At 37.3% G+C, this 72,089-nt stretch overlaps 1 protein-coding gene and 1 long non-coding RNA gene across 2 annotated transcripts; both read left to right on the top strand.

The window, feature by feature from the left end:
• Positions 1-18,580: 18,580 nt before the first annotated feature.
• LOC139735415 (hyalin-like) lies at positions 18,581-69,483 on the top strand. Its single transcript, XM_071646167.1, has 21 exons — positions 18,581-19,144; positions 40,645-40,917; positions 41,503-41,775; positions 42,284-42,511; positions 42,933-43,205; positions 46,537-46,809; positions 47,575-47,850; positions 48,346-48,573; positions 48,986-49,246; positions 49,490-49,765; positions 50,229-50,501; positions 52,238-52,462; positions 58,537-58,797; positions 59,937-60,164; positions 61,747-62,004; positions 62,739-62,866; positions 63,942-64,164; positions 66,023-66,104; positions 66,888-66,931; positions 68,077-68,345; positions 69,193-69,483. Exons 1-21 carry the CDS (start codon positions 19,069-19,071, stop codon positions 69,286-69,288), a joined length of 4,524 nt encoding a protein of 1,507 aa, XP_071502268.1. The 5' UTR covers positions 18,581-19,068; the 3' UTR covers positions 69,289-69,483.
• On the top strand, positions 25,264-28,695 carry LOC139735410 (uncharacterized). Its single transcript, XR_011711207.1, has 3 exons — positions 25,264-25,393; positions 27,707-27,804; positions 28,245-28,695. It is a non-coding gene; the product is annotated as an uncharacterized lncRNA (long non-coding RNA).
• Positions 69,484-72,089: the final 2,606 nt, after the last annotated feature.

Here is a 72,089-nt window from a genome sequence, read left to right as displayed (position 1 = left end):
TATGTTGTGAATTATGGCGATGTACCTTGAGTAGCCTTCCCCCGAAAAAAAAAACCAAAAATTTTTTGAATCTCCTTTTGTTACACTAGATTTGGTAATCAAAATTAATATCTAAATGGTAAAAGTCGTAAGTACATGTCTGGTTATATTTCCGTGACCTTGTATTTTGTAACCAAAAAATTAAAAATTAATATTTTTAATAGAAAGACAAGTTTAGATCTAACGTAAAGATTTTAAGAGAGAAACTCACAAAGAATCCCATTTTCTTTGCTTATTTTTCCACTAATAAAGTTTTTAGTTGTTAAACTTTAAGATGAAATGTGTGCCTTTTTTTGATTGTTTTTTAAACACCTAGTCTAGTAGAGTAATCAGTGGCGGATCTAGAGGGGGGGGGGGGGCGCACCGCTCCCCCCCCCCCAAGTAATTTTACAAAGGCGCCTCCCCTTTACGAAATTCCTGGATCCGCCCCTGTTAATAGTCCCCGACTAGGTACCTAGTGGTACCTCATAGTACTCGATTTGATCATGTTGATGAACAGATACTAGTAATGAACTGCATGTCACAAAACAGATCTACGGAATGAAAATGGAAACAGCTCAGTTCCACATTCAAGCTCCACGATTCCGTCGATCAGTGCTGTGCTACCATGACCATCTACGTTATGCGGCTCGGACCGCTAAACTGTCACTGTGCGTAGTACGTAACGCATGATACAGTCGGCACGTGGGCAGGCCGCCCAGCGCGGCCGCGGTGGGGGGCTGTGTATCCGTAGCTCAGCTCAACTAGGCTAGGGTGCGTTTATAAGATTTTTCTTCTGGCCAGAAACAGTGTTTTGAAACACTGTTTCTGGCCAAACATTGATTCTAGCTCGAAAAAATTCTTATAAACGCTCGCCGTGATTTGAAACAGTGTTTTGAAACACTGTTTGTAAACGCACAAAATAGTGCGTTTACAAACAGTGTTTCTGTAGAATCAGTGTTTCAAAAATCTTATAAACGCAACCGCGATCGCAAACACTGTTTATGTGACGTCACAATGCCTTGCGCGCACCCTGTTAGACCTTTTGCCGAGGAAAAACTGCGCAGAGTGAGTTGCGCAATGGCACAGTCTGAGCGAGAGCCCCAACACGCTCGGAGAAAAAAATCTTATAAACGCTCTCCTGAAGAAACTGTGATTTGAAACAGTGTTTCAAAACAGTGTTTCAAAACAGTGATTCTAGGCCCGCAAAATCTTATAAACGCACCCAACTCATCACTCGTGCGTGCACTTAACTACGCTCTCTATCACTCACCAACCTGCGCAGCTGGATGCGCACTACATAACTGAGGAACGTCCTTAAAGCCAAAACATAGTTCTGGTACGCCAATTTACCCACAAGATATTCGATGGGTAGCGACGAAAATGCGAAATAATAACCAAAAAGGTTCGCCGCAGTCGCAGTCTCAGAACTTACCCGATCGGGGTCAGGCTAAACTCGGACTCGGGGACAACTCGGCCTCGCTTTGACGGCGGGACGAGTTGTCCCTCTGGATTGTACAGTGTTGTACTACACGTATATGGGAGCGGCCTGTAGCGCTTCGCGTTCAGTGGCTAGTCACAGTCATGGTCCTAGTTGATACCAAAGACGCTTAACTGAAAAGACAGGAAAGTGCGCGCTAATCCTGTACAAAACAAATGGACAGCGCGCGGTTCTCAAGCGTATTACCAATAAAAATACGCAAAAAAAGACGCGCTGTCTTTGAAGTTGTTGCTGTTCTTTATCATGCGTCTTTGATTGTCTTTTCAGTATGGCGATCACGAACTGCTTGTAAATTGTCTGAAATAGGATCGAGTTTTCCCTGAGACCGAGTTAGTCTGGATCCTTCTGGAATAAAAGTCGGTATACCGACTCTTATTTTTGACTCTCGAAATACTCCAAAACAACGCCACATCCCGGCAAATCGCCTCAGCCAGGCAAGTTTCTTGGTGGACACTTTCGATATACAATTGTATTAGTATTGCAAGCAAATATGAAATGGTGCCAGACGGGTTTTCAAACCCTTACCAAAACTATGTTTTCACTTTAAGGACGTTCCTCAGTTGTGCTTGTGCGCATCCTAGCTGCGCAGGTTGGCAGTGACGTAACAAAGAGCGTAGAAGCGCACGCACGAGTGATGAGCTGAGCTATATACTGAGCTGAGCAGCTGCTAGTAGATCGAGCTAGAGTGGTACCTATAATACGGATACCCGACAGCTCCCCACCGCGGCCGCGCTGGGCGGCTTCGCTCGGCTCGCGTGCCGACTGTACCCGTTACAATCTGTACCCGTTACAATCTGTACGTACTATGCAAAGTTCAGCGGTCCGAGCCGCATATACACGGTCATGGTAGCACAACACTGATCGACGGAATCGGGAAGCTTGGAAGTGGAGCTGAGCTGTATCAATTTTCAATCCATAGATCTGTTTTGTGACATGCAGTTCTTATCTATTCATCAACATGGTCAAGTCGAGTGCTTACCTAGGGCCTATAGGCCCTAGTCGGGGACTACTAGTTTATTAGACAAGGTGTTAAAAACAACAGCAACAACAACAACAACAACAACAAAACAAACAAATGACACACATTTCATTTTTAGGTCTAACAACTAAAACAATCTGAGTATCTCTGTTAAAAATCTAAATTAGATCTAAAGTTGTCATTACTAATACAAAATATTGGGTTTTTATTTATTTTTGGTTACAAAATAAAAGGTCACGAAAGTATTACCAAACATGTATTTATCACTTTAACCATTCAGATATTAATCTTTGATTACCAAATCTGATGTAACAAAAGGAGAATCAAAGACTTATTTTTTAATTATTTATTTATTTATTTTTTATTTTTTTTTTTTTGGGGGGGGGGGGGGTACTCAAAGTACATCTCCATAGTTTACAACACGCACTTTACCAACCACTGCAACAACCAACACATGCAATCTACAATCAACGTCATTATATTAAGATTTGTTTTTCCTTTGGAGGACCGTCAGACTAATGCCAAAACTCCCATTTCCTTGTATTTATTCTTCTTCCTCCATTATCACTTTCTGCACATGGTTACAGCAAGTGGGTAAAACAAACAAACAAACAAACAAGCATGTCAATGTGGAGTTTTCCACGCTTGCGTCCACATATTAATATCATTATGGCTGTGTATCGATAAGGGAAATAATAACAAAAACGCACATGGACTTTCCTTTCTGATTTTTTTTCCACCATATCACTAATAGAACATGAAATAGAAAATCGGGTTTTGAGTGAACCGCGTGAGATTCATGCATCCTATACAGCATGGTATATCCCTGCATTGGTTCCTGACCAGATTTGGGGGTCTTACGATGATTTCTGTCGCAAGGAGGCTCTGCTAGCACAAAAGCGAGCACATGAACCCCCCCCCCCCCCATTTTTACAATTGTTCTGCATTAAGTATCCCTTCTTCTACAATTTGATAAAGTTTCGTAAAAATGACATGGGTTTTGAAAGTACAGCATGACATTTATGAACCCCACTAAATCAGGACACCCACGATAGGTTTATAATCAGATTTTGGGGTCCTAGGATGATTTCTATCGTAGGGGTGCTGCCAGCACAAAAACTAGCACATAAACCCCCACTTTTTATAATAGGTTTTCCCGGCCAATTTCGCACTTTTTTCAGTCCAATTCCTAATTGCTGCATTATTTAGCGCAATTTAGCCTAGATGGCAAGTTCGGTATTTCAATTTTATAATCTTTTCATGCAAATTCATTTTGGAGCATTCAAATTACCTTTAACGTGTCTAACATCATTCGAATCAGCACTTTTTCATTTCAAATTCGTAAGACAAGCACCATTTCGCAAATCGTACATTCAATTTAGAATGATATAGTCACGTGATAAATCATTCAATTTAGAATGATATAGTCACGTGATAACGTATGTACTTATACGCTGCGCTCGTTCATTCGAATTCATTCTTGGGCATTCAATTTCGCATTTACGGCAGTCAATTTAGCAGACACGTTTATGTTTCTATTCCTTTTTTTCATTTGCATTCATCATATGTATTGTTTGCAAGCATCATAACATTTCATATTTTCGTATTCATTCTTTATTCTGATATCATTCTTGCATCAGTACTTTCAAAATATGTGTATGTGTTTATAATGTTCGATAACATTATTTCATTCACAGATACATTATTACCCACGCCGATGAAAATCGGCAGGGGGTTATGTAAAGGGTTCCGTATGTTTGTTTGTTTGTTTGTTTGTTTGTTTGTTTGTTTGTTTTTTTGTTTTTTGTTTGTTTGTTTGTTTGTTTGTTTGTATGTTTGTTTGTTTGTTTGTTTGTTTGTTTGTGTACAAGATAACAAGAGAACGGGTAAACGGATTTGCACGAAATGTTCAGGGAATGTTTGGATAATGACAGGAAAGAATCGATTAGATTTTGGTGATAATCGGTTGACCCTTGCAAATTCTGCGTGACCTTGAAGTTTTGACCCCATGGTATAGTGACCATTCCGAAAATTTCCCGTTTCTCACTTTGCGATTTTCCGCTACCATACCAAAACATAAACTCCCCAACGATCCGACTTCGCTGCTCAAATGTTCGTAAGAATTCCGAAATTTACGTTTAGGCCTATTTGAGGGACTATGTCCTTCTAGATTTATGAAAGTTCGTTCTCCGTCATCACAAACTGACCCGTATTTTGATGATTTTTCAAATTAACATTGATTGTTTTTTTCGTTGGAGGAGCATTTTGCTCGGTCGCAGTCACACTGCACGATATGCGTGCTCAATGTCAATGCGTGTGCAAGGCCGCTGAAAATGCATCGCGCTCTACACTGTTGGTGCAAAATTGCACCGGGGACGTTGCGGCGCTCGTTGGTGGCCGAATACTGGTGCAGTAGACATTTGCATTCAACCCTTGCATTGAATAATTCCCGTAGACACTAATCATAGGGGTAATTGCCTAGGGGGTACGTAAATTTTGTTTTTCTTTTTTGCTTTTGTGGATACCATCAAAGATCGTACACTCATACGACCTTTGATATTTGATGATTTTTCAAATTAACATTGATTGTTTTTTTCGTTGGAGGAGCATTTTGCTCGGTCGCAGTCACACTGCACGATATGCGTGCTCAATGTCAATGCGTGTGCAAGGCCGCTGAAAATGCATCGCGCTCTACACTGTTGGTGCAAAATTGCACCGGGGACGTTGCGGCGCTCGTTGGTGGCCGAATACTGGTGCAGTAGACATTTGCATTCAACCCTTGCATTGAATAATTCCCGTAGACACTAATCATAGGGGTAATTGCCTAGGGGGTACGTAAATTTTGTTTTTCTTTTTTGCTTTTGTGGATACCATCAAAGATCGTACACTCATACGACCTTTGATATCATCACACTCTCGGCTAGCTATAATCAAAATATCCCGCAAGAAAACGGCGTATTTCTCGATTTTTAGCGCTTTTTCCGCGACCCGTCGCGTAGACAATACTCTTAAAACTGGACTTAATTCGCGCGCGCTTGGAAAAGTTCCGATTCTGCACTTTTGACGGTGGAATTTGGGATTTTCGATGGATTTTTGGAGGAGACTTAAGGACTTTCCTGTACGTGAATGAGTGTTAATACCGTATGTGTAATGATGTGATTTGCGTGTGATGTGACTGTAGAACCAAAGATCGTACACTTCAGTGTACGATCTTTGGTAGAACTCACTGGCTGGTGATAAAGCACACTGGCAATTAAGTGGCCGAATTCTGGTAGATGACCGAATGCACATTATGTTTACCCCGACTTTGTACTTAGGCGTGGGTCTGCCGCCTTTGACGGCCCCTCTCTAGTTCTTAAGTTAATTTGTTTTGACATTAATTGGGAGAAGGAGGTTTCAGTTTACATCGTGATTATTTCTTTTTTCTGCATGTTTCATTAGTTTCATTTGGTGGGTGCTATTTATTGCGTTAATCATCATTAGGAATAATGTTCTTGAATCAGCTCTAGTCATCAATTTGTCAACGTTATTACCCTCAAATGCTTCTATGATTCTTTCCCTGTCTTCTTGAGAGATACGCCTGTATCTAACTTGTGCTGCCATGACTGGACATAAGAAAGTGAAGTGAATCTATGGTACTGGTGCATGTAGGCCTATAGTTCTGATAACACAGTCATGTATGAAAGAAGAGGGGCTTTACAGAACAACAAACTGGAGTTATTTAGAGTCAAAGATACCTTTACTATATACTTAACAGTGTGTGGATGAAACAAAAATTCACATTTGAATACGTATAAGTCACGGTTCTCACCTTTTCAAAATAGAAATAACATTGCGCCAATTTGAATGAACATGTTTGGAATTTGACTGCCCATATTATGTGAAATTGAATGACAGAAATACCATTTTCGGCCAGTGCTGGCGAATTTGAATGACTGAAGAGCACGTGCCAATTTGAATGCCCGTTTTACGAATTCGAAAGGCGGATTTCATTGATCGAAATGCTAAATTGAACGACCAAGTTCCAATTTTGAAGGACAGAATGTGCAGTGACGAGGATTTTCGCTAAATTGAATGAACCTTTTATCAAATGGACTGACAAAAGTGCGAAATTGGCCGGGAAAACCTATATTTTTCTGGAATAAGTAACCCTTGTTCTACAATTCGATAAAGTTTCGTAAAAATGACATAGGTTTGAAATGTACAGCACAAGTTTTATGAACCCACCCTGTCAGGGCATCCCAGCATAGGTTCCTAACCAAATTTTGTGTCGGAGCAGTCAAATTTACTATCGGAACATTCAAATGCACTATCGGATCGTTCAAATTTAAGAGAGGAGCACGCATTTCATCAATGAGAATTCAAATTCATGTCAAGCTGGCGACGGAATCTCGTCGGTCATTCAAATTCGTGAATAGGCAACCATGTTCCAAATAACTGCATTCAATTTAAAAGAAGTCCTGAAATTAGTGAATTTGAATGCTCTGATAGTGAATTCGAATGACGGGATTTTGAATTTGATTGCTGATTCAGTGCTGCGAGCGTGGAATGCGTGAAATCGAATGCTTGGAATAGGAACTTGAATGACAAAAGTATGAAATTGACCGGGAAAACCTATGTTGAAGTTTTGATTTCAAATGCATACAGCTACTTATAAAGATTTGCAATTTATCATTATGATGGTGACAGGGTGATGATGAAAAACAATCGTGATAATAAAGATGATTGTTTGTTGTTCATATATTTTCATTTCACACTAAAAAGTACAAAGAAAACTTCAATCATACATGAATAATCAAAGATGACAAAGCGGATGGATTGCCGATTTCAGATTCATTATTAGAATGATTCTGTTCTTCCATGGGGTTCAAAATATACACATAAATATTGAACATTATAAACTATAGTGAAATATAAATTCAAACATACACATAACAGATAATACATATTTCATCCCCCTCGTAACTAAAAAAAAAGTGATGGGGGTGATGTTGAAAATGCTACGTTCAAGTTGCATGTCGAAAGTGTTGCATGTTGAGCCTGAAAATGTAAAATTTCTAAAAGGTAACTATCTCTGTGAGCTTCTCAGGCGAGTATGTCGCTAACAAACAGTTAGTTTGGGGCCGTGTATGCATGTGTTTTTCATTTGGCTTTGAATATATTGGGATTTATGATGATTACTTATTTTGCAGTAGAGGTCCACCTGTTCATTGAAAATTTTGAACTCGCGCTTAGCGAAAAGGAATATACAGGCACATGTCCCTCGGATTGTTAATGGAGGTCCCATGTGTGAGAGAGTCACAACTCATGCACGTAAAAGATCCCACTTCATTTATTCATCGCAAAGAGCAGGGTGTTTAAGGCTTACATCCAACTGGACCCCATATGGAAGACCAGCTATTGCAGCTGAATATGGGTTATCCTGCCATCTTCTTTGATGGAAAATGGAACAAACAAACAAACATTAGGCACTGTATAGGCCTGCAGACGAGCATAATTCGGAGGGTTGGTTGACACCTTCGAGAGAAAAAAAAATCGACTATATTGAAACTGATACAAGAACGTTTTATACGCCTTGTTGTGTATTGCTGTCTTATTGGTTTATTTTGCGGGACTGTGTGAGATCATTGAAAGAAGTGAAAATAAAACCTTTGAATTGAATTGAATTGAATTGTGTGTCAGTTTGTCTTTAAATCGATGAATTGTCATTATGTGGTTGGTGTTGAGGCATTGTTAGCATGCAGTATCATCAAGAAATATGATTTTGAATGACAAAAGTATGAAATTGACCGGGAAAACCTATATTATACATGATCAGGCTGTCGCAGCGTAAATGAAGGACTGATAATCTACTCGAAATACTCTGTTCAAACTCTTATTTCACATTATTTTGTCAACCTCCAAAAAAAAGTTAATTCACTGCACATTATGGGTAAGGTACTCACCATTATGAGCCAGGGCATAGCTGGCTATTTACAACTACACCTATAATCACCGTCAGTGAAAACTTCCACACATGTCATTACCTATCGCTTTATCATTTCTTCTCATACCTACAAATATAGGTAGGTAGATAGATAGATAAATAAATAAATAAATGAGAACTAACAGAAATGCGTGAGGTCTCATTCATGACCTAGCATAAGATATATTAGAATTAGTGTTTATAGGTGTGGTTTGTTGTTGTTGTTGTTGTTGTTGTTGTTGCACATGGTCTTTGTTGTGGTCTTTTTTCTTTGTGGTCTTTGGATTAAAAAATGAACATTAAACTCAATCTAGTTTAACCCCTCTTTGTATTCTATAGGCATAATTTGTTCCTGTTCTGCAGTCCCTCAATCTACAAAATTTATTTGGGGTAAATTTCAGTTTTCTCGTCTATACCCTCAGAAAGTCCCATATTATGGATGATAGGACGTACTGGAGCATACGTATCAATTGCTCAGAATTTACCGCAGCTTTAGACAACCGCTCCTCATGGCCAATCACCCGGGACAGAAATGAACGATTCGACACAGTACATTTGTCTTGACCGCAAGATTATATTCGGATATATTGCAGAGGCGGAACAGGTCTGTCAACAGTGCTGTTATATAGTTCGATGATTGCCCTTTTGTTCTCTAAATCCGAAAAAAAAGATGTTCCGTGTGGTAATATATGGCAAACATTTAAGGACGCTCCTCAGTTAAAGTGAAGTCCATGTCATTTTCTTCAAACTTTCCAAACCGAAACTTTGACCAATCCGAAGCCCAAATATGTAACTAAAACAATATAGACCAGGAGCTGGCTGCTGGTCAATTTACCCCATCAAGCCCAAAAGGTTTGACCCCTCAAAGTTACTGGGGCCACCCCCCTCATTACAAAACTGGGCGTCAGCCTGATACCTGAGGGCGGGGTCGTCCCCCAGGGACCCCCCCAAAATGGCCCCCGGCGGGTGTAATTTACCCCATGGAGCCCATGGACCAAACCTGGTCTAAAAGAATGGCCTAGGGGTGTACATAATAAAAATATAAAAACTGACAAAATATCTGGTCGGGAAAGGGGTTGCCAGACCGTCCCCCCCCCCCCCCTGGGCCCCCCCTGGCGGGTGTAATTTACCCCACGCAGCCCATGCACCAAACTTGGTCCAATGAAAGTACTATGGGTGTACATAATGAAAATATATAAACTGACACGATATCTGGTTGGGAAAGGGGTTGCCAGATCCCCTCACCCCCCCCCCCCCCCACCACCACCCATTACGCCCCTTCGTGGGTTTAATTTAGCCAACAGCACCCATGGATCAAATTTGGCTGGGGGAAAGTAGGCCCCACTATGGGTGTGCAAAAAATAAAGATAAAAGCTGACAAAATATCTCACTTACAAAGAGTAATCAAACATATCCCCTACCTTTGCTACCCCTCCCCCCTCCCATTTTTTAGTGTGAAGGGCCTATACGGTTTGGAGAGGTATGAATGAGCATGTCATAAAAAGTAATAAATGGAACTTCTTGAATTAAGATGGAAGTTATGACAACAGAAGAATTGTGTGTGTACATATATCCACATGCCCCATCCCACTCCCTCCCCCAAAAGTATGGAGTTATCGATATCTACACTAGAAACATACTCAGACAGTGCAGACCTTTGCCAAGCAGCTCATTTCCACCCATCCACACATGCTAAAAACTGCCAAATTTCCCATATAAAAGCCTTTTGCTTTTAAATGCCATCAACTTCCAGCTGTGTGGTAGTGCATTATACCTTGAGCACATGCCTTTACCTTTAGTGCGCATGTATGCAAACCTCAAATTCATGCAGCTTGAACTCCCAATTCCATTGATCTCATCTGCCATAAGATAAAAATCATCAAAATTTCATAAAGATTCCTGGATCACTACCAAAATTTATATTTATCATCTGTTTTTAAAATGTAATTGTGTTATTATCATCTTTTCATACAAGTTTCATCCAAATGTGTTCTCAACCTTTCAAGTTGTTTTGCATACAAACAATAATGCAGACAATACTATATATAAGTAACATAAAACCTCAAGTGGCAGAAATAATTACAACTGTATCTAACATCCTACAGTTCAACTGTGTTACCATGCATGTGGAGCAAGCTCATGTACAACAGTACAAGAAACTGTATACCTGTGATACAAAATTGTACATGCAGTGGGTGCATAGGCCATAGTGTGGTTAATTGCATGCATATATTTGTATGTTGTATACATTTTACTTGTTGCATGCAATTATACATTTCGAAGATCGGCAACACGTGTATCATCAGTCTGCAAACAATAAAAAGGTGGTGTTTTCCTGACCTTGGTAAGTGAACTGGGCTTTCCTATTGTAGGTACTATACTGGTAGGCCCCTATGACAGTAGTAGTTGGTACATGTATTTCATCATTGGATGACAATTGGTGTCAGTAACAGAGCAAACAAAGAAAGGTCAAGAGTCTAGATCTTGGACTAGATCTAAGTCTCAAATATGCTATGATATGGCTAGATAACTAACGTTAGACCTATATTTCCTATACATGCTATAGCTTGTAGAGTACCTAGTACTATTTGGCGAAACCAAATGAACTGGAACAGGGGATGGATTATCAGCGAGATGTAGTGTATTATGAGTCATAACTGAAAAACCAATAAATAGTACATCAATGTTCTCAGCCTATATAGGTTTAAGTGTCAAAGGTGTGCATTGCTTTAAATTTGCATAGAACACTTAAACCCTGAATTTGTTAAAGTCACTGCACTTCCTATCATTCATAGCTAGAGTCAAAAAGGCAGAATTATACTACATTTCAATTTCTCTATCTAATAGACAACTTTAGGATTAGAAATAGCCTTATTAATAGCTATATGTATCATAAGTGTTGAAGATGCAGATGTTCCAGTGAATGAATACTTGCAGAATTGGGTATGAAGATTAGGCAAATAATCTGAAACTCTCTTTAAATATAGCAAAAGAAATAACAAACTGTCCCTGTGTTGTAGCCTCTCCCAGGAGAGGCTGCAGTGCCAGTGTGGTGCATGTAGTAGTCTTTGTGCAGACTCATTGACAACCAACAAAGGTTTGTACCTGTAAACTATGAGAGCTGCACAAGGTATAGAAAACAAACAACTGAAGTGAAAACAAGCTTATGTGTACTTTCGCCTCATACATCAGTGTAAACAAACTCAGAGTTGAGCATAAATACTGTAGCAATGCACAATTATAGCTTTGGCTCTAACAGAGGTGTAAGTGAATGACCTTTGGTACAGATTCCTATATTTTTGCAGGTATTTAAAATATTATCTCACTACCAATGGTTTTGATTTGCAATTTAGCAATTTGAGGCTTCATTTGGAGAGGCTACAACACAGGGACAGTTTGTTATTTCTTTTGCTATATTTAAAGAGAGTTTCAGATTATTTGCCTAATCTTCATACCCAATTCTGCAAGTATTCATTCACTGGAACATCTGCATCTTCAACACTTATGATACATATAGCTATTAATAAGGCTATTTCTAATCCTAAGTTGTCTATTAGATAGAGAAATTGAAATGTAGTATAATTCTGCCTTTTTGACTCTAGCTATGAATGATAGGAAGTGCAGTGACTTTAACAAATTCAGGGTTTAAGTGTTCTATGCAAATTTAAAGCAATGCACACCTTTGACACTTAAACCTATATAGGCTGAGAACATTGATGTTCTATTTATTGGTTTTTCAGTTATGACTCATAATACACTACATCTCGCTGATAATCCATCCCCTGTTCCAGTTCATTTGGTTTCGCCAAATAGTACTAGGTACTCTACAAGCTATAGCAATATGTATAGGAAATATAGGTCTAACGTTAGTTATCTAGCCATATCATAGCATATTTGAGACTTAGATCTAGTCCAAGATCTAGACTCTTGACCTTTCTTTGTTTGCTCTGTTACTGACACCAATTGTCATCCAATGATGAAATACATGTACCAACTACTACTGTCATAGGGGCCTACCAGTATAGTACCTACAATAGGAAAGCCCAGTTCACTTACCAAGGTCAGGAAAACACCACCTTTTTATTGTTTGCAGACTGATGATACACGTGTTGCCGATCTTCGAAATGTATAATTGCATGCAACAAGTAAAATGTATACAACATACAAATATATGCATGCAATTAACCACACTATGGCCTATGCACCCACTGCATGTACAATTTTGTATCACAGGTATACAGTTTCTTGTACTGTTGTACATGAGCTTGCTCCACATGCATGGTAACACAGTTGAACTGTAGGATGTTGGATACAGTTGTAATTATTTCTGCCACTTGAGGTTTTATGTTACTTATATATAGTATTGTCTGCATTATTGTTTGTATGCAAAACAACTTGAAAGGTTGAGAACACATTTGGATGAAACTTGTATGAAAAGATGATAATAACACAATTACATTTTAAAAACAGATGATAAATATAAATTTTGGTAGTGATCCGGGAATCTTTATGAAATTTTGATGATTTTTACCTTATGGCAGATGAGATCAATGGAATTGGGAGTTCAAGCTGCATGAATTTGAGGTTTGCATACATGCGCACTAAAGGTAAAGGCATGTGCTCAAGGTATAATGCACTACCACACAGCTGGAAGTTGATGGCATTTAAGAGCAAAAGGCTTTTATATGGGAAATTTGGCAGTTTTTAGCATGTGTGGATGGGTGGAAATGAGCTGCTTGGCAAAGGTCTGCACTGTCTGAGTATGTTTCTAGTGTAGATATCGATAACTCCATTCTTTGGGGGGAGGGAGTGGGATGGGGCATGTGGATATATGTACACACACAATGCTTCTGTTGTCATAACTTCATCTTAATTCAAGAAGTTCCATTTATTACTTTCTATGACACGCTCATTCATACCTCTCCAAACCGTATAGGCCCTTCACACTAAAGAATGGGTGGGGGGGTAGCAAAGGTAGGGGATATGTTTGATTACTCTTTGTAAGTGAGATATTTTGTCAGCTTTTATCTTTACTTTTTGCACACCCATAGTGGGGCCTACTTTCCCCCAGCCAAATTTGATCCATGGGTGCTGTTGGCTAAATTAAACCCACGAAGGGGCTTAATGGGCGGTGGTGGGGGGGGGGGGGGGGGGGTGAGGGGATCTGGCAACCCCTTTCCTAACCAGATATCGTGTCAGTTTTTATATTTTCATTATGTACACCCATAGTACTTTCATTGGACCAAGTTTGGTGCATGGGCTGCGTGGGGTAAATTACACCCGCCAGGGGGGGCCCAGGGGGGGGGGGGGGGACGGTCTGGCAACCCCTTTCCCGACCAGATATTTTGTCAGTTTTTATATTTTTATTATGTACACCCCTAGGCCATTCTTTTAGACCAGGTTTGGTCCATGGGCTCCATGGGGTAAATTACACCCGCCGGGGGCCATTTTGGGGGGTCCCTGGGGGACGACCCCGCCCTCAGGTATCAGGCTGACGCCCAGTTTTGTAATGAGGGGGGTGGCCCCAGTAACTTTGAGGGGTCAAACCTTTTGGGCTTGATGGGGTAAATTGACCAGCAGCCAGCTCCTGGTCTAATAGGTTCATGTGCTTGTTTTTCTCCTACGGGACTAATCTGCCGTCCTTTACCAAAAATAAATGATAGCATTACAGGATCAAGACCATGATTGGCAACGAAATCTCCAATGACAAACTTAAATCCCATAATTCTTTTAAAATCCACGATATTATTTTCTCCAAATTCGCAAGAATGACAGAAAAAGGTACCCAAAACGAGGAAAAGGTTTTAAAGTTAGGGTTTACACTCTCATTCTTGAGCAAGCAGCGCCCTCACGCGGCAGAAAACACCGAAATCTCTTAAATCCTTCTCATCGACGTTTTCTGTTAGGGGTGAGCTAAAGGACAAGGTTCATAAAACTTATGCTGTACATGCAAAAACCATGTCATTTTCACGAAACTTGACCAAATTGTAGAAAAAGGCTTACTAATTCCAGGAAAACAATGAAAAGTGGGGGTTCATACGCTCGTTTTTGTGCTAGCAGCGCCCCCATGCGACATATATCATCGTAAGTCCCCTTGTTGCAGTTACCCCGCAGTTGCCAATGGATACGATGCGTAAGTAATCAGCTGTTACGGAGTCGTACTACCCTACTGCTCCTGTTAGATTGTAATTGAGAGCGACTGTGATTTTATCGGTGGCGTTTATGGTTTTATAACCCTACCCAATAAAAAAAGACAAATTCAAACATCGTAATCAGTTCATGATGAAAGAAGAGTTATAACAATGGAGACATATATAACAAATGTTTATATATTATGTTTACATTAAATTGCAGATTGAACGTGCATTGCAGATGTTGCACGGTATCTTTATTGGTTTGTGTGGTTATGTCATCAGTGATGTCAGGGGTATATTAAATTATAATTTGCATGGCCATGAAGGTTAAAGTATTGACATTGGTCCAGCAAATGTAATTTTCTTGTTATTGCTGTTGAAATGGTGTTGCTTTGTAGTTCCATATTGTTCAGCAAGTTGGAGAATATGTCACACTCCCTGGAATTTAAGAAAAAAAAACACGGAATTTCATTATTCTTTAATTGATATAATTTTCCTTCACTTGTCTTCTATTCTGTATTGAAAGTGAAATGTGACATGTGATATGATTATAATATTCTTTCCTCAATTTTTCTTTCTTACATTCTTTCTTTCTTTTTTACACTCTAAAATAGACTTGTTAATGTATTTCAATGTATGCATGTTTCTCTCCAGAATCCTTAGTTTCCAACTATTTAGTGCACATGCTATGCATAATGGCATCTCTATGGATGGAATCCATTTTGCATTCATTACTTGTTGCTATGTCAGGCAAGCCTCGGGCAAGCTTTTGAGTCGTCAAGAGAAACTTCTGTTCAAGAGGTATGCATAAAATTAGTAAACAGGTCTATTCCTTAAACCAATACATGCCTTCATTTTATTATAGGACCATGCAAGGAGAGTCAGAGTTCAGAGTGAGAGACGGGGAGAAAGAAGGGGTATCAGAGGTTGGAGGGTTGGCGCGGAAAGAGGGAGACAGAGAGGGAGAGAGAGAGAGAGCTATTTGTATGACGAATGTGTATGTGTGTGTATGTTTCATGATTATATGCATTCAGTTTCAAAACACTGTATTTGTAACTCATGTCGGCCATAACTGGGGGGCTTAGAAAGAAGAACATAAGGTGATTCATTGCGTTATGCAAAGAGCCAGGTGCGTTGCTATGTCAGTGCATAAATCATGTTTTGTTAGGCATACATATAGCCTCCCAGTTATGAGTTCATGCAGCCGGCCCATTCTCAGTAAAAGCGTTCAAATACGGAATTTTGGTGTCGCCGACATTCCATGACAGTTTGCGGTTCCCTGAAACCTATTAGATACTATTTAAATGTTTATAATATATCACGAGGACTTTATTTGTAAAAAATAAACACGATCAAAAGCGGTTGTCTGCCTTTTTGTATAAAATTTTGCTGTTAAACTTCGTTAAGACCCCCAAAACGCAGTGTCGCCGGCTATTTCAGAATTATGTTTTATTGCTCCTCTCCGTCCATAAACACACTTTCCAAATATCCTTTTCATGGACGATGAGCATATCATATGTGCTAATCACAATACTCAAAAAGTTCCAAAATTTTTATTGACTTCTTTTTTATAGCCTTTTGAAACCTGTCGCCAAGTTCACCGCCAGATACGTTACCAGTTTCTTTAGTGTTACAGCATTGCGAAAATAACAAGACTATGCAATGACCCTGTGTATATGAAACCCTGAGGATATACTTCATACATTGCAAGTACTTAGATTTTTTTGTGCAACAGCTCTTTATTGAGAATACGGTACAATGTTTGAAATATCGGTTTTCTACACTTTTATTTGGACAGATACGTTACATACTTTTCACGCCACCCACTGCGACAGATATTGCAATGTCAGACAAATTGTATATTATACATTACTCCTCGGAATGACTCATCGATTCAACATTAAAGTTTAGTACAAGTGAGAAATATTTGGTAGATATCGCTCTCATAATAATATGATCGACCATATACGTTACCACAGATACGTTACCCCAGATACGTGACCGAATTTTGCTCATTGGTCTTGTGCTTTCTGGGGATCAAATCTGGTCAAAATTAATCCCTACACATTACATGCATCGTTTTGTTGGACCTCAGGATTATATTCTTACACCAAAAGGACAGAGAGGTGAAAAAGAGCAACACTTCCACATGATTTTTCTTTCTGCGTCAGTGTCTCACAACTTAATGCCAAGTTTTCCGACAGATACGTTACCACATAATCAAAATGCTGAAAAGAGGTCGTAAATGTTTTTACAAACAAATCGTTGTGTGCTCATAAACTCCAAAGTTCTATTCTATAAAAGCCAGCCACTTTCATATTCTATGCAACAACTTTGAAGGTTTATTTTACAAGACGAAGCTAAGATTCAGCATATCAGTTTTTTGCTTTTCAGATTTAGCAGATACGTTACGTATAATTCAGGGCACCCACGGTGACAAATAATGTTATGTAAAACAAAGTGTTCATAAAACAATTCTGCATAGAATGACGCTTCCACAGAAAATTAAAGTTATGTTCAAATGAACAATATTCAGTAGAAATTGCTCTGTAACTTCACCGACAGATTCATTTACGATACGCCAGATACGTTACCAAACTTCGAAAGAGTAAAAAGTAGTTTATGAAACGCTTCCGAGAAAAGTTTCAGTGTTCTGTTGCATATCTATTCTAGTGTTTTTCAACATATGAAGAACTACTCAAGATTCATTGATGAGTTGAACAATTATTTATTCATTTTCATTAAAAGGTATGAGCCAAATACGTTACCATAGGTCAAACAACTGTTTAGCATATCGAGTTCATAGAGACTGTACCTACTTCCTTCTAAGTGCCTGCAAAAAAATATTTTTTAAACCTTGTTTGCGTTATCCATCAAAACTTAATGAATATTCATAGTCAGATGGATAAATACATTCAGACGTAAGATGAGAATATTCTGTGAATGAAGAACTCAGCTTTCACATTTAGGGCTCTTTTCCACTACATTTCATAGTTTAAATATTACGTACAATGTTTAAAATGGTTAATTTGGGCTTACATCATTCATTTTTACATCAATTCATGAGGTAAATAATTAAACAGGTTATATTTATTAATTCATACACAACTAAAATTATTACTTATATTTTACCAGATACGTTACCAAAGGTGATTAGATGTTTTTCAATACTTATTTCCCCAGGAAAGCAATTCATATTTGTTTCCTGTGGAAATTCCAGATCGGATCGTTCCCTTTGCATGATTTGTGGGATTCGAAACTTTATTTGTAAGCGAAATTTGCTAAAAATACAAAGTGAATCTTAAGGTTATATTTCATTTCAGCAAAAAACATATTTCAACCTACCACACAGATATAATTTCTACCAATTAGCAAGGGATGACAACATCTTTACCTCTTGAAAAACCCCAATATCTTTAGGGGGGACAGATGTCTTTTCTTGAACAGAAATTGGATCAAAACAATAAATTTAAGTCAAAGTTAGGAGTCCATTACAACATGTAAATTTGCGGTAACGTATCTGATTGGTGATCAAAAATCATATATGATGCTCTATTTCAGTTCATTTTTACTCAATGAATGGCCATCATTTAGAATGTTCCACTTTTTGTTTCGTATTTGACCGGTTTTGAAGTTACCGAAAACACATCTTTGAACATATTACTTTGAGGTTGATTTTTCGGTTTTACTCACATGGAATTGAACACTTAATCTGAGAATGGCCCAGCCATGCTATTCCGATGCTCGAGCACCATTCATGTATATTTATGAACAACAGGAGTTTTGGTAAAGGTAGCGCGCATGTGCAAAGATTGCTACATCATGAATATTAATGAGCCCATTGGTTTCCTGCCTCGCTGTGTTACGGGAAAAAAATACGCGTCCCGATGGGGGAGTAGTTAGTGTCGAGACGTAAACAAACGAGCTTTGACGTGCTGCAAAGTGCTCGCTTCTCAGCGTTCTGTTAAAAAGCAGACCAACCACTGGCTACCTGCATTATTCAACGGAACCTTGTAGGGTAAGCTGTCATTGACAATGAACCCGAGGATTCTTTTGCCCTCAGACTAATTTGTTGGTTGCAAGTGATATAAACACGAATGAATTTCGGCTGACTGAATGAACGAACAACCATTCAGAATAGTTGGTGCAAGTCAATATTCACGCGCAAACGCGAACATCTTATTTCATTTCATTTCACTCTGAGAAAGGGCTGGGTAGCCCTTTTCGGCTGGGCTAGCTATAGTCTCCCATGCGTTCCAGATGGGTGTGAGGCGGACCACTTCTCCCTGCTCTTTGCGATGTAAAGCGGAATCGTAGGCTTTTGTGCCCGAGTTTTGACTTGCTCACACATTGGAGCCCAATTTACTGTACTGTCAGATTTTACCTCGTGCTAGAGGGGACGGTATATTTACACACAACAAACTAGGGAATTTATACCACGAGACTTGTAGCGCTCATATGCAGGATCACAATGCCTTTACGGACGGTTTTGATAGCGTGTTTGGTTTGCAGTATATTCATCAACTGCCCAGTCCCAGTTTTAACAGGTGAGTATCATGTAAAGCGATTTTTTTTTCTTCTGAAAAATGGAAGAGTCATTTGTAAATGGTCACTGCCTACAATATACCATCTTACACTTTTGCCAGCTGGAACGTTATCTATTGGAATAAAAATGAAGCAAAAGTGTTATCATACACTCTATACAATGTAAGCAATTTAACATAATATGAGGCATACTAAAGTGACAGTGATACACAAAGACAAAAATAAATTTGACATATTTCTAAGCATTACACAAATCGATGGAATCTTCAATGCTCCGTGAACCCTGAACAATGAATTACTAGTTGGTGATCTATTTGCCAATAGTGGGGGAATGAAGGGTACGGAGTAGTTCAATAATGTCTTGTTGGGATTCTTCATGAATGAATTTAAAGATAATAGTTAATATTTTAGGCTGAATTCTTTGGGTATTCTGAGGAGGTGAAATTGAGCTATTTAGGGGGAAGTTGGAATATTTACATGCCATGTATAGAAGTCTGACAGCTTTGTTCTGCGAGGATTGAAGACGACTCAAATTCTCATTTGTGATTCTATTGAGCAGGGATTTGCAATAACCTAAACGATATTTAGCTAAGGCCCTAACAGCAGTGAGTCATGTGTCATTTTAATATAACGCCTAACTCTACTCAAACTCCAGATATTATGGTAATTCAAAGACCTACATATTTGTGGTACATACCCATCCACATTCATAAACCGCACCAAGATTCCGTTCTAAATAGCATCCACGAGCCGTGTACTCACGTTGCTTCGTATATTTTGCTTATTTAAAAAGATATTATAAAAGTAAAACACACAAAGATTTCTCCTTTTTCCTGAGTTCGCGTACACCCTCTTTAGCCCAATATTGATACAACGAAGGAGCATATGTTTAATGCCCCAACATGATATTTAGCCAATGAATTGAAAATTTCGTGGGGGTCGTTAAATCTTCAAACATCTTAGTTCACTGAAGTGCCACTAAAATCGCTAAAGGGGGTATCTCACTGAGCGGCGAACGTTTGCGAATGTAGCGAATTTGGGAATTCGCCAGGGTTCGTAAACGGTTGCAAAAGGTTCGTTAACATTCGCAAGAAAGTTCGCAAACGGTTTTTATTGTCGCAAACAGTTTTTCTTGTCGCAAAGAAATTTTGAACATGTTCAAAATTTCTTTGCGAACCTTTGCGAATTTGTATTTTCGCTAACAGTTGCAAACATTCGCAAACGTTCGCAAAACACTCGTAAGAATTCGCAAACGGTCGTAATACGGTGTCGCTAACGTTTTTATATGATTCGCCACTGCTAGCGAACAAGTAACCACATGGTTCCTATATAAAAGCTTCTGAAACAGACAAGGTTCCTCTCTAAGAAAGTTCTTGAAGCTCTTGACATCTCCATCATGATTGTAATTGCTTCAAAAGCTTTTCATATTGACTAAAGTCTGTCCTCTGCAACAAGCACTCTCTGACTCTCTTTCTTTTCTTCTTCCTTTCTTGTTTTTCTTTATTTTATTTCTCTTATGCTGCACAACTCTCTAAAAAGAAAGAGTGAAAATGTTCACTCTTGAAGTAGTGAATTACAGAAAAGAGTGAGTTTTGAGTGAAATTGGAGTGAATTTTGAGTGAAAATATCTATTTTCACTCATTTTGGAGTGACCTCAGGGATCACTCGAAAATCTTGGAGTGATCCCTGAAGTCACTCCAAAATGAGTGAAAATGAACATTTTCATTCCAAAGTCACTCTAATTTCACTTGAAACTCACTCTTTTCTGTTATTCACTTCTTCAAGAGTGAACATTTTCACTCTTTCTTTTTTAGAGAGAATAGCTGTAGCAGCAGCCTGACAAAGCAGCTCTTCAAGGATAGCAACACCTTGAGCCTCTTCTTGGCAGAAATTTATTTCCATATCCTGGAAATCCATCTTGAACAGTTGTCACAAGACATCTGAATTCAGTGGAAGGTTTTATGTCGTTTTATGGGTCTTACTATACACAATCGCCTGGTACTTTTCTAGGTCCAAGAACATTCGCAAAATTGTCGCAAAGGATTTGCAAACAGTTGCTAATATTTGCAAAACTGTCGCTAACATTTGCAAAATTGTCGCTAACATTTGCAAAATTGTCGCTAATAAGCTCTAATATTTGCTAACATTCGCTAATAGTCGCCACCTGTGTTCGCAAACACTTTCGCAAACATTCGCTAAAGTGTTGCTAATTGTCGCTAAACATCGCTAAAAGTCGCTAACTGTCGCTAATGGCAGAAGCGAACTTTGATTTTTCGCAAACATTCGTCAGAAAAGTTGGCGAATCTCAAATTCGCTACGTTCGCAAACGTTCGCCGCTCAGTGAGATACCAGCTTAAAGGGGGTATCTCACTGAGCGGCGAACGTTTGCGAACGTAGCGAATTTGGGAATTCGCCAGGGTTCGTAAATGGTTGCAAAAGGTTCGTTAACATTCGCAAGAAAGTTCGCAAACGGTTTTTATTGTCGCAAACAGTTTTTCTTGTCGCAAAGAAATTTTGAACATGTTCAAAATTTCTTTGCGAACCTTTGCGAATTTGTATTTTCGCTAACAGTTGCAAACATTCGCAAACATTCGCAAAACACTCGTAAGAATTCGCAAACGGTCGTTATACGGTGTCGCTAACATTTTTATATGATTCGCCACTGCTAGCGAACAAGTAACCACATGGTTCTATATAAAAGCTTCTGAAACAGACAAGGTTCCACTCTAAGAAAGTTCTTGAAGCTCTTGACATCTCCATCATGATTGTAATTGCTTCAAAAGCTTTTCATATTGACTAAAGTCTGTCCTCTGCAACAAGCACTCTCTGACTCTCTTTCTTTTCTTCTTCCTTTCTTGTTTTTCTTTATTTTATTTCTCTTATGCTGCACAATTACCTCTCTAAAAAGAAAGAGTGAAAATGTTTACTCTTGAAGGAGTGAATTACAGAAAAGAGTGAGTTTTGAGTGAAATTGGAGTGAATTTTGAGTGAAAATATCTATTTTCACTCATTTTGGAGTGACCTCAGGGATCACTCGAAAATCTTGGAGTGATCCCTGAGGTCACTCAAAAATGAGTGAAAATGAACATTTTCACTCCAAAATCACTCTAATTTCACTTGAAACTCACTCTTTTCTGTTATTCACTTCTTCAAGAGTGAACATTTTCACTCTTTCTTTTTTAGAGAGAATAGCTGTAGCAGTAGCCTGACAAAGCAGCTCTTCAAGGATAGCAACACCTTGAGCCTCTTCTTGGCAGAAATTTATTTCCATATCCTGGAAATCCATCTTGAATGGTTGTCACAAGAGATCAGAATTCAGTGGAAGGTTTTATGTCGTTTTATGGGTCTTATTATACACAATCGCCTGGTTTTTTTCTAGGTCCAAGAACATTCGCAAAATTGTCGCAAAGGATTTGCAAACAGTTGCTAATATTTGCAAAACTGTCGCTAACATTTGCAAAATTGTCGCTAACATTTGCTAACATTCGCTAATAGTCGCCGAAAGTGTTCGCAAACACTTTCGCAAACATTCGCTAAAGTGTTGCTAATTGTCGCTAAACATCGCTAAAAGTCGCTAACTGTCGCTAATGGCAGAAGCGAACTTTGATTTTTCGCAAACATTCGTCAGAAAAGTTGGCGAATCTCAAATTCGCTACGTTCGCAAACGTTCGCCGCTCAGTGAGATACCAGCTTAAAATGTTAAACTGCAATCCCTCTTTATCATGTTCCTCTGCTGTAACTTGATGTTTTCATAATTCCAGAATATTATATATCATTGTCATGTAATAAAATATAAACAGAAGAGTATTTTGTCAGAAGTTGGAAATAGAAAGTGAAGCACAAGGACCAACAACAGTATGATGTAGACTTGTCCAGAAACAACAATTGTCAAATGCTTTAAAGCATATGATTGATAAGCCGTACAGTATTTTTTTTTCTTTGGGTGGTTATGGAATAATTTACATACACATTATATCAAAATGTATCATCTATTAAGAGGGGGACCATTTTAATTGACAACATCATCAACCAAACTACGCAATGAAAACTAGCGAACACATGATGTTTTATGTAGATGTATATTTTGTTTGTTTGTTTGAGTGATTGATTTAATTCTTTTTCTTTCAACATACTTTCATACATTAGTCAAGAATCTTTTCAGTTATATCACATAAAATATTAGTATACAGGTTACAATATACACGATTCGAAGAAAGAAAATGAATGCGTAAATCAATTCCATAACAAAATATATATCGTATTACCAAATTTGCAAATATTTACCTGAGAAATTATGTAGAAGAAGGACTGCTATTATTAGCAGATGCTTGAACACTTAGCAGTCCAGGACACCTACCTACATAATTTTATTCAGCAGAATGGGGAAGAGATCTGAACATATTAATGCATAATGTTTTATATTCGCGTCCATGGACATTAAAAATATGGTAAATTATTATGAAAATGATAACGGGGTGATGATGAGAAAATAAAATGTGGTAATGAAGATGAGAATGATGATCGTGATGATGAAGGTTAATATGGGAATAAATGAAATGGTAGGCACTGAAACATTGTGTATATCTGCTGTAGCTTCAAATCTAATTCACAGAAAAAATATAATCAAAGAAAACATAATCCATATTCAGATTCTATATTCACCGATTGAAGTCTGACAGTAGCGTGGTTTTCAATCTATCCTTAAAAGAATACTGTCCACTTTTTACATGATTTTACATAATCTGGAAGTGTGTTCCAAAGGTTTGGTCCATTATGTCTTATGGATTTTTGTGCGATTAATAACTTGTGATTTACTAAATAAAAGTTTTGCAAATTACGAGTGGGTATATAAGAATGAGCAGTATTATTCAGTTTTAAGAACTCGTGAAAAAAGATTGGGAGTAACTTGTTCAAATATTTAGATATAAAGATATAATACTGAAATATATCTAAATTCATGCCAAATATATTCAATGTCACCACCTGTCTTTAATTTTATTAAAGCGCGGATTTGTGTGGGCTAAATATTCTGAACAAGAACGTGTGAATTACTTTCTTTTGCAGTAAATGAATAACTTTCAGTCTAGTCTGTTAGTATTAGCATTTGTAGCTCACACTAGATTACAATACAGAGTATGCCGTAGGATAGAGGAATTGTAAAGCGTAAAAAGGGTATGTTCAGAAAGAAAACTTTTAGTCTTACGAAGAATAACTATATTTCCGGAAATACAGGCTGTACCATAACGTATGTGATCATTCCAAGGTAGGTTTTCATCAATGAGAATACCTAAAAATTTAATAGAACTTTAAAGTTAAAGAGGTATATAATCGATCATTATAATTATTATACCCAAAATCACTTGTGTGAATTTTTATATGCTTGAAATGAATGTATATTTTGTTTATCAATATCAAGTGGTAATTCATCATTTTTAAACCAGTTTAAAACTTTTGGTAACTCTTCATTAAAAATGTGGACACTAACGTATCAATATTATCATGCGAATAAAAAAGAATATTGGTATCGTCTGCATAAAGTGTATACATGATAACATAGACTACGAATTAGCAATGTCATTCATATGTAACAAAATGAGAAGGGGTCATAATATTGAGCCCTGGGGCACGCCACATTTGATCTCTAAGAAATTGGATAGCATGTTATTATGTGTGGCATATCGCTTTCTTCATGATAAACTATCCTTAAACCACGAGGGCAACTCCGCGGACATTATAAAATTGTTACTTTTTAAGTAAGATATCATATTGCAACGAATCAATTGCTTTTAGATAAATCCATAAGGATGTAATTTTGTCATATATCGTCGGCGTTTTCACGAACTGACGCTATTTCGATTTTGGTCAAAATTTTCAAAATCGAGATATTGGTACCAAATGAAAGTGCTTTCAAAACTCTACCAAATCCCAAAATTTTAGATCACAAAATTAATTATTCTTAATTTTATCAAAGAAAGAAAAAAACGACGGTACTCGAAATATCGAGAAATTGAGAAAAAGGGGTTTCACGAACCGACGCAGTAAAGATACGCCGGTTCGTGAAACCCGAATTGCTAGGGTGAAGAGCAATGCGGGTTTTACGAACCGTCGCAGTTGCATTATTTTGAGCTTTGTTCAACTTACTGGCCTAGAATTAGGTTTTGGCCCTAATCCAGATCTCAGAGTGAGAACCAAACCATCTGAAAGATGAATGACGACCTAAGCCAGCCCACTGTCCACGAGTGAAGTGAATGGTAAGCTATAATCCTATTAAAATCATGCTCAAAATAACAGTTTCAGTTGGACTACCATAACCATTAATTGCGGTAGAGTGTAGTCCCATGTATTCAATCGCGTGATGCTTATGAAGCCTAGTCTGTAAACGCCATCCAATTTCAAATTAGATCCCAAATCATATTATTTACCGATAGTTTCTTTTCAACTTATGTCGTTACTTCTGAGACTACTGAGTACTGTAGTCGTAACGTCTGTGTGCAAGACATGCAAGATGTCAAAGTCTCGAAGACACTCATGGCTATGCCTTGACTTGAGTTGAAAATGAAATCATGAGATTGACAAAGTATCGGTAGGCCTACTAAACGAAAAAAAGTAAAAAGTCTAAAAGTAAAACTCAAAGGAAGAGTAAAGAATAAAGTTAGACATGTTAGACTTTAACTTTCAAGTTTAACTATTAAGTCTAAGTTAAGACTTTACTTGTAATGCCAGTTACTAAAACTAAGATCAGCTGAAGTCTAAGACCAAGTCAAATTAACACAGAGTCTATAGTCTAGCTCTAGATCTACATCTAGACTAGTGGTAATAGTAGGTAGAGTCCACCCATTTTTTCCCCCAATTTTTACTTGTCCATTCCTGAAAAAGTTACTGGTCAGTGTCCAACAGTGATTTTTCCTGGTCAGGGACCGTCGAACCAGTGCCAGTGTGCAGCGTTGGTGTAGATGTCATCTATGACAGTATGTGGTCTAGTGATACTACCTAAACACTACGAGTAGTACTCTACAGGTTAGGTGGCTTTCCTGTACAGTGCAGTGTTATAGTATACTTGTGAATTCAGCCCTAGTACCGTACTGTGTGTAGATATGTGACATTATGTCTAACGTTAGTTCGAGTGGAGTACCTTTGAAGCACAGCGGTGGGGCTTTTTTTCCCTAAAACTTGTGAATGCGGCCCAACCAAATGGCGTTTACATATTCATGCGTGATTGATAGTGATACAGTAGCGCTGTCGATTTCCACAGCATCCATACATAATCTTTTGTCCTTTCTTCTTTCCTTTTTTCCCTTTGTTCTTTCACCCTTTTTATTCTTGGAATCGAAGGACTTCTAAGAAATGTCCCTCGACTGATTTAACCAGGACTCTTGAGTCCTGGTAAACCTAACCTAACCGAGTAACCGTTAACATTTGTTAGGCCTAACATAACAGTAACACTGACTTAGCCCTGTATTGACTTTGTCTTTGGCCGACTTACTGAGATGGCGAGTCTAACTCTTTAACGTTAGTCTAAACGTAGTCGTTAGATCTGTCAGTGTCAGTGTCACCGGTTATTGTATATGGTGCCATCTCTAACGTACGTTAACAAGTTGATGTTAGTTATCTATGTCAACTTACTGAGTCAGTAATAGTGGTACTGTCATCCTGTTGGATATCGCCGCAATATCATCCGTGACGTGTTAATTTCGTGTCACAAAGACAAAAGTTGCCAAGATCTAATAGTATTAGATGTCTAGATCTAGATGTAGTCTAGATCTGTAATATAAATTTTGTGAACCACTGGTAACTTAAAAGTGAAAGGTCTAGACTTCACTTAGTCTATAATTAGACCAGACATTCATGAGGCAAAGGCCTATTTAGTAGATCTATTCTTATTCTATTTTAACGTCAATTCCTACTAACTCGCCACGTGTTATTCCTAAGGCCAAGGACTTCCGGGTTAGTGATTTTTTTTCTCATAAATACCAAACAGCAGACGTGTTTCATTGGCATTCTTGTGCAGACTTCATGAAAATATGTGCAGTATCAAAGAAATATGATGCACATGACAATGCCAGTGTTTTATAGGTGAATGGTTAATACCTTTAAAAGCTGAATGATAATGTAGAGTCTAGGTCTAATTAAGATGTTACAGTCTCTGATAAGAAACAGGTTTGATTGTCATAGTCTGTTTCCCAAATGCAGGTACATGTAGTAATATTCAGCTATTTCAATGCAATGCCTTGTTTACAAATACATGTAGATTTATATTCATGTGAATGATAATTCAATTTCTACATAAGACATACCAAGTGCTAAACATAATATCTTGCATCAGTAAAATGTGTAAATGAAGAGACAATTTGAATATGCATCAAATACGAACAGCAGCATTTTTTGACATTCTTTGATCCTGCATAGGCCTACCATTTTGTTTTATGTTTAATATAGATAGAGCAAAATAATTTCAACTTCAGTTTTGTTGGCTGATTTTTTTTTCTTCTCAAAATTAAAGTTGTATCTTGTGCCATGATGTTTGATTTTAATCAAAAGTTCTTAATTTCTTTCTTTTCTTTCAGATGACTGGTGCCATGTAGTAGCGAAGAACTGGACTGTCTCAGAAAAGAAAAGGAAAAGTACAGGGTCGTGTACATCACCAACGGATGTGAATACAATGGTAATGTAGAGTCTAGGTCTAATTAAGATGTTAAAGTCTCTGATAATAAACAAGTTTGATTGTCGTAGACTCTCTCCCAAATGCAATTAGTAATATTCAGCTTTTTCAAAGCAATGCCTTGTTTACAAGGACATGCAGATTTATTCATGTGAATAATAATTTAAATTCTACATGAGACTTACTAAGTGCTAGACATAAGATCTTGCATCATTAAAATATGTAAAAGGCGAGACAATTTGAATATGCACCAAAAACAGCAGTATTTTTTTGACATTCTTTGATCCTGTATACCGTTTTGTTTTATGTTTAATATAAATAGAGCAAAATAATTTCAACTACAGTTTAGTTGGCTGATTTCTTTTTCTCAAAATGAAAGTTGTATCTTGTATCATGATGTTTGATTTTAATTGAAAGTTCTTAATTTCTGTCTTTTCTTTCAGATGACTGATGCCATGCAGTAGCGAAGAGCTGGACTGTTTCAGAGAAGAAGAAAAAAGTACAGCATCGTGCTGATCATCAAGGAATGTGAATACAATGGCTTAGGAAAGAAGACAATCTACAGATAGGATAGAAGGGAGAAATTGGGATGAAGGGCGACAACATAAGGACGGTATATCTACAGTGAAATGTGATTGTAAAGTGGAAACATGAAAGGAGATCCTAAGATTGAAGGTGAAAACAAGGCATTCCATTCTGTGATGTCGTAATTACAATTTTGCTACACTTTAATAACACTACAGAGAGACATTTATATCAAGGAAAGCTTCATGTGGATATGGAATGTTAGATTTTTTTAAGTGTTCATTGGTATGTATTTCATGATAATAAATCTTGAAGGTTTTGTGTGGTAATCATAACCTTGTGATAAATCTTGATAGATTTCTAAGTGCACATTGGCAATATTTAGATGATGCTGTAATCAGATTAAGTTCTATTCTCCTTTATTCTTTTATTTATTATTTTGTTGTCTTCAACCCACTTTGAATGTGTCACGTATGATTCTTATAAACATGGGAACATGCACTCCATGTAAATGATAGGACTTATAACAAATTGACATAATTATTCAACCATCACTAGACAGTTCTGTTATAAGATGTTCTTTATCTAACTAAAATTGTAAATTATGATACGTGTATGTTCCCATGCAAACTCACAACAAAATACAGAAATTTGATTTCTTTTAATAATAATTCATTATGTCTCTAAATTTACAATTAAAGAAAGTGATTGCAATAAGGATGTCAAACATCGTATATTAAAATAATAGATTATTCATTTGTCTCCATCTGTAGTAACGCACGCAACTGCAGTGTGCAGTTTGTAGGCTGCTGTGAAAAAAAAAAAAAAATCACAGGCAGCCCAAGCAGGATTCGAACCACGACCTCTGGATTACTAGACCAGCGTCATAACCACTAGACCACCGGAGTGCCCTGGCGCTACCTTTACACATGAATAATTAAGTATAGAAGGGCTTGGGGGCGCTTCGAAGTTTACTGCTCTTATTAAATATGTACATGTCATTTGCAACTCAACTAAAGATGATTAAACACACTGAAATTCTTACTTTAAATGATATTCATAATCTGTTTTTTTTTTTCTTTAATAGCTTGGGATGTACACTTTATACACTGTATCGGTCTACATTTCGCCTACAATATGGAATTCTTTACTTCGAGACGTTTGTTTTTAACAAACAAAAAATTAAGAGTCCTTTAAAGGTGCTGTAAAACAGTGGTGTTTGTTTGTTTGTTTGTTTTTTTTTTGGGGGGGGGAGGGGAGTCAAATTAGCCTTGGCCCCTCTCCGCCGTCTTTTTTTTTTTCCTTTAGCTGCATATTTTTTAGTCATCACATGAAAATTCGTCTGCATCCACCCCGTAGTTTTGCTGATGACCTTTCTTTTTAATTATTTTAGCCACACACAATTTTGGCTGAATTTCCCCAACCCTCTTGTGAATTTGCTAGTACATGTACTAAAACACATTCTCAGAATGTGTTTATAGTACTGGTGGATTAAGGATTCACAGGGAGGGGGGGGGGGGGTCGGCCAAAATTTCTCTTTTCTCATATGTAACAAGCCTTCGGGGCGAAAGGCTGATATTATGGGCTTTCTACACACATTTTTAGATGCTAATTATTGGTTAACATGAGCATGATCATTTATGTTGTGATTAATTTGTTTCCTTATATATGTATGACTTCTATTAGAGACTTAATTGGCTTGGCACTCCTTACATCGACCTATTTTAGACACCCATTTCCCTCTCTCTCGTGCTTTTTCTCTACTGTCCTGTGAATAGTGTAACTACATGTACATGCAGTACCTCTTCTCTTTTGTATGATATACATCAAGTTTTTATCTGAGCATATGGGTGTTGCAGCACTCTCAAGCTTCATGCACATGCAGCAACATCTTTGTGTGGTCATATACATACATGTAGTTATGCTTGATATATTAATTTGAGAATGTTATTCTTTCTCTTGTATATGTTCCGTCCGCACTCTATAGATGTAAATGTACGATGTAAGATTTGGTGTGCATGTTCGAACTGTGTTCCTCTTTTTGTGAACACACAAGAACTGATATAATAATGAACTTGAATTACACATATTCTTGAATCTTGATTCCATCTCCATTTGCCATTAGATATGTATTGATTTATGGAGCTCTTCCACAATTGTTATCCTTCCCATTGTCATTACTCATCTCTGAATAATTCAAATTTGATATTCTATTGAGGACCTATGTTTCTTCGATTACATAATGTATCTCTTCAATATATTGCTGCAAAAGGCATAATAAAACATGACCATTATTATATATTTAAAATGAAGCTTGAAATTCTGATAGTGTCGATATTCATGTATTTTTAGGAGTTTATCAGTTTCGAAGAGTGCATGCAGGATGAGTTTATGTTTTTATATGATCAGGTGCAGCTATCATAGAATCTGTTGAGCAGGAAAGAGAAAGATGGAAAATGAGGAATTATGAGTGAATTTGCATGCGAGCCAAATGACAATAATGACACTGATAAAAATTGTGACAAAGTAAACGTCACAAATATGTGGAATAATAAGAAATAAAGAAATTAATATATTATTTCAGAGAAAGAAATAACAGAGTGCATGCATGAGTATGAAAGATGAGTAAATACAAGTAATTATTATTGACTGGCACGTCTTTTTCCCAAGATTTAGCGGTATCCTTCATCTTAGAACAAACATTCATAATTATTATGAAAGAAGTGAACTGAATTTGAATTAAAAATAATGTGAAAAAATGAAAAAGTAAGTTAATTAAATATAAAAAAAAACAGTAAAAAGTAAAAAATATGAAACACAGTATACCGAATACATGTATTACCAAATGATAGATGTCCAAATGCAAAAGTGTTGAATAATAATATATCCACAAAAAAGGGGGGCAAAGAAATCTTTGGAACGATCAACCACAGCTATAATAACAATACATGCGTGTACTAAATGAAGATGAAAACAATGACAACATTCTTTTTAGAACAATTAAGAGAAACTGGCTTGTATTATCATCTTAATTATCACTAAATGTATTGTAATCATCACAACAATCATTACATGACAATTAATTTCAATTAATAAGGTTATTGTTGATAAGCAGGTATAGCCCTAATAGTATTTGTATGTAAACACATACGAAAATGAAATAGCGACGGTTCGTAAATACACGCGTATTGCACGTTACCTATTGTACAGGCCCTACAGCGCGGGTCTCACGAACCGGCGTAATACAACTTACGTCGGTTCGTGAGACCCGCGCTTAAGTACAAAACCTATGGTGCGCGCAAGAAACGATGGATTTACGAACCGACGCAGTGAGTTTGAAGACAGAAATATCGTAAATTTTTTGAATTCACACTAAAATTACACTATGGATAGGAAGAACAACTTCCACTCTCATCACCCTGTCAAAATTTTCACACACAAGACAGGAAAAGTCATTGAAAACGTTGTCTAAAACTTGTGAGATCTTTAAACGCGATTTTCTCAGAACTGCATTTTCGCTCAAAAACGAAATAGCGTCGGTTCGTGAAAACGCCGACGATATATATATATATATATATAACTGGACAAAAGCTAAATCTGTGGAATAATTCTTTCTAAAACCATATTGATTGAAATTCAAAATTTTGTGATTATGCAAAAAATCATTAAACCTAATATCATATATAATTGTTTTTCCAAGAATTTAGGATATATAGGAATAGAAATAGGTCTATAATTAATAATTTGATAAGGATCGTCTTTCTTAAAAACCTGGGTGTACCTTTGTAATTTTTAATGAATTGGGACATTTTCCAGAAAATATGGAGAGATTGAATACGTGACTAAGTGGATGGGCAATTTCATGCATAATATATTTATCTGACGTGCTTATTCTATCACAGCCATTTGTCCTATTAAAATTCATTCTTTTTAATTGATAATTTCCTAAGGATTTGTAGGGTTTAAAAATGATGATTAAGAGATAAATTCTGGAAGAAAAAAATCTTCATTTACAAAATCAAATTTATTTGCCAGACTAGGACCAATATTAACCAAAAATTTGACAAGCATGCTTTTTAAGTAGGTTCCTTCATATTTCTTTAGCATTCTTTTAAGTAGGTTCCCTCATATTTCTTTAGCATTCATTCTCAGATTCCAACTTTCATAGATCGACCATTATGTTTTATATGTTAGCAATATTCCATGTACGTCTTCTAGCTGGATATCTTGTATTATTTAATTTTGTTATATTTGATGTATTTTTTTCATTGAGAAATATGAAGATGAATTTGAAATTGAAAAAAAATTAAATGTATTGGCTACATCTCTATGATCAATAATAATATCATCTAAATTGGTAAATGTTGCTCTTTGTTTCCAATCGAATCATTTATCATTCGCCATGTTGATTCCATATTTGATTTAACTGATTTAACCTATCAGAGTAATTCGTTTTCTGTGAAGTAGTTGATTTATTTCAGTATATGTTATATTTTCTCAAAATAGAACCAGTAGGATCATCTATTTAATCTTATAAAGCCAATTCATTGTAAATATAAAGCGTGAAATTGATTTTATCCATGGCATCTTGCCATGTTTATTGGTTTTTAAAATTTTACCAATGGATAATTCTTATCGTAATAATATTGTATTTTTGATTAAAACTATCACATGAAATATTTACATCAAACTCACTGTAATCATCAAACCTTCAACAGTTGTTCAGATGCCAAATCTTGTGTGAAGGATTCAATATCTTGAGGTGTCTCCTTTCTATATATTACAGGGTTAGATGGGTTTTCTATATTAAAAGTTGTCATTAAAACATATGTAGTAAATATGGGAAGATGGTATTATATTATCTATCAAAGTGGATGAAATCTTGTTGGCGTGGATAACAACCATTTGAATTCGTCAAAATAAATGAAGAAACTTTTTAAAATTTCATACTATAACAAATTATAACAAATTAACATTGAATCACTCATTAGATGTAATTGCTTATTTTCACGCGAAAAAAACACAGCAACACGTTTTTCAAATTCTTCAAGAAATAACTCACTGTGACTATTATGGGATGTATAAATCAAACCTACAGTCGTTTTTTTTTAATGATCTACTTCACAAATAATACTTCACATTCTTGAAATGAAATATCGGCTCTAGATTTATTTTGCTCTAGGTTTTTATGAATGTAAAGTGCTGCACCTCCACCTCTCCTTCCTTCACGGTCTGCTCTAACCTTCATGATATTTTTTTTTTTAATTTGATAAATTTGCTGAATTACAGTGTAGTCAAGTTTCTGTGATACCAATAATTGGGAAAGGAACATTATCTACGGTATAAAAAAAAAGCTTTCAAAAGATTCAAAATTCTTATCTACACTCCAGGAGTTTACGTGTAACGAACTAAAATTCTTCGAGTTTCTAAAACTCTCAACAAATTCCATAATTGTATAATAATTATTGTCAGAAGTTGAAGTGTTTAACTCAAAACAGGATTGCTGCATTAAATCCATCGACACAGTGCGTAACTGTATTTCAAAATCATTGCAGTCTTTATTGAATTTGATGTTAGGTCAAGAAGATAATGACGATGAAAATGGGAATGAGAAGAGAAAAAATGAGATGATGACAATAAGGAAAAAGAGGGAAGTTACAACAAATTCGTCACTATGCACATCCATGAGCATCTGAAATTCTCAACCACTTAATGACAAAATAAGGAACCAGTTATCTGTTGCATATTTGTGGTAAGATCCCCTATCAAATGTAACCAATCCTTTACCATGGGAATTTGTAATCAATGCAACAAATTTCAGTGTACGTATCTTGATGATTCGTGCGTCCTGTTCTTCACGCATGACCAGTGTATAAATCCTACCAAAAAAATGAAAATAAAAAGACGCGAGGTTGCGAAACGCTATCTTTCAGTGTAGTGCTGTTCATTTGTAGGATCATCTCAACTTTCCAAACATTTCGTTGCTGTAATTGTATATATATATATATATATATATATATATATATAATATGATGTTTATACATATAATGATATATGTCATGGCAATATTAGGTCTACAACGGAAAGCCTGCAGTGTGATTGGGGAACATGCATGCTCATATTAAGAAATTCGATAATGATGGCAATGCTAATTAATTGAAGAAATTGTAAGAGAAATGATCACACTATTCTTAATCATGACGAAACAAAGTCATGCCATTATAAGCACTTTCATGGATTCTAGGACAATGAGAATGGTGATTGAAGTAATGATAATGACAAAAAAAAAATGAATATCGTATCTGTGGATGTTTACTCAATGCTTCACGATTCTTGAGAGACGGTGCATACTTTGTATTATCACTTTTTATGAGCACTGGCTGTCATACCAAGTATCTTATTCTATCATATGACATGATAGTCAGATTTGAAAATAGCCTTGTAGCCATGCGCCACGCACAAGACTAAGCTGTCCCCTGTGCATGTCTTAGGCATCGCAGTAAATCATGTTTCAGACAGATTTCAATACTTAAATCGCGTAGGTAGAACTCATGTAGTTAGTGCTCCTTAAAGTAATTTCAAGCTTTACGTTCATTCGTTGATAACGCCATTATTACCGAAGAAAAGCTGTGATAAGTTAACAAGTCAGTTCAATTTATTTTACTTTTCATTCATTTTTTCCAACAAATCTTAACACAAAGTAATTACGAATGATCTTGGGTATACATTTAATTTTGATTGTGAAAAAAATGCGAACCACTACAAAAAAAAAAAACAAGGAAAACTCAGTTGCCAATGCTTAACCCCTACTAATTCAAGTAATTCATAATATCACTCATTATATTGGAAAGGAATGTCTGCATTATCTAGAGTAATCACCCAAACATTCCAGAACGGTGACTAAAACACGCTATGATGATATGCTTTGGAAAATACGCCATCGTAACTCGAGTGCTCAAAGTCTATTTCCTGGGCAAAGTTTGGAAAAGGTGAAGCACAGGCTACTATTGGCGAACAATATTCCCTGTCGCGGTGAGCAGAAAAGTGCCCCGGTGACTGCATGCATGCATGCATGCTTGGCACGGAGAATATCGGCGTTCGTCATCACTTCGTCCGTCGTGTCAGTGCTGTGTTGATTCCACGCAGAAAGCAAATAGTAAAGGTGAATGAATGGGTTCATCTACTACTGAACGGATAATAGAATATAAACAAAGTCTAAACCATGCATGCCATTATTATTGCTATATGAATGTATAGACATGTAAGCATACATCTTTTTAAGCGTATAAACGTGTGGATATATAATGTAAAAAATGGTATGTAACATGAAAGAACGAGGCATTAACTGATTAAAGGAAATATCCTTTCCTTATGTGATGGTGTATATGTTCTTCATGATTATTTGAAAGTTTGTAATTGTATTATTTTCACTTTAAAGCCCTCTAAGGATATATGCAGTTTGTAATTTCAAATTAGATGGCTTGCACGTCTTCTTTGACACTACTAAATTAGTTGTTTGCTTGCAGTTTCTTTTGAAATAAAAATAAGCACATTCATTAAAAGAAAACACTAAGATATTGACTACACGTCGGCATTGCATATCAATACAAGGCTAAGGAGAATTATGGGTGGATATGGCAATGATTAATACAGACTACATAACTCATTTTGTGTCAGGTCTATGATTTATCCAAAGAAATAATTATCCTGAGACTCTCAAAGCAAAATCTATGGCAAACAGCAAAGATGTCAAATGCATACAAATTTCTGTGAAGTATCAAAGCTAAACGAACTGTTTTGATATTAATTGTAAAATTGAATGGGGATATATATATATATATATATGTTTATATTATTTTGCTTTCAAAAGTTCATGTAATACTTTTCTTTTCCTTTCATTTTTTCTTAAAGCCAGAACCCGCCATTCGTCTGTCTTCTGGCAACCTTTTCATGGATAGAAATAATATGCATATATAATTTGACTCTGAATAATGTTCTTCGCTGAAATACAAGAAAATTATTTGCAGATAAGGTATAATAACAATGAATTGTAATATCAACAAAGAAATCATCATGATATTATGGGTCTGAGTTATTATTATAAGCAAATACCAGAAACAACAAATCAGCTGTTGTTCATAGAAAGTATAGATGATACATATTTTGATTATTTTGTATGATAACACACTAGAATGCTAGAATGCTAGATGCATTTATTATTTTTCGCAACCAAAATATACTTGCAAGTAAATTTTCATTTCATGCATGATCCATCCTAATAATGTTTTATGACTAGTAAGGTACAATCTGGTAATATAAAGTCAGCAAATATATTCTTAGCCTAATAAAAAAGTATTGATCATTTGTGATACAATATCTTACCTTTCATTAATGATATATGTTGGTTTCACTTGAATCACTGACTGCATTTGACCAATCACTTTTGCAGTCAACACAATATATATCTGAAAACTGTCTATCCAAATTCTAAATTTTCGATTATCATGTTTTCTATGTGTTTGTTTTTTTTCCAGAATGCAATTGTAATTTTTGCTCTCGTCAGAAGGGGCAAGATTTGCCTAATGTCAACTCCCTTGAAAAATCTTCTTCCTATAATATACTGGAAAACTTTGGTGAACCTGTAAAGAATCTTTAACACGAAATTTTGAATCGTGCAGCACATGGCATGGAGTTAAAATGGAGCCGAGTTTTTGAGCTGAATGATTGAGGGAGCAAATTGGAAACAGGAAAAAAAAACAAGTTGAATAATGTTAATAGGCGTAAACACACACAAAAAAATCGTTATTCAGAGACGTTCTATTATGCATACAGACTGAATGTAACATCCCGCACTCGCCCACATGCGTACACACCCTCTTATGTAAAGTATCACTAATAGACAGGTATACTAGTCATTCTTTCATGCACGTATATACAGGGCGAAAGAGTACAAGTGAGAGAGAGAGGGGGGGATAGAGACAAATAGACGGACAGACAGAGACAGAAATGTATAGGCAGGAGAGAGTGGAGTGAGAGAAATGAAAGCAATCCTGAAGAGACCGGTATATATGCCAATTTGTAGTTCTTCACTTCGCCAACAGGAGTAAGAGAGTTTCATACTCACCGGAAAAATGAAAAGGACAAACCCTTTCCCTGCTTGGTTGCTGCGATTGATAGGTATTTCTTTTTCAAATCATTGCAATAATTCGTCGCTGGTTTCGCAAACTGACGCAAGTGGCAAATTTCTCGATTTTTTTTTTTTTTTTTTGGTTTTTGAGTTATGATCATTTTTCAACTCTATATTCAATTATCTATCACTTCCAAAAGAGATTAGACAAGAAAACCACTCGATGACGGCATAATGACATCATCCGAACTGGCGTATGTAGTGAAGGTTTCGCAAAGTGACGTACGCGGGTATCACGCACACACACATTTCCACCTCCGCAGGGCAAAAAAAAAACAACAACAACAAACAAACAAAAACATTCAGGGAAAATTACCAAAAACGCAAATGAGATTCCCCGATAGTTCTGCCCACAGATTGTTCCCGTCGAAACGGAAAGATATCAACACTATGACTTTGATTACCCCCTGCTCTTGCATCCACGCAGGCACCCGCGGGAATCCACGGCTGGTCTCAAGGCCTCGGGGGTTTTTTCATATTTCTTTTCCCCACGTTATGAGAGAAAAATAAAATATTTTCGTCTTCATTTGCTCCCTCCTTTTTGTTTTTAATCACCAAAACTTGGCTTGATATATCATAAAACCATCATCTGCTTCAGATTGTACATTATCATAATTAATATTAGGCCTACAATTATTGCTCCTATTATTGTTATTATTATTATTGTTATCATTATTATTATTATCATTGTTATTATTTGGGGAGGGGGAGATCATAGTCATCAGGTTTAATAGGCACCCGTGGGAGTAGGGTCTCACAACCTCATTTTTTTTTCTTTAATATTTTTTCCCATGTTATGGAAGAAAGAAGAATGATGTATTCGTCTTCATTTGCTCCCTCTTTTTTGTTTTCTTTTTTTTTTGGTCACCAAAACTTGGTTTGATAGACCATAGAACCACACATTCTATTTCCACTTGTCGAGCATTTTAAAAATAGGCGGTCGGCAAAGCGAGGTTTTCCCCTACGTCCGCTCATCTTATGAATATGTATGATTACAGCAGCTCTGCGACTGCAGTAAACGAATGGACACAGCTGCGCGTGTGATCTGATATGGAAGGGTACGATCGGCAAATATATTTAGCCGTCCTAAACAGTCTGCGCACAATGACATCGGACTTGACAGCAAACGGCGAGCAAACTACATGACGTACCTGAGCTGCATATAATTCTGCAGTTGTGCAAAATACAATTAAATAACAACGTTCGTTGTTTTCATTTGGGGACGCCAATGGCGCGAACTGTACGTAAATGCCCTTGTAGTCGATCACTCGCACGCAGATCTAGATATCGTACTTCGTGTAACAATCGTCAATACATTACATACACGTACAACAGGCGAAGGCAAAGGTACATCACAGAACTAATACACACAGTGTAGAGTGTGTAGAGTTCTGTGAGGTACATTGTGTGTGTGCGTGCGCGTCCGCCGGAAGATGTCAGAGATTTCGCTGCATCCATCATCTTTAGTATCCCCACTGTCTCTGCAAGCTAATAGATGAACGGTCGTGAAAGCTGGAGTCCAGCGCAGGTTAGATGAATATTAAAACTCTCGGCTCTTTCGTCACGCACAAAAATGCATTATGCATCTATCTAATTAATTTTTCTTTTTCGTCCTCGACGTCGACACGGAGGCGGAGCGGGGACGGAACCCGCGCCATTCGATGCAGGATACTCTCCTGCGGCCGACGGCACCGGTCGCAGCTGCCCGGAGCCGACGGCTCGGGAGGAGATAGAAAAACCAGCAACGCCGGAATAAAACAGAAAATACATAAGGCCGCGACAACAACAACTTCGAGTATTATTATAGTAGATATAAATATATATATATATATATATATATATATACTACATATGTACAGTATAATTCTTCTCGTGCCAGCCATATGTAACCATTTTAGTCAAGTGTTCACATAGTAACGCTTTGTTTCACACTGTGCATTGATGACTCACATTGTTTTCACACTGTTAAAACCCTCGAATTTAACAGTGTGAAGAAATTTAACACTGCCTGGTGTTCACACTGTATTTCTCACACTGTAGGACTATGTGTTCTTTCCAGCAGGTATGACACAAATCCTTCCTTCAGCTTTTCCGTCTCTTGTTCGGTTTATGGAGTGTATAGTGGCAAACGAGACAGATAATTTGGAGCCACAATGTCTTTACTTGTACTAAATTGATGTCGTGTATAGTTTCTGTTACAGCAGTGATTTCTGTAATCTAGTCAATGCTTTGATTAGGTCGTTTTTGTTTTTGTCCTTTTACTCAGGAGGGAATGGACCACGCTAAAATCTTCACTTCATGTTCATGAGTCTGTGTGAGAATACGTGCGGAAAACTATTTGTTATGATTGTAGTGCTTGGAACAATGTTCAAAATGGAAAATATTACACATATCAATTCAGCTACAATTCAAGGAAAGAAAGTTTTATTCTAAGAATACATACGAGACCTTGCAGTCATACAAAAACAAAAATGATAAAAATAAAGAGGTGTCAAGACCGTCATGTTATGAAGGCTATTCAGGATAAGTGCAATATTAGAATGTTATACTGTGGGGCATTCATTGCCAGGACGATAATCAAAAATTGCTAAAAACTATATAATTTGGCTAACAATTATCGTTGAATGAAAGAAGATCTTTTTAAATTTATTGTTGTTGTTATTATTATTGTTCCGGGCAGCATCAGCAAAGAGTTTACTTGGAAATTCCTCATCGGCACTCTCCTCAAATAAAACCTTAAAAGTGACAAAGTGCTGGTGTCGGCAGCAGACAAATAAAACAAAAATTGAATAATGAATGACTCTCATCGGAATCGTAGAGACAAAATGAAAAGAAGAAGAAGAAGAAGAAGAAGAAGAAGAAGAAAACTTCCTTGAACTTGCTTGCATCATAGACGTGTAAGTGCTTAGGCAAAAACCAACTGACCCGTAATCGTTCTTCGGATAATTTTGTAATATTTCAGTGAATATGTGCACATTTTTTCATAACAAAACACACACACACACACGCATACACATTGAAAGAAAGTGAATGTTGTGCAGTGAATAAAATAGATGTCATATGTATGTATGTACATGTACTGTATAAATCGACATGGGTATAGATTCATACCTTAACTTGCTACTCCACAGACACCACACCTCCAAATGTGCAATGCGCAAACGCAACGTTGACTGAAGATTTGCCAAACGTCTTTTGGGGCTTGATCCGAACAGAAGATTCTCCCCCATCTGAAGGGCATTACACGTACTATGATGAAAACCCTGATAACAACGGAATAAGCTACGATCACTCAACTTCATTTAACGGTCATCGTTATTCTCCAGGATACACTGCAGTTACTCTTACAGCAAGAGACACTCTCGGCAACGAAGCAACATGCGTTTTTTACGTCTTTAACTCATGTAAGTTCGCTTCCTCTTCAATTTCCTCTGGATATTATTTCATGGTAAATATAGTGAGGCGGGCATATACATAATTTCAATAGGCAAATAATGTTATACGAAAGATCAAAATGGTGTACACATCAACAGGATTAGAATAAGATTTTGTTTCAAGAAGTTACGGTTTTCAGTATATGATATTCAAATGAGGATGCATAAATAATGTCCGAGCGTTTGCTAGCAATAGAGGCTGAAAACCCCCCTCTGCCTTTGGTCAAACAACCTGCTTCCACTGCATGGGCTATCAGCATGTTTGGGATTTTCTCTTCGGCCAAATCGGCCAAGTAGCTTTCACCGTTACAGTATTGGATATACAGGATGAATATAGCTGTTTTTCCTTGTAATCCTTGTATTAACTGGCAGATTTACACAAAACCTCAAAGTCTCAATGGAAGAACACATGGAGACGTTAACCTTCATGTATCTATCTGAAAACCATGATGCAACATGTATACTTTTCTATAGTGATCGTTGTGAAGATTAAAGCTTGATTATACGTTTTGAATGATTCGACCTCTTCTCTAATACCTTTGTCCTGCTCTTCAGTAACTGAGCTCCCAGTTGGATGTCCAGAATTGAATGACACAGTCGCTACTAACACTGGACAGGACACATTCACTTTTGTGCAAACGTTCTATGCTAGTGATGTCGATAAAATACCTGGGATAAATTACCTGTACGTCGGTGACCGTTATGTCACTATGAGTATAGATGGTCAACCTCCCGGTAGTGACGTAGGACTTGGTGTCCATACTGTGACAACTGTTATATCAGATGACGTTTTGACCAAAACCTGTACGTCATACATCCTCGTCGAAGGTACGTATGAGTTCGGCAGTTCCTGAATTTTCGTTCTTTCAATCCAATTAATATGCGATTAGATTCATTCAAGTTTGATATATATATAAATCATAAAAATTCACATAACACGTATTGGTATAACTTTAAGAGTTTTGGGAGCAGGCTTTACTGATTTAATAGCAAACACTCAGGTTTGCTATACAAACTGGTTTTGTGATGTACATACAATATAAGGCAGATCGTTATGAGATTTTGACGCTGTAACTTATTTGAGATGATCATCAGAGTTTCGAGAGAAAAACGCACAAATGTAAAATTGCTTAGCTCTCTTGCCCAATTTCACCAAAGTGTCACTGCTCTGATTATTTTTACGTGATTTTCTGTAGTGCACATTATCTTCAACATGATAAGCTTGACTACAGTAAACAAATCAAAACATGTAGGCCTATGTGATTGCATGTGATTCTTACATTACTCGGATATCTCTCTATTTCTTATTCCAAACCAACAATGGCGACGTAAATAGACAAGGAGTCACCTAACGTAACCTGTCCCGAAAACATCTTTGAATTCTCAACAAACGTGGTCAGTTTTGCAGCTAATTTCACCGACAATGTCGACACTTCTGGATCCATCGTATACTCGCCGATTTCACCAGGATCTAGATACGATCTTGGCGTCACTGAAGTTACGGCAAATGTCTCTGATACGGCAAGAAATATTGGCAGTTGTCAGTTTTCTGTCAATATTTCATGTAAGCTAAACTTTATTATCACACAATTAGTTTTGTTAGGGGATGGCTGTTAAGATTTCGCCTCTACCAAGTTGATGTGTCTCTTTCACACAGATCTCCCTCTCTTTAACTAACCAAGGACTGGCACGCTTGTGACATTGAAATAGGGTATTTTTCCTTTTTATTTTATAGCAGTCAGAATTATTCTTGGTAGATAGCCTACACGGAAAAAAAACTTTTGTCTATTGACACGTTACAATATTCCTCCTAGTATTCTATTTCTAAAATGTGTGCATGTCGTTATTAAGTTACCAATTGTGTAGAACATTTCTGAAATGTTATAAATCCACATCATCAAAATAAAGCGCACAAGCAAAAACAGAAACATAGAAACTTTTTAATCACTGTTTACTTTTTGTTTTCTTCGTGTTTAATTTGATAGTATCGGTGTTGCCAGTGATCTGCCCTGTGGCAGGGGATGAAGTGCACGAAATAGACGAAGGCGAGACGACTTACACGTATCCTACTCTGACTGCAACGAATCTGACGCGGAGCCCTCCTTCTTACCAGTTCTATGACGAAGTTACCATCCACGTTTCCACCAACGTGACGTCAGATAACGTCATACCCATTGGGAGTCATGAGCTCATTCTTGTTATCAATGACACAGTCCTCCAAAAGACCTGTAGATCTGTACTTATAATCATAGTACAAGGTAATCATTTTTCCTATTGCCGTACTACTTTTTGCTTCCATGAAAGCACAAAAAAAAAAACGACACAACGCTCACGAGTTTTTCGAATTATTCACAAGGCATTTTGCTCAGTTGTAAAGGACAACAATCAAATGAATTTGTATACCACACACACACACACACACATACACACACATCTTCATACGCTCGTCCAGGTATACTAGATGGGACGATAGGATTACAGACAACATAATGCAGGCCTACAGAGGACCTGAAACGTTTTCTAGGGGATTGTTGGACTGGGAGAGGGGGGAGACGTATGGAACCCCTCCCCTATGGGGCGCCAAGTGTCGCAGGTCATTTCGTCGACGAAATGACTAATTTCGTAACGAAAAAGGCCATGCAACCCTTGGCTCCCGTACTCCCCTCCATCCCACTGGAATAGGAGGGTATAATCTTAGGACGAACGTATGATGTGTTGGTGGGGGTGGGGATGGGCTGTCCCAGGTGTTTGTGTGTCTACGTCTACTGCCTGCTAGCGTGTGTGCGATAATGATACTGTGTATGATTTATGTGTGGGTATAGAAAGAACACAAACACAAGAAAGATTACGTTTAAAATTCACCAGAGCATGAAGCTATGTTTACTACTCATAATCCATGTCATAAACAAGCGACCAGACTCCTCATTCCATCTCAGCAAGCAACAAAGGTTGACGCATATAATTTTGTTTCAAAGATGATCGAAGGGCGGTGGGTTGGCTCAGTCGGTAGCGCGTCTGCCTCAGGATCACGCGGCCCGGGTTCGAACCCGAATCTGGACTGAGCAATGTTGTGTGTAAGCATACCGTCCCCTCTAGCAAGAGGCAAAACACTCTGTCCCTCGGATAGGACATAAAATGGAGGTCCCGTGTATGAGAGAGTAACAACTCATGCGCGTTGAACATCCCGCTTCATTCATTCATCGCAAAGAGCAGGGTGTTTAACCCGGTGAAGTGGTCCCACCTCACATCCAACTGGACCCAATGGAAGACCAGCTTAACGTGGCTGAATATGGGCTATCCAGCCATCTTCTCAGATGGAAAATGAACAAAACAAAACTAAACAATTTCAAGAAAAAGGCTAGGAGAGGTTGTAAAGCTGAATGAGCAGACGGGAGTCATCCCACGAGACCGACGCCCACGAGTCGAACGACATTTGAAATACCCTACTGGAAAGAAGACAGACCACAGTGTGTTCATTATAGTGTGTTCATATATTCGGCCATGTGAAAACACTCGACTTTACAGTGTGAAAAAAGTGTGAAGATGATTTCACACTGTGATGTTGTTTTCACAGAGTTCATATCGTAATACTCTGTCTCACACTGTTAAAACGCTCGAATTTCACAAGGTGAAGAGATTCCACACTGTGTTCACACTGTGGTTCTCGCACTGTGGGACACTGTGTTCCTCCCAGAAGGGAGGTCCATGAGTCATACAGCTCAGAGTTTGACACAAGGGAAGTTAAGCTCAGGAGTTCGATACTACGCAAAAAAAAGAAGGTTCACGAGACCGACACTACGCAAACAAAGCCCACGAGACTTACACTAAGCCAAGTGGACTTACGAGACCGTCACAAGGCAAAGAAGGGCCACGAGATCGACACTGGGCAAAGAAGGCCCACGAGACCGACAGGATGAACAGCGCCATTCAACGCTGACTACAAGTATGTACTTGGTGTTACGTTTTATGACGTAAAATGGGAAGGGGGGAATAACAAGAACGATGCGAGTTTAGGTCTTTGATAATGACATCAGGCCAATATTACTTGGCTTTCACCCATTTCTAGATAGAAGACATCTGGGCAGGGTGAAAGATTTTTTTTTCCTTTTTCTCTTTCGCTTCACAATGTTAAGCATTCGTAGGAAACTATCTTTTAAATGCCATCTCTGTAACTACTATGTATGAATTTAAATTGATGAAGACTTTTATATCTTATCGATGCATTCCCGGTTCTTGGATTGTGTTTGAAATATTGTTCTCCTCAAAACAGTCAATTTTTGAAGGAATAAATAGCTTCTTTCTTTTTATTACATCTACTTTTTCTGATTCATTACAAATATCTTGATAGACGATTACGTAATTAATATTGCTGTGAATTCATACTTAATAAACAGCAGCGCGGATTACTACGCCCCATATACAGATCATGCATTAAAGGCAGGTGTGTCCTGTGGCATTGTCAATTTTGGGACATTTCCTTTACAGATGGTTCCTTTGGGGGTTGGGTGATTGGAGCAAGAATACCTAAAAACGTTTCGTGGTGTTCACACGCAACAAGGATGCTTTTTCATTTTTGGAATTAAAGTGGAAAGATCTGGTGCACATTGAGTGATTTTTATCAATTCTTCCACGAACATGCAAATAAAGGCATTGAAAATTCCAGGACATGAGGGAGGACAACTGAACCGGAAGCACCCCAGTATAAAATACCTGCCCATCATTGTGACTCATTTCATCCATTATGTCACCATTGGGTCACCCTGTAAAATTGCACACTCTTAAATTGGTTATAGATGGCGCTGTTCATTTTGTCGGTCTCCTGGGCCTTCTTTGCTCAGTGTCACTCTCATGAGCCCTTTTATTTATTCATTTATCTATTTATCTATTAATTCATTGCTGTAGTATCGGTCTCTTGAGCTTTTCCTCTTTCATAGTGTTAAACTCATTGACTGTATTATTTGTATGATGTCGAACTCGTGGGCTTTCTTTTAGTGTCGAACTTGTGGGCTGTACAACTATTAGCCTACATGACTCGTGGGTGTCTGTCCTGTGATGTGCACTCAGCAGACGACGTGGCGTAAATAACCTCCGCAAATAGACCTCATTGTTTTAGTTCTGAAGACTCATTTTTTATACACGTCGTGAATTGAATACACCTTGTACATACATACATTGCTACACGGTCCATAGAAAAAAAAAGAAGGATGCACTTGACATTAGGGACAATTGCATGTCTTGAGTTCAAGCCTTAAACCTTGTATTACTGCCACAAAAACGCTGCAGGGCCTATGCCTTGCGGTCAAGATTGTCAAATTATTGTCAAACCGGTCGTACATAATATGTATTGCTTCATTCAAATAGAAATTGAAGACATTACTTCTAGATGTCAAGAGTTCTTACCGAACCATTCTGATGATGGGATGTCGGTAAAGAACAAAAGGTAAATAGATGCCATTTATATTATACAAGTGTTATATGTATATATACATATATTTGTATTTATAACTAGATGTCATACGTAAGTTTCTACAACACATTGCTTTGAATCGACATGGGTATAGATTCATACCTTGACTTGGTACTCCACAGACACTACACCTCCAGATGTGGAATGCGCAAACAAAACGTTGACTGCACTTTATCCAAACGTCTTCTGGGGCTTGGCGGAAGCACAAGATTCTCCCCCATCTGAAGGGGAATACACCTACTATGATATAAACCCTGATAACAACGGAATAAGCTACGATCCCCCATCTGGAAATACAGGTCACCGTTATTCTCCAGGATACACTCTGGTTACTCTTACAGCAACAGACTTTTTCGACAACGAAGCAACATGCGATTTTTACGTCTTTAACTCATGTATGTTACCTTCCTCTTCAATTTCCTCTGGATATTATTACACTGTATATGGTAAATAGTGAGGTGGGCATATACATAATAGGCAAATAATGTTACGAATAGTGTCTACATATCGACAGAATTGGAATAAGATTTTGTTTCAAGAAGTTACGGTTTTTAGTATATAATATTCAAATGAGGGTGCATAAATAATGGCCGAGCGTTTGCTAGCAATAGAGGCTGAAAAACCCCCTCTGCCTTTGGTCAAACAACCTGCTTCCACTGCATGGGCTATCAGCATGTTTAGGATTTTCTCTTCGGTCAAGTCGGCCAAGTAGCCTTTTCCGTTGCAGTGTTGGATACACTGGGTGAGTACTGTACCTCTCTTTCCTTGTAATCCCGCTTGTATTAACTGGCAGATTTACACAAAACCTCAAGGTCTCAATGAAAGAACACTTGGAGACTTAAACCATCATACTACTTATATGTGGAAACCATGTTGCAAGATGTATCCCTTTCTCCAGTGATCGTTCTGAAGATTGCGAGCTTGGTTGTGCGTTTTGAATTATACGACCGCTTGCTGGGCAAACTGCAGGTTCACAGAAGCATTTAAAACTCAATGAAAAAAACAAACAAACCCTGAAGACTTTGACCTTCACTTCAAAACATGATACAACATATTCCTCCGTTCAAATCTAGTTGTACAAACACGTAGCAAAAAAGAAAGTGTGCTTATCTTTTGAATGATACGACGCTTTTTTAATCTCTTTGTCCTGCTCTTCCCAGTAACTGAGCTCCCAGTTGAATGTCCAGATCTGAATGACACAGTCGCTACTGACACTGGACAGGACACATTCACTTTTGTGCAAACGTTCTATGCTAGTGATGTCGATAGAATACGTGGGATAACTTACCTGTACGTCGGTGGCGGGCGTTATGTCACTATGAGCATCGATGGTCAACCTCCCGGTAGTGCTGTAGGCCTTGGTATCCATACTGTTACAACTGTTATATCAGATGACGTTTTGAATAAGACCTGCACGTCATACATCCTCGTCGAAGGTACGTATGAGTTCGGCAGTTGCTGATTTTTTATTCTTTCAATCCAATTAATATGCGGTTAGATTCATTCAAGTTTGATGTATATAATTATAATATATATATACATATATACATTTACAGCTTCAAACTACACGTAGGCCCTATTGATATAACTTTCAGAGTTTCGGAAGCAGGCTTTATTGATTAGCAAACACTCAGGTTTACTATACAAAATGGTTTTATGATGTACATACCCCAAAAAGCATATAATTATGAGATTATAACGCTGTCACTCTGATCAGAAAAAAAATACACAAATGTCTCTCTTGCCCATTGTTCACCCTGGTTATTTTTGTGTGATTTTGTGCCGTGCACATTCACTTCAACATGATGTAAAGCATGTAAAGTTTGACTTCAGTAAACAATTCGAAACATGTATGTGATTGCATGTAATATTTTACTTACTCGGATATCTCTCCATTTCTTATTCCAAACCAAAAATGACGACGTAAAAAGACAAGGAGTCACCTAATGTAACCTGTCCCGAAAACATCTTTGAATTCTCAACAAACGTGGTCAGTTTTGCAGCTAATTTCACAGATAATGTCGACAGTACTGGAACCATCGAATACTCGCCGATTTCACCAGGAAACAGATTCGATCTTGGCGTCACCGAAGTTACGGCAAATGTCTCTGATACGGCAGGAAATACTGGCAGTTGTCAGTTTTTTGTCAGTATATCATGTAAGTTGAACTTCATTATCACACATGTGGTATTGTATGGTGAAGGCTGTAAGATATCGCCTCTACAAAGTTGATGTGTCTCTTTCACATAGATCTCTCTGTCTTAACCATGGACTGGCACGCTTGTAAGATTGAAAAGGGGCTTTTTCGCTTTTAAATGTAGCAGTAAGAATTATTCTTGATATAGATAGCCTGAACGGAAGAAACTTTTGTCTATTGACACGTAACCATTATTACTCTAAGTATTCTATTTCTAAATGTGTGCATGTCGTTATTAAGTTACCAATTGTGTAGAAAATTTCTGAAATGTTATAAATCTACATCAAAATAACTCGCACATCAAGCGAAAACAGAAACACAGAAACTTCTTAATCACTGTTTACTTTTTGTTTTCTCCGTGTTTAATTGATAGTATCAGTGTTGCCTGTGATCTGCCCTGGGGATGAAGTTCACGAAATAGACGAAGGCGAGACGACTTACACGTATCCTAATCTGACTGCAACGAGTCTGACACGGAGCCCGTCTTCCTACCAGTTCTATGACGAAGTTACCATCCACGTTTCCACCAACGTGACGTCAGATAACGTCATACCCATTGGGACTCATGAGCTCATTCTTGTTATCAATGACACAGTTCTCCAAAAGACCTGTAGATCTGTCATCATAGTACAAGGTAATCATTTTTCCTATTAAGCCGAACTAATTAGCCAGCTTTTTGCCTCCATGAAAGCACAAAAAACGACACAACGCTCACGAGTTTTTCGAATTATTTACAAGGCATTTGTTCAGTTGCAAAGAACAATAATCAAATAGATTTATATCACACACTCACACACACACTCACACACACACACACACACACACACACACAACTTTATGCGGTCGTTCAGGTATCCCTTTCCTTTCTTCTACATAGATACTACCCCTCCAGATGTGGAATGCGCAAATGTAACGCTGAATGAAACAACGCCAAATATCTTCCATGGCTTGTCATGGACACAAGAATCTCCCCCACCTGAAGGACATTATATCTACTATGATGAAAACCGGCCAGAAGCTGGAGCAGTGAACTACAGTTTACCAACCGGTTTCAGCGGCTATCGTTATCCTCCAGGATACACTCTTGTTACTCTTATAGCAAGGGACGTTTTCGGCAACGAAGCAACATGTGATTTTTACGTGTTCAACAATTGTACGTTCGCTCTCTCTGTAAAGTTTTCTTTACATTATGGTAAATCAGAATCGAGCTCATGAAATGCAGGCATATGATAATAGGCAAATAGGCTGACCTAAATGGTGCTATCAAATTATGAAATATATATAATTGTCATTTCCTGCCCACAGTATAGATATCGGTATCATTGTCTTGTATGTACGATACTTGGAAATATTTGAGTGAGCGCTATCTAAAAAGAGCAGCAAAAACAACAGTAAAATATAATAGCTTCACTCCCAAAATGAAACCATTTTTCTTGTATTTCTCTTTTGATTAAAGGAGGGGTTTAAATTCACCAAGTAAGATTGAAAATGAAAAATGATATCTTTGATCTATGGTGTTATGTACGTATTGCAATTCATCATCATCATCAACCTAGCTAATGCAAATGATTCAATCCTTTCTTTGATGCGATATATACAACTTCTTTCCTGTCTAGTGACTGAGCTCCCAGTTATATGTCCGGATCTGAATGATACAGTCGGTACTAACACTGGAGAAAGCGTATTTACTTTCGTGCAAACCTTCCATTCTGGCGATGTCATGACAAGTGTAATTCGTTACGGATACGTCGGTGGCGGGCCTTACGTCACTATGAGCATCGATGGTCAACCTCCCGGTAGTGACGTAGGACTTGGTATCCATACTGTGACAACTGTTATATTAGATGACGTTTTGAACAAGACATGTACGTCATACATCCTCGTCAAAGGTACGTATCTGTTTGTCATTTCTTTTCTTCTTTGTTTTGTTTCTTTTCTTATATTCAATCTCGTATATGTACGCAAAAATAAAACCGTGGTTGCATTCATATGGTGGAACAAATAATCATATATATTGAATTAGCTATAGTTTGTTCTGGATATACATGGAGAGCATTATATACTATGTACATTAGTTATTATGGTAACGCTTAAACCAAAAGTAAGAGTATATATATATTATATATATGTATTGTATATATACCGCAGACACTAGTGAGACGAAAGGGGTTGGATAACAAGATCGTTTAGGCAAAGCACTCTTTTGCTGTGAAGTCATTTTGAACCTAACAGGTAATGATAAAAATTAAATTCCATTCTAATTCAAATTTAATTTAATTTAAAAAAATAATAAACATTTCACTTTCCTTAGTTACAGAGAATAAAGTTGCATAAGCAAAGCAAAATAAGCTGAGAAAAATATAATTGTGGAACCTCGTAGCAATAATACTCTGTCACGAGAACTGAAGTAATAAAGACGAAGTAACATTACACAAACTTCGAAAAATAGAGGGACCCACTAAAAGAAAAAAATGTAGAATGTGGGCCCTTCAGGTACAGAATGTCAAATAGAAAAATAAGTTGATACACAAAGGGAAATTTTTTCCGGGGAAAAGGTCTGGAAAAAAGTCTGGAAGTCCATTAGGAAGACATAACTAACAGACACACATACACATGCAAGTAAACATTAAACAGGACTGGAACAACAACGAAACTAATAAAGGGGGACTAAGAGACAAGACAGAATCAGACAAGACTATTCATGACAAGAAGACAATACGACGGACAGAAAAGCATAACAGATCCAGCGATCTTCGAAAGAAGTATATCGAAACAATTAATGGGGTGCGTGAAAAGAACACGAAAAATATAGAGAAACAGATGCAGAAATAATGCTGATAAAATCGAATCTACCCTGCAAGTGATTCAGGACAAAGACTAGTGATGAAGGAGGTGAACTGAAAGAGCTTAGAAAAACAGAAAAAGAGAAAGTCTGTTACCTTTTCGAAGTTCTGAAGGAACAAAAGCGGCGTCCTATGACGACATGGGAAAATATCATACATATGACTATCTTTCAGATCTAAAAGAAAAATATACCCCTTGACTATGGTTTTGTTTAAGTAACTTAGAAATCAATTGGGTTTTTGTCTTTGGTAAAAAAAAAAAAAAGTTACATTGGGGAATGAAATAGATATATCAATCATATATTCATGGATGTCTCTTTTTTTTTCCGTTAAAGATGCAGAAAGTATCCAACCGATAATAATTAAAAATAAAAATGATATTTACGCAATGTTCCTTTTACATTCCCCGCAGTACAAAACGGCAACTATCACGAGGAAACCAACTTTTGGTTGGAGAGACCCAAGACCCATAGTGATTTTGATTGCTTTTTTTTCGAACCTGGCAACTTAAAGAAGCGCACCACGAAAAGCATGACATCTTGTATTTTTATATTTTGCTTGTTTTTTTGTTTATCTGTTGTTACTTGTTTTGTGTTGTAAATGCCGAATAAATGATAATAATGATGATAATGATAATAATAATTATGATAATGATAACAACAACAATTATGGTAATAATTGTGAAAGATATAGAAGAGAATTGCATAAACATGAATCTTCGACTCTCATTTATATAATTGCCTTGTTATTCTTAAAACACCAAAACTGCATTTCAAACACAGACAAGGAGCCACCTGAGATTGCCGGTCCTGAAGATATGGTTGAATTCTCAACAAACGTGGTCAGTTTTGCAGCTAATTTCTCTGATAATGTCGACACTACTGGAACCATCGAATACTCGATTTCACCAGGAAGTAGATTCGATCTTGGCGTCACTGAAGTTACGGCGTATGCCTCTGATACGGCGGGAAATAATGGCAGTTATCAGTTTTCTGTCAATATTTCAAGTAAGTCAAACTTCATTCTCACACACTTATTATGCATTGCGTAATTAGAACGTAGCTATCTGATTGGTCGATTGCCCATCATGCGACATTTAGTTAAAAGTCCCATCGCACACTGTGGCTGGCAGTATGAGCAAAATATGGACGTCAACTATTTCCATTGACTCCCGTGTAAAACTCACGATTGACCCTAGCCTTTTGCAAGGGCGGCTCGCATACAGCGGGCTGTACACTCGCACGCACACAGGTATCTGATGGGAGCGAGCTTACACTCGCAGCTCGCCAATCGCGCGCTGTGTGCGCGAAACAAATCAGTGTATACTAGTATGGTCTTTCTCGTGCAGTGGAACAAGATTTCGCACTCGGTGAAAGATGAGGCGCACTACTCGACTCGGCTTGGCCTCGTTGAATAGAGCGCCTCCAGGACCCCGTTTACAGTGCAGGGCCAGGCTGAGCCGCGGCCGAGCCCGGCCTCAATTGCGGTACTCGGCCCCGCAATTTTGTCCTTTCACAGTGCCGGGCTCGGCCCGGGCTTTTAATTCAATATTTTGTTGTAGTATAGCGCTCTGCTCGTAAACAAACATTATTATCTGGAGGGCACCGGTCGCAATTTGATATAGTCTGGTTTCCAGACCCTTTGCCAACTCATTACTAAAAGTCTACACGTGAACGGTGACAAACAGATAATGAACTATGACGTAGTTCCGTCATTTGCATACCACCTATCACACTGCGTTGAGCGTTAAAGAATAATACATATTCATGATGCAATCACGCGCCGCAAATGCTACGTTGAGCTAATGTATTATTGAAATCTAGATAGTAATAAAGACGCGCGCACCTATTGTCACGTCACGAATTTGCATACGCGCTAAGTCACGATCACGCGTTGACCCGATGCGACCTCGTAAGGCCAATGGTATTTAGCCAACCAACGTAGCGTATTCAAGTGAGAAGCACGCAATTGCTTTAGTGTATGAACATATTGGCGGGTTATTCACTCGGGGCTAAACTGACATGGTTTATGAATATTCAAAGGGTACCGATGGCGAAGTTTCACGAAATTCCTCCAAACTCAGTATGAATACACGTGATTGTCATCCATACAGAGGATTTTTAGAGCCCAAATACAAGTGTTATTTTGTCGACGCACCTCATAACCTACGACCCACTTAGAAAGTTTGTTGAACTCGAACAATATTATTTCCGAGGCAACCAATATTTAAAATATTGGACGGCAAGAGGGGGATTCCCCAAAGTTTTTATAAACTGCGCCGTGATTGGTTGAGATATATACGAGATGACCTGAAATATGAATTAAAAACGTCTGTGATTGGTCAATCACGAATTAACTAAAATATCGTTTATTCTAAAATTTTGTCTGTATACAAACCAATTTCATATATCAATTGATACTGTTTTTTATACAATTTTTCAAAATATCACTTTCATAACAGAAAATTCAATTTAGGTTTGATGAAAACAAGTTGCATTTTGTGTGTGTGTGTGTGTGTGTGTGTGCATGCAGGCGACGATTGATTAGCTCAGCACTACTGCTAGATACAAGTAGCCCGCGCGCGATATACAAATACATGTAGCCGGCCGCTGCTTACATTTGCATGCATGTTACAGTACGTTAACAGTTATGTGTTACTAAATACAGTAGGACTACATACAGTAGTAGTAATTAGATCTTTCACTATCTACGGTAGATGTGACGTGAATTGTGTCTCAGATCTCGGATAAAAATGCATCTAATTCTCGTCTAAATTAGCTAGATCTCGGCCTAACAGTAACATGACGGCTACCTTGGATACATAGATCACTGTTTTACCAGGGACTGAAGTGGACTAACTTGCACTGAAGAGTGTACATGTATCATACCCTATCATGTCAGGATCAAGTACAGTAGGAGACCATACAGCACTCGGAGACAGAAAGGGTAGGCCTAAGTAAAAACATTCTTTGCTAAAATCCTCTGTAGGATAATGATAATATTGGATGTCCTATTTTCGGTTAATACAAGGAAATATTGGACTCGCGAAGTAAAATATTGGACTCGTCTTCGACTCGTCCAATATTTGTGCATAGCTCGTCCAATATTTCCTTGTATTGATATCAAGGCCATCCAATATTATATAAGTATTTGCTGCAACTTACTAGGCAAGTGCATTGTACAAATACAACAGGTATGGCAGTAAAAATAAACCCTCCCAAAATGGCCTTCAGGCTCACAGTTGGCACACCGCGCCGTCAATGTAAAATTGCATGTTGTCGTAGAGCTGATTGCGTTTGAGTGAGAAATGACACCTAATTTTCAACTCAAACGGTAACGATGTAAAATTTTCACAAAACTCTGCAAATGAGGTATGAAGAGCAAGCTTGAAATCTAGATCTTCATAAAAACCAGGTGCATTTAAAGGCATAATTTACCATTTGCAGATGAAACAAAAACCCAGCATTAGTGCTTTAAAATAGTTCTAAAATGTGAGTTAGGGATAGAAACAACCACTGTAAAAATGTGAATCCGTACAATCGATGTTAAGGATTGTTAAATACACAAAATGTGAACAATAGTTATAATAAGAATGGTTCCAGACTAAACCGTATACAGTTATGGTCTATTGAGAAAAATGCTGATATCTCTTTCTATTTTAGGCTTTAATGTGAAAATTTTATATGGTAGGATGTTTTGTGATACAACAGACCGACACATATGCATCAAATGTGATATCTTGAACATTTTTGAAATCACTGCTCCCAAAGGTAAACTGGACCTTTAATAGTCAAGGCGCAGGGACCCTGAAAAAATGACTTCGTTCAACCTACCCCGCAGAAAAGGTTTGACTGCATAGGATGGTCGGTTGGACCCTCTAAAACACCCCTAGGTAGTATGTGATTCCAAATTGTGGTATGAATAAAATTTTACAGGCCACTTTAGTTGCGACAAGACCTTCTTCTTCGAGAAGAAGTCTGTGAACGCTAAGACTACTACACGTACCACTAGCGCTGCTACATGCGCCAATACCAGTGGCGCGTGTAGTAGTCTTAGCCCATACAGACTTTTTCTGCGACAAACAAGGGTTTTTGCCTGCAAACTAACTTTTCATACCTAACTGGGGTCGGCGTAGTGTAGTTTGTAGACGTTTTTATTTCGTCTTCATTTTTCCGACTTGAAGCAAGCCGAGCGAGCGCTCATACCCAGTGATTGCGACGCCCGAACTGTTTTTGTCGCAATCACTTTGTATACACCCTCACTCGGATTAGCGCAATACATGGGCTTTTGCAGAATTCACAAGCTGCAACTCAGAGAAATAAAGACGAAATAAAGACGACTAGAAATTAAGACTAGGGTCGGTGACGCTTGTCGCTACTTGGGTCCTGAAAATGACAAAATCATCACAGTTTTGCGTGTATTTCACCAAGAATTCATCAAAACGCCTTAAAACTACATATGTGCATGTTGCGAGAGATGTCAGCAATACAATGGGATACATTCTAGGTATAATATTGTGCATGGTAACCATGGTAACCGGATGCCTACAGGTGATTGGTAACCCCCCCCCCCCCCCCCCCCCCTCCCAAAAAAAAAGAAAGAAAATATCTGGAATTTAGACAGGTTGTTTGTTTGTTTGGTTTTTTTTTTCTTTCGTGCACATCACCCATTGTAGATCGGATATCAAAGTACCTACCTTAACACTGTAAAATTAGCCTGGATAAAAGGGAAAAATTTACTGAAATTAGGTGCAAACAAGTATTTTAACATACTGATTTCAAATATTAACTGATGTGATGTGTCTGACAAACGCAATGCCTGCTATTTTGAATTCCAATGTGGCTACGAAGACAAACATCACGACTAACATTCACGGGCATGTCAAAAAGTGCAGCAAAAAGGAAGCATGATGCACCTTTCACTGACGTCACAATGTAAATACATCAGCGCGCACTCTATCAGTTACAAACGCGCGCTCAATCGGGTAGCCTAATTTACAAACCGGAGATAGAGATTTTCAACACTCCAACGTGGCAAATATGTATTAAATTCAAATTGGCTGCCGTGCACCTTGTCAGATATATCAAGTAAGTCTGTTATTGGAGTCATCATATCTTCATGCTTTTATATATCAAATTCCAATGGCTGATGTCATTCAGAACTGAAGATAGGGATCTTTGGCGGCGGCCATATTGGAATTCAAAATGGCGGCCGACCCCGTGATCAGATCTCTTGGATCCGGCAATTTTTGAAATCAGCGCCTCAAAATACCCCTATGTGCAAAATTTCATACTTTCCGCCGGATGTGAGCATCTTTTTCACATATCTGCCCCACTAGTAGGCCTGTACGCAGCTGTGCGAGTCGAGTACGTTCATTGTGTGCAAGTTGGCCAAAAAGGCGAGGGTCACTCGTGAGTTTTACATGGAAGTCAATGGAAATAGGTGACGTCAGTCCACACGCTTGCGCACTTCATTCTTTCAGCTCAACTTATGAATAATTCATGTCTCATCTTCGTAGCGTTTCCATGTACGGAAAAAATATTCGCCGTCCCGGCCCTTTCACTCACTGTTAATTGGGTCTATCTTTCACCTCGTGCGAAATCTTAAGACCATCGCACTCGTGACCATTCACTACTTGTAATTATAACGTCTGAAGATATCCTTGTCATTTGATTGGTTGTGTGACATTGATCATTCGGCCCATTTCACTATGACGTCATACAGTTTTGGATCCATACGATTTGCTTCATTGCACTCTCGCCGAGAGCACGACACACTATGTACGCGTGTGAAACGCTCGCGTTTGTAGTGTGTGTATGCGACGCCCACTATCGTAAAGCGCTCAGTGAGCACTCTCGCGATCTCAGATTCCTCTCTTTCTCGTTTCTAAGTTAATAAAACATCAAATGACAAGGATCTCTTTAGGCGTTATACACAAATAATAAATGTTTGCATTCGTGCAATGGACAGAAAATTTCATTTGATGAAAGATGTTTGATCCATTCATCTCGGCTGCCCCTCGTTGAATCTTTCATCTCCTGAAATATTCTGTCCACTGCACTTATAAACATTTATTTGTATACTATGTCACGATTGTAAGATATACCTGAACCAGGCTTGTATATCTTTCTCACACATCTCCCTGCCTTAATCAAACGACCCGTTTGAAATGTTGAAATGGAGTATCCTTTTTCGGATTTGATATATCAGTAAGAAACATTTTATGTGGTATCGTGAAGGAAAAAAAAAAGATAAAAATGTAAAATACTCTTCAATGCTGTATTATCATTTTTTTTTTTGCTTCATTGACATAGACTATGACAATGTTTAGAGTGCTTGAACTCTTTTTTTTGAAGTGCCATGTGAATATTTTGTAGTTAAAGTTATCAATTATTGTACACAAAATTTCTGAAATGTTATGATTATTCATCATTATCGAGAAACACGCACACATACAGACTTACTTGCCGAGTCAAACACAATATCACATGTGTATTTCAAAGTGTCAGTGCTGCCCGTTACATCCAGTCGTCCCTGACGTTTCGGCGTCAGTCTCTGATATGGCAGGAAATTGCCAGCTGTCATTCTCCGTCAAATTCCACGCAAGTTGAACTTTAAACAAGACATTTAACATTTCGAATAATGTTTCTATTAGGTAAGCTTATGATAATTTACCTATTGGCCAATTGTTTTTTCATTCTTCTTCTTATACCTTAGCACTTTCAGGTGACATGTTATTGGTACTTTTTCTCACCATTCTTCCCAGGCGGAGTATAGTCTTCTTATCTAGTTCAAGAATGCTGCTGAGTGTTTGTTTCGTATATTGTCTTGTTCAGATGTGTCCTATATCCAATGACTGATTCCACCAACTATGATCTCATAAAGTAACCAATATTTCAGCGAACAATGTTTACGTTATTCCCACACTGACTCATACACTGAAAATATTGGGTGCGTGCAAAGGCCTGATGTGAATCTGACTTTAAGGAAATGTATTAGAGAACAGATATGGAGGGTATATTCATCTTATTTGTACATTTGTCAATACGTGACTTTGTATGTTCACACTTTTGACTGACAGTATCTGAACTTCCAATTGAATGCCCTGACGACCAAGTCAAAGAAGTAAGAGAAGGGGAGTCCACATACACATATCCTGCAATGACGTCATCGGATCTTATTAGGAACCCTAGTTCCTACCAGTTCTACGGCAAAGTTTCCATCCGTGTTTCTACAAACATGTCCTCTAATGCCGTGATACCTGTGGGGATTCACACACTCATTATCGATGTAAATGACACAAGACTTCAAAAAGAATGCAGATCGCTTATTCATGTGCAAGGTATTTATATTTGCCTATGCGATAGAACAATAGGAATAAAGCCAGTAAGGCTTGCCATACGTCTAAAGACATTACAATTTCTATCAATAGCTGAAATTTCCGTAATTTCTTTATGTAGCGTTGTTTCTCACAATGAAGGCAAAAGAAAAATAATATTTATTTGTAATTTCCACTGTCCTACATGTAAATGGAATACATTAAAAAACCACAAGAGAAAAGTTACATTAGATTCTAAAACTTTCTGTACCTAACCTCATGCTCCCAAAGAAGAAAGATGCCACACAGCGAGTTTTTTAAAATAAAGTAGTTTCCTTGAAACATTTTCAGTCTATTCTGACTTTATTCTAAGTCTGTTGTAATGTAGGTTTGAAGTGTAGCTTTTCCATATTATTGGGGGTTATATTAGTTATGTACATACAGTACATATATTCAATTTTATTATAATACATATGTAAATAAACAGTTGTATATACATATATTATATACTGTATATGAAGAGCTTGCTTCCAAAAGGCGCTAAATCCATCATTTTCAATGGATTTAGCGCCTTTTGGAAGCAAGCTCTTCATATATGTATACGTAGATGATATTGATATCATAATATAAAGAACAGTCTATGTGCACTTGTTGCTTTGTTTACACATCTTTTTGAAAGGCGTATGGTGTATAGATTCTAACGTAGGACATTATTTGACATTTTAGCTGAAAGTCAAGTTTGTTTTCAAAGTCATTTGGTCATGAAAGCAAATCAGCGGGAATAGCTTTGACGTGATACTGTAGTCTGATAACATTCGATATGAAAGTTATCATCGCCCTTTTAAGTACCGGTCCCAGTAGCAGCAAAAGTATTTAGTACTGCTTTATTTTGATGAGAATAATTGCCATTACTAATGCTTTCATTCTGATTATAATTACTTATATTATCATCATTTTTATTAGTTGCATTAGATCAACGTTATCACTATCATTATCATTTGATCATCGTTATCATCATCGTCACTAGTATTTTTAGGGTTCAGCGTGAATTTGAAATAGCTTCTATCGTAAATGGTAAATGATTAATAATCTAAGTATAGATGTTAAATCATGAGATAACAAAGTTGTGATGTAGGCTAACGTTTGTTATCCTACTCGTACAGATGGTCATTCACCAGATCTTGAATGCCCCGCTAACGTTGCCTTGGCGCTTGGAAATATAGTGTGGTTCAACATGGCTCTCGCTAACGACAGCGTCGATGGCATGATTGAACCCTCCTACTCCGTTCAAAACGGAAGCAGATTCCCGCTTGGAATCACGAACGTGACCGTCAATGCCTCAGACTCGGCTGGCAACACTGCTACTTGCTATTTTCTCGTTGACATTCAGAGTAAGTGTTAAATTTCGTTTCAGATTCAGATTCAGATTCAGATCATTTATTGTCATGCACTATAACCGGCATAAAAATCTTTACAACAGTCTCCATTAAAAATTTCACATGTAAAGGAAAATAGATATATATGTATTCATAACTGAAAGACAAGTAACATAACACTAAACAAAGTACAGCAAGTACACATATTGTAATAATCAAAATATTGCACTTGGTCCCTGCACATGTACATGACTTGTCTTATTACACGCAATTGTGATACGCCCGATGTCATCATCTAAAACTTTTGTAGCTCAAATTTCTTGTGTAAATTAAGGCCAGTTTGGAGTTCCGCCATTAAACGAACATTGTTCGAAGATGGATAACCAGTCACAATAGTTAAGGCTTTAGCAAACTTTACTATGCTCACGCAACACAGACTGCCGGCCGAAAGGGGCGAAGGTTGTACAACAACAATATAACATACTTCTCAAACACTGCCCGTAAGAGGGCAGTATAACACACTGGCGTTCCACTTTGTGTGTAAGCAGAAAGAGGTCATTGAATTTACAAGCGAAACCATGCAGCAAGACTGTTGGTTTTCAAGGAAAAGTAAGTTCCTTCGTGCTTTCTATAAGAAACGATGAAATTGATAATTATGATCCCAGGCGTTATTCACGTACCGACGCTTTGAATGAATCTGCGTTGACCATGTGACTAGACGTCACGACCCGGTCACATGGTCAACACAGATTCATGAAATGCTTATGCATTATGACGTTTTGAAAGTATCTGTCTACAGGAAAAAAACAAACCAAGGTCATTTGTATCAATATGAACATAAGCTACTTACAAACTGGTTTATTCAAATTGAAACGCCGAAGAAAAATAATGAAAATGAATAGAAGCTATGGTATATGCTTTATCATGGATGCCATACAGGAGGCAATATTGTACAGTGATATTATAGCGTTATTATGTGACCCTGCATCACAAAACCAACAAAAATTCCCCAGACATGGATTTTTAGATAAGAGTAGATTCTGAAAAATCAGACTCTAAGTTTTGAAATAAATAATGTATAGTTGAATTAAAATGGACTCTCGTAACCTATCTAAATACTGGAAGAAAGCACACGTTTTGGAAAAGTGCGAACTGAGAAAAGACGCTCTGAAGTGCAAGGTCTATTCAGGCACCTAATCCTTTCCAAGCCGCGCTACCTGTGCGATGAATGGGACAAAAAAAGGGGATATAAAGCACACAGCAACAACAACGAAGGGGTTATCAGATTAAGCTGAAATTGAGCATGCTCTATTAACACATTTTGACTATGATTAATATATAATACATTTCAGAGCAGTAGAATTATCCTTTCAAAAGTTATCAAAGTTGAAAGCGAACGATGATAATAGTAAGATAGTGTTGTCATGTAACATGTTTTGTTTTGTTTTGTTTTTTCTTTCCGTTTCAGCTTTATTCTGTAAATGTAATACGCTCAAAAAATAATTCACATACATGGCGCCCATACTAATTTCGTCAAGTCGTATTATTCATTAATCTGTACAATTTACTTAGCATAATTTTTCTCACACGTGACCAGTGACAATGCTGCCAGTCGAGCCAGATTCAGCCAGTGCGACCGTCTTTATCGTGGGCGAAGACGAAGAGTACAACATTCTTGCCCCTGTTCGTCTACAGGGCAACCTGACGAAGAATGAGTCCGAGTTTTATGGGCCACTCTCCTTCACATACAATCCAGGACCACCGTACGACCTTTCGTCTGATACTCAAACCCTGCGTGTTACGGTCACCGATGGCGTATTAAATAACTCGTTTGAATACGAAATCAACTTCGCACGTGAGTTTTGTTCATTCCTCGTTCTGACCCTTATTTTTCCATCAGTGTCGCAGAACTAAATCAAAGATAAGATTCGCAGCTATACAAGAAATTAAATGAAGGTGTCTTTGCAATATGGGTTGATAAAATAATGATGATGAAAGATCCAATACGTCCAGAAAATAATATAGTGATTAAAGCAACATTTTCGTCCATTTTCAATTTAGTCTAACTTATTCATTTACAAACAAACAAAAAAAGACATAGAATCGCATTCAAGATTTTATACAGTGATGTGTGAGTTTTAAACGGAGGAACAGGAACTGTATATATATATATATATTTATTTATATATATATACATATATATATATACATAGACATATATATATATATATATATATATATGTATATATATATATATATATGTCTATGTATATATATATATATATATATATATATATATATATAAGTGCATATATAACAAGGACAAGTTTGCTAGCTGGGTACATATTTATATTCATCAAGTGTTCGTACAAATACTTTCTAAGATGAACTTTTTAGGAAAAGAGTGAAGTAATAGCTAGATTATATTGTTATATTGTTTAAAACTTTTTGGCGCAGAGGCTAAATACAATAGAAACCCAAATGCTGCAATGTACTAGTACATCCCCTCCTGTTCAATTTCCCATGAAGTGGACCTTCATAATTCTTTCCTTTTCTGTTGCACCTCTCCTGGATTATTTCCTGTTGCAGGAGCTAATCAAATCAACTTGAAAGTTAGCTTGATTGAAATCAATGGCACCCAAGCTAATTATACAGATGCTTTCAACAACAACGCGTCAGAAGCATATAGGATCTTGAAAGCGCATTTCGAAAGAGAAGTGAGTAACATTAATTGAACGTGTATAAAGATCTGAGATCATATAGCGAATTATTATTATTACTATTTTTAGCAAGGTATTACTAATTGGTATGATAGATTCTGGTTTTGCAAAACTTAAAAAACAGCATATCGCATTTATACTCCTTTGTCCGTATCAAAACAGCAAAACATAAGCTATACATGCGGATTTTCTAGCAACAGGACGTAGAAAAAAAAAGAACAGACAAACATTTGGAAAATGGTCAGGGAAAGTCCCACCGTCAGCTGACCGTACATTTCGTAATTTATTCAAATTTAAATTCATTGTTTAAGATATCGTTGTTCTTTTGAAACCAAAGTTTGAATACTGTACCAGAATGTTCTCATGTATAGGGTGTCACGTAATGTGCAATAGCTCTCCTGGTGCTGTTAGAAATGATAATATATAATAGATACAATAATTTAGAAAAAACTCCATTCCTCTTGATATAATCGAAATCCACTCATGCACTGAAAACATATTCTCAAAGACACATGCGTCTACTGGGGATATCTAATAGGAAAGATAACAATTACGGTTGTTGTTTTTTTTTTGTATTGCTTTGAAGGTGTCTATTATGTTTCCATTATATATTGACAAGTACTCAATAGCCGTTTATGATTATTGTATATATATATATATATTGTTTTTAGTCATATCTAAGTTGATTTTTTCCCTCAATCTGGAACTCTCTGAAAAGCAGCAATACCACATTAATTTTGTTGTGATTCAAGTTCGCCTCTAATTACATTATGACTATGAATGTCAGGGTGGATGTCAAGGATGTAGCAAAAGATAAGACTTTTCGATTGAAAAGTTGTTGATCATTATTATGACAAGCATTCCTCGATCACTCCGCCATTCCCGACATGCCCATAACTTAAAGTATTGATCTTCAATTATAATGACAATACATGACTTAATATACCATTAGCGTGTGTGATTGAGAGAATGACACAAGTATGATAAATTGACGCAAAGGCAATGATAAGGATACATGTAAATGCAGAAATGCATCTTCCCTACTTTGATTTTTGGTTTTATTTTCCCCCAGTGTAACAGAATTTACGATGACCTCCCTGGGTTCTGCTGCTGTATTGTCGAATCTTTTACCGAGGGAAGCATAGTGGTCAATCATGTTATCAGATTCGACGCCACCAGTAACATCACAACAGCGATGGTTATGGATACCCTCCTAGATGCGATCTCCACAGACAGTGAGCTGAACCAAAACTCTGGACTTTATCTTTCCAGCCGCACAGCATTTGAAATATCGTGTACGTACTGCAGTTTCATTAACAGAACAACTTCATCTCGTTTATTTCTTTCTTCTTGATTTCTTGTCAGTACTTTCGATATATCATTTTCGTTTATATTGTCATCAAAATTGTTATTGTAGTTTTTGAAAAAAAGCAGTAATGTGCAAGTATATATGCCTTCTTTTCAACTTTCTCATTCATGATATCATGTCATTGTTTGCGATTATGAACAATTCCTATACAGCCAAATAAGAGAATGTTATTAGCAAGTGTAATTGATTGCCCTTGAAATACTTCCAATTTTCCTCTTAATTTCTTTTTCTCCCCCCCCCCCCTTCTATCATACCTTTATCTCTGAAATGCACTGGAAGTGCATGATCAATTTCTAATTTCATTTTTATGTATACGAGGTGTATAAGTTATATCTACATAGTGCAAACTCCATGGACGTCCCCGTCATGCTTTGAATACAGTCCGACCTCTCCTATCCGGCCTCCCTTTATCCGGATCTCTCTATTATCCGGACGCGATCTCGCCGTGATATTTTTTTCCCAATCCAATCAATTTACGGGGAAAATAGAGTTTCCAAACTGAAAAAATAAAAATCCTGCACAAACTGAAATGAAATACGTATAATTCCCAATAAAATTAACGGTACATTCACATCAAATTTTCATCCAAATAACAGCCATTCAGACATTCACTATCCCCAAATCACAGCAAAAACATAGACAGAACGTTTTTCGGCTTTAAAATCAGAGCACGGTACAGGCGATCGTTCATTGAGCAAATTAACAGAAAAGACGAGGACTTGACATGTTCACGTAAAACTAACATTCAAATCAAATCAAATCAAATCAAATCAAATCAAATCAATATAACGTCATGAGCGCGGAAGAGCGACGAGAACGCACGAGCTTTAACCCTGCAGGAAAGAACACAGTGTCCCACAATGTGAAACGCAAAGTGAAACACATTGTGAACGCATTGTGAAATCTCTTCACACTGTTAAAATCAAGTGTTTTACAAGTGTGAACACACTGTGAATCATTACTTCACAGTGTAAAACAGAACATTACTTTGTGAATACCTTGTGGAAAAAAAACGCACCACAGTGTGAAATAAATTCGAACGTTTTCACATAAGTCTGCTAGATGAACAGTGACAGTGCAAACACACACTGAGACGCTGCTGTATTCTTTCCAGCAAGGAAGGAAATAAGCCAGTTCGGGGTTCCACTTTGAGCATGAGCAGAAAAAGGTAATTTGTACCAGCAGAGCATACTGGTTTTTAAATTCACCGAGATAAGCATCTGTGATGTAATGATTATTCAAGTATTAGTTCTTGCAAATTGTGGTACTTGCCATCACATCCACCTGACAGCATTGAGGCAGTATTTGGCTATATCAATGGAAATGATTGTCATTACATTCAATGCAAAATAATGAAATGAATGCTTTCCAAAATGCCAGTTGATGGATCATTCTGGTCACCTGGTCTACGCAAGTTCATATTTTGTTTGAACATGACTGATGGATTCCATAAATTGTTACGTCGGGCAAGCTAATTCATTCTGTTCCTTGAAGACTAGTGGATTGTCTAATCAACTGAGAAAGAAGAAAGGTCATTTGTACCCATCTGTCACATGTTGTCTGCACATGAGCTAATCCTGAACTGACTTATTTTTGTACAATGTACTGCCCATACAGGCCTATCATGCGTTCGCTTCGTTCTACCTGGCACACGGCGTAAATGCTGATTGACAAAAAACAACGAACAAATGAACAAACAAACCCCGAAACAACCTCAAAATAATTTGAGATTAAAACAATGTATGTAAGGTTATTGACCCCCCGTGCTTTCTTTTCCAATATAGATCCATGTGAGAGCAACTTATGCGCCAATGGAGCAACGTGTGTTCCTTCTGGATTTGAAGTGAATGCTACATATGAATGCCGGTACCTATTCTCCCCAGTCGAAATTCACATCATAGTTTCAATCTATCATATGTCTTTGAACTGGAATGATTTTGAATTTAATTCTGCAAATACAGGTCACGTAATTGTGCGTGACACATCGCGTACTCCAACGAACACCTGATTACGCATCCGCTGGTACACACACATTGTAGATTGTAATACAGTTCATGGACTTAAATCAAGCTGGATTTGATGTATAATACCTATGTGGATTCTGGCCTTTACGGGGGTTTTTATGAACCAATTACCTACCAGTATTAAGATTCTTAATGTAGAAGACATTCTTTTCTCTTCCGTTTATTTTGTAACCATAACTTTATAACAACACAATTTAAAAAAAAACTATAGCGGCGTTTCCTATTCTTTTTTTCCCCTCCGCTTCTCTTACGCCGTCAGTGGAGCGATGTTTTGCCTCAAACACGGAGTGTCACCGTGAGACATTATGTTTTCCGGTTGTCCGCCGTCCGTCCGTCCTTCTCACTGAAACTGATTTTGTGGACGACGTAACTGACGAATCGGTGTAGCTATTGAAATAAATCTCGGCATTAATGTTTGCACTTTCAAAAAGAAAAAAAAAGGCACAAGAAGAAATAAGGAACATTAGGCTGCTTGCAACTTATGTCTAAAATGAACTATGCAATCTGCAATTCAACTTGTTTTTAGATGTGATTTTCCCCAATCTAATACCTGATGTTCTTGTATATTTGTGTGATAATTCAGTTAGCCTAAAGGTGTTCATTGTTTGCGTATTTTCGTCTACAGTTGTACCTCGAAGTGGACCGGAAGTCTTTGCACGGAACGAATTGGTACAGTCGCGCCCCCTTTTGTAATCCTTTTTATGACTTTTATATCTAGTGAGGATTCAGTTCACTACCAATAAATACGCTTCTGACCCATAATCATCTCCTCACTCTCCTTACTGGGTAATGAAAACAAAATTTAATGTGGATTGAGTGAATGCAGCAGTATTAGCAGAGTCATGAGGTCGGAAGAAAATCGGATAATCCGTTCAAATGTAATGAGTATTTAATGTTTCGGTGCCGCCATTGATGAATTTGAAGGCTGCCATATTTCTTAAACATACGATATAAAAAAAGAAAATACAAAGAGAGTTCAACGTATATTTCTTTCTTTCTTTCTTTTTTTCTTCCGCAATGAAGAAAAATTTGACTGAGCTATTTTAGAAAACAAAGGAAATTATATCACAATTATGGAAGAGAGGGACTGTGTCCTTTTTATCAAAAAAAAAAAGAGAAATTGTGTTACATTTGTTAATCTTTCATTTATGTCATTTTCTATACCTGACGTCACTAACTGTGGTAGTCTTCTTATATCCAGCAATGGTTGCACCCAACCTGTAATGTTATTTCAAATGGATTGTCCACTTTTCCTCAAACAAACACTGATGTGTTCTACAGGTTTTGCCGCATTTAGTCGATCCATGAACATTGGTGTGTTTTTTTCGTCTTTGTTTTGTTTTGTTGTTGTTGTTTCTTTTTTGGGGGGTGGGGGGCGGGGAGGGTTGTTTCCCTCAAAAACTATAGATTATACCTTACCGATTCTATTCATTTTGCATCAAGCTATGATACCATAATGCTATATACGTCTATCATACATCTCTGTCCCAATTGACATGGTGGGTTTGTGGACCGTTAACATAATCATAGTGGTCTAAAATGAATTTGAAATTATTCAGTTATTTTGCTCACACTGGTGATTATTACGCGATAAACATAACGCAATGTTCTATGCAGCAAAGGCAAGGTTTGCTGAATCACCTCACAGATATCTGATATGAATAGTATTATCTTTGCCACCGTTTGCATAAGTAATGTAGGGCCTATATGGCGTGATATCTGCTCAGGAGTTTCAATGCTTTATATTTTATATGTCACGTAATGTAGTCTTCTGCCATAACGAGTGAAATTTCCCTCATTTTTTTCTTATTAAGCTGAGACTCCATCGGTTGCGCTATTCGTTGGTATACCTGTTGCATTCGTTGCTGTTGTCGCCGTGGTCCTAATCATTCATGCGGGGATATTGCAGACAAGAGCCGAAAAGCACGCCTCACTTTATAGTCAGCAGTCGCTTCACTCTTCTTCGTTTGCCAACGGATCTAGCACGGAATGGAACGAACTCTTTGTTCATAAGAAATCTAGGCAGCAGATACCGGTGAAAATGAACTTCGAGCTCCAGTCTGGTACTCAATACAGAAATTCGGTAAATATACACTATTCTTCTGCCGTTGTTGTTGTTGTTGTTGTTGCTGTTGTCGTTGTTGTAAGAGTCATTATTCCGAATCTACACGTGCTGTCTCTCGCTACATAATCATCTCTGCACTACCTGCGCCACCCAACATTTACAATGATAATTATTATCATACACCTGTCCATACCGGCCACCTACCGGAGACGACGGTGCAGGGCCGCTGAACCGGGATTAGGGTGGTAGTGGGGGAGGGGAGGAGATTTGGCACCCCACACACCTGTGGCCCTGAAGAAGCAGAAGAAGAAGAAGAAGAAGAAGAAGAAGAAGAAGAAAAAAAAATAAAATAAAACAGCCGGAGAGAAATTGAGAAAATCTTCAACAAAACCTTTCGGAAACTACATGAATTATAAAGATATAAATCTCATAAACTGGCACTGGGGAGATATATAACTATTGATTCCGTTTACCTAAGTAATCACAAAATCATTGGATAGATGAAGGAACGAGATCGACCAAAAGTAGAAAAAATTGTCAAATATTTATGTTATTATACTTAAATATTTCCTGTAAGATCGAAAGTACTCAATGTTAGATGCTTCTTTTCTCATGCTTATATAGAATTAATCGACCTCCAAGTATTTCACATTTCATTAAAAAAATACTTTTGTCATGTGATATTTCTTTTTCTGCACACACAATATTCTACTGATATCGAAAACAGTCATATAAAATTTTCATATGAGATTACAGTCTTCTTTTAACAAATTTAATGTGACGTTTTTCTTCTAAGTCTGTTTGTTCAACTATTTTTCTTTCGTTCGTTTCTTTCTACTTTCTTTCGTGTTTTCTCCATAAACAGAAAGGCTCCTTACCGTATCACCAAAACCACATCGATGGATCTCGCAATACTTCATTCTATCATGGCAGGTTTTTCCATGACAAAGTACCTACGTAAAATGCAAATGGTCTTATAACTCCGATATCATGAGTATGGCCATTCAGTCACAATAATGCAAACTTAAGTTGTGTTCGCATTGTTAAGATTTGAGGCAGTGTACATGTTTTTGTCTTGCAGAAATGAAATGAAATCAATCTATCAATCGATCGATCAATCGATCGATCGATCAATTAATCCAACCATATTCGTACCAACTGGTGATAGTGTCTACAGAACTACTAGTATGTCTGATAAATCGGTTTTATCGACCACTAGTTCCCGTCGTCTTGTAGTGACTTTGTTATTTGGATTTTGGCACATATTCACTAAAATGTTAAAAGCCTGCTTTTACGCAATTGTTCTACTAAAAAGTTTCTATATATATATATAAATATATATATATATATATATATATATATATATATATATATATATAGTAACGTCAGCCAAAAACAAAGATAATTCGTTTAAAAAAATTGCCAAGAAGTAATATTATTGAGATTTAAAGGGTTTTAAAAACACAGAGTGTAGTCACTACTAAAGATCCTGTTTACCTTTGGAAGCAGTGATTTAAATAATGTTCAAAATATAACTTTTGATACATATGTGCTCGATTGGAGAATGTGGATATTTCAACGCGCGCGTACGAGTGCGTTTTAAGTGTAGAGATGCATTTCGAGAATATGAGTAGAGAGCGCTTAACGTGAGCTATATGAGACGTGAATTTCATTGAGAAATTCCGTTCCATTAATGACAATGAATGAGATATGAATAAGAATGTGATTTCAGATAATGTCATAGTGACGTCATGGTCGACTGATCATTATGATTACATTAGATCTGTCGTCTTTGGGACACGATGCATATATGGTAAAAGTTTTACATTGATAGTCGAAGAACTTTTCGAGTTAACCTCTGCACAACATTTGAGGAGAAATAAAGAAAGAAGAACAAAGAATCCGTACAAATAAAGAAGGTGATCCGAGAGGATACTCGGATCACCTTATTATGCCTTTAATTTCATAAAGCTTCTGGCATTCTTATACTTGCCATTACTCTATGATTATTACATCCCAGCCATCCTGAGGGTGATGAAAACTTTAGGAGGCGCCTATAACAACTAGTCGTGGTTTTGCAACTTTCAAAAATATCATTACTTTGCAGTTATTTTATATTTCTTTCTGGTTTGTCGCCAAATCGATGGTTTTGTTCATTTTGATCTGACAAGCTCACTTACTTTGTGACATCTTGATCTAATGCTACTGTATTTGGTTGGATACGAAGGCAATTATCAAGGCAATAATGATCAATCAAATTACAAGAAGATTATGACCTGGCGTAGGAGTTATAACGATGTGAAGTTGTGTTTTTTTTTTCAGTCAGAATAAACCGTATTGATTGGGATGATACAAATTTAGGCCTATTTGCAATGCTGTAAGTGATGTATTGCCTTTCGTTCAGCTCTATTTGGCGTCGCTGAGTCTTGTATAAAGCCATAAAAGAAGAAAATAAAGCCAAATATACACATGGCTTCATAATGCAGCAGGCAATAATTACTACTCTTGACGTAACGATGCTGCCATTAAATGAGTTTGCCTGGAGATTCCAATTATGATATAAGCTCATCTGTTAATGATCGCCCCGTCATTTTGCAGGCATGCTAACCTCGAAACATTAAACTGCACATTGCTCGAATATGAGAAAATTCTGAAGCAAATAATTTTCACACAACAATAGATATATAATGTACTGTTAACGAATCCCACAAGGATTGGAACAATCATCCCCCAGCATTCCCACTGATTCCCACTGATCAGTTACTAGCCATCCCCTGTAAGATGTAAATCTTGGGTTCTGGTACACGGTAAACTCATTTATGTAAGAATTATCTATCTATATTATCTGTCTATTTATTTATGTGTTTATTTTTGTTTTGTTTGTAACATTTTGGCTGATTCTGAGAAAAATTTACATTGTCTAAAAATGTTACTCTTTTGGTGGTTGGAAATCCATGATTGATGTGTGGTGTGGCGTGAGGAAAAACTTAACAGGAATGTGTGAGCGTGAGTCTCTTGTCTGAGACGTGAGACTTTAACTTCTAGAAAGGTCTCAACATGGATGAGTCTTTACTCGTCTTTCTTTGCTATTAATCTCATGATGTGTCTTCTTAATCAACCTTTTTCTTTTTAAAAAATGACGTGTATAATGTACTTTTCACATTCTTATAACAGTCTGTATTTTATGTTTATTTGTCGAAGAAATGAAAAGGAGATTTGGATTGAATAATGAATGCAGTGTAAAGAAAATATATTAGACACAGTGTCATTTGTGCATGGATTTAAATTCAGAAACCATCCAACCAAAATGAGCATGATCTGGAAACAGCAACCGAGAAGGTTACAAAAACAACCGAACTTCTATGAATTTAATCCTAGCTGGTTTTTTTTTTTTCGATGACAAGCAATTTTTTGAACAATAAACCATGAAAAACATTATGTACACATACTTTTAGTCTTTGTTTTATCGGTTATTTATTAAAACATTTTTCGATGCTACGTAAAATATTATGCAGAAGAATAATAAAACAGCAAATAGCATGGCTCGGAAATGCACTGTACATGTAGTAATATGTTTCATCTATTCTAAGTTGTGTTGTTTCACAAGATTTCATGAAAAAAAAAACTCGGAAGTACAAGCATGTTTTCTTCAAGATATTCCATTCTTCATTGTCCAAATTCATGGTTTCAACAGTTATTTTAGGAACCTCAGATGGGACAGGGGGCCATCTCACTGATTTCTCCTGCTTACTTCCATGAGCA

This window comes from Diadema antillarum, unplaced genomic scaffold (assembly GCF_040938485.1).
Source record: "Diadema antillarum isolate AM-2024a unplaced genomic scaffold, OU_Dant_1.0 seq00000577_RagTag, whole genome shotgun sequence".
Classification (NCBI taxonomy): domain Eukaryota; kingdom Metazoa; phylum Echinodermata; class Echinoidea; order Diadematoida; family Diadematidae; genus Diadema; species Diadema antillarum.
Note: the sequence above shows the minus strand (reverse complement) of the source record. Positions and strands in the feature narration are given on the sequence as shown.

What these genes read in the sequence shown, in the direction of transcription:
- LOC139735415 (XM_071646167.1), top strand. Translation starts at nt 19,069, where the DNA reads ATGCCTTTACGGACGGTTTTGATAGCGTGTTTGGTTTGCAGTATATTC. An exon ending in GTTTTCTGTCAATATTTCAA is followed by an intron (nt 52,463 to 58,536) that starts GTAAGTCAAACT and finishes TTTGACTGACAG; the next exon opens with TATCTGAACTTCCAATTGAA. An exon ending in ATCGCTTATTCATGTGCAAG is followed by an intron (nt 58,798 to 59,936) that starts GTATTTATATTT and finishes CTACTCGTACAG; the next exon opens with ATGGTCATTCACCAGATCTT.